General features: G+C 43.1%; 4 protein-coding genes across 4 annotated transcripts; all 4 read right to left on the minus strand.

Moving 5' to 3' along the window:
- Positions 1 to 9,583: 9,583 nt before the first annotated feature.
- On the minus strand, positions 9,584 to 14,224 carry T265_03754 (hypothetical protein; the record flags this gene model as incomplete). The annotated part of the gene is given in 3 exon segments (XM_009168307.1): positions 9,584 to 9,679; positions 14,104 to 14,205; positions 14,219 to 14,224. The coding sequence occupies 3 exon segments, from the start codon at positions 14,222 to 14,224 to the stop codon at positions 9,584 to 9,586; spliced, it is 204 nt and encodes a 67-aa protein (XP_009166571.1).
- Positions 14,225 to 14,237: 13 nt separating this feature from the next.
- On the minus strand, positions 14,238 to 16,896 carry T265_03755 (hypothetical protein; the record flags this gene model as incomplete). Its single annotated transcript, XM_009168308.1, has 2 exons — positions 14,238 to 14,413; positions 16,677 to 16,896. 2 exons carry the CDS (start codon positions 16,894 to 16,896, stop codon positions 14,238 to 14,240), a joined length of 396 nt encoding a protein of 131 aa, XP_009166572.1.
- Positions 16,897 to 36,695: 19,799 nt separating this feature from the next.
- Positions 36,696 to 40,962, minus strand: T265_03756 (hypothetical protein; the record flags this gene model as incomplete). Its single annotated transcript, XM_009168309.1, has 5 exons — positions 36,696 to 36,947; positions 37,241 to 37,335; positions 39,244 to 39,495; positions 40,403 to 40,525; positions 40,836 to 40,962. The coding sequence occupies 5 exons, from the start codon at positions 40,960 to 40,962 to the stop codon at positions 36,696 to 36,698; spliced, it is 849 nt and encodes a 282-aa protein (XP_009166573.1).
- Positions 40,963 to 66,390: 25,428 nt separating this feature from the next.
- On the minus strand, positions 66,391 to 67,938 carry T265_13315 (hypothetical protein; the record flags this gene model as incomplete). The annotated part of the gene is made up of 2 exons (XM_009168339.1): positions 66,391 to 66,608; positions 67,107 to 67,938. Coding segments are annotated over 2 exons (1,050 nt in total), but the record flags the coding sequence as incomplete, so codon positions are not given.
- Positions 67,939 to 72,089: the final 4,151 nt, after the last annotated feature.

Below are 72,089 nucleotides of genomic sequence, written 5' to 3' on the forward strand. Positions count from 1 at the left end.
CTGAGCCAAATAAGGACATGCTAAATAAGACCCCTGAGGAAGATGCTTCTAAATTGCAACCAGACTCATCTGATCCTCCGACGCCTGACGACAAACAGACAGGACTTGGTTCCGGTGAGTGCACCCATTTGCTTCGGTTCTGTGCAATACACTAGTTTATCTGCGACAAACGAAATGCGTCGATGTGCGTCTTTCGTATGTACACAAAACCATGAAGGCTCAGAAAGCCGTTCAGAGAACAAATCATAGGTATCCTTAGATCTGGATGATGCGTTTCTAGAGCAACTATGTTCAAATAGAGAAAAAACCCTGTTGCAAGGTAAACTGTGGTGAACTTTGGCAAACACTGTATCAGTGTGGGAGTGGACTAAGCAGAGCGAACATTCCATTTGCTGGAGCGTCAGGTGCAGTTCCGAGGTCAACTGGACGCCATCTGACGTAAATTTAAGAATGCATTCCAAGCTTTGTTTTATATTCGCGGCTATACCTGGCATCCACGGATCTTGAACTAATAGCTGAGAATGTTCCTTCTCCTCCTCGTTTCCCATGAAACCGGCTTCCATTCGGCTTTCATTCGTTGAGCAAATAGACATCATGGTTCGGGGGTATCGGGGACAGTTATCATAGTGAGAACTAGCCGGAGTATGGATGTCTGACATGGGTTGAGCTAAGTATGAGATGAGTAAATGAGGGCTTGTCTTGCATTGGTGATTCTGTTTGGACTGCGGGTTATTGCCGGAAGATTGGCAAACTTGCAGAGGAAATCATGTTTCTGTTAAGAGTAACGGGAGCGAATCCCGGGTAAGCAACATGACTTTCCTGATTTAGCAAAGCACTGCGTGATTGTGAAATCCAGGACACGTACTGTTTGTACATAGAGAAAGAGGGGGAAATGTGGGATGGAAGGTGCGCGGGCCAGTGGGTCACGGATTCCAGTGGATTTCGTCAGTCCAGGCCAGTTTTTTGGTTTGCCTATGTTTCAGACTAGTTCGATTTCATGGTTTGCACAGGTTCCATTAAGACACAGATTTGCGGGTCGTACCGGCAAATTGCATCCGCCACCGTGATCAACTGGATTGTACGCTAGCCTTAATCTGTTTACGACTTCAAACATGTGCTCCTTATCAATGAGTGGGCTGTTTACGGCCAGATAGTACGCAGATGTGATTCCGTGTCCAACCGGCCCTGTCCCCTTCCGTTTTTCGTTTTCCTCCCTTAAAGAGTATGCACCCGTGATTTCCCATAGATTTTGCATGTGACTCCTGGTGCCATATACATTCGTGATGTGTTGGCCAAGATGACCAATGGAGGAAAACAGGCTACTATTGAATTGCTGAGGCAGTGCGCCCGACTGCATTTGGTCACAAACATAGCAACGGGAGCTTTGATTTATCGTCCGACGATGAGAAAAACACACAGGACCTCTATGATTTAGCAAAGCACTGCGTGATTGTGAAATCCAGGACACGTACTGTTTGTACATAGAGAAAGAGGGGGAAATGTGGGATGGAAGGTGCGCGGGCCAGTGGGTCACCGATTTCGGGGATTGTCTTCTTTTTCCTTATGTGCTCTGGGTAGCTTTTCGGATCCTCATCCTTTCTATGTGTCTTCTGCTCTTATGCGCTCGATTTTATTTTAATTTTTTCCTTTTATTTTGATTGTCAATGGAATCTGGCTGCCATATTTCACAACCTGGTTATTGGATCTGTAATTTNGGCCAGTGGGTCCCCGATTTCAGGGAATGTCTTCTTTTTCTTTATGTTTTCTGGGTAGGTTTTCGGATCCTCATCCTTTCGATGTGTCTTCTGCTTTTATGCACTCTGGTTTATTTTCATTTTTTCCTTGTTATTTGGTTGTCAATGGAATCTGGCTGCCATATTTCACAACATGGTTATTGGAGCTGTAATTTTAATTTCAGCTACGTTTGTTAAATTCGACGAATACTGCCTTATTTCGATGTCTTTTCCTTAAAAATATTTCTGATTTCCGATTGTGTCTATATGTTTTTGTGTGCTGACCCATTGACTCACGTTCTGCTTCTTTCTCGGACTGCTTGCAATCTGGGTGTAAATTTGGGCTAATTTTAATTACCTCTGAATGATCACAATACGGGATTTTCAGATGGATCGTCATAGTGAAGTTGTGTTCAGTTTTTCGTCCGGTTATTTCCTGACTGCACGCATGAGCAACAGGGAATGCCTCACAAGTTCTTGAATATCATGCGCTGTTTGTATTTCCATACTTGTGGGCCCGTGAGTGTATCGGAATCTCTGCAAAAACTTTTCTACATGCAGTGGAGTTTGACAAACGTGTCCGATCCCTTAACTTTTAAGTACTCTGTTTTTGAACACTGGTGAGCATTGTGCCTCCAAGCCCTCCTTTATCAGTTCGCGGACGACATTTTGCCCATATTTCAAGAAGAGCCAGGGGCGCAACAATATTGCAAATGCCTGTCGCTTTATCCATCCATTCGGCGTGTGTTTTGCAACCATAAAATTATGCCACTGGACATACAATCCTTGAAAATCACTCTGAGACTTCAAGAGGGGACATCCAGGGCTTTGGAAGACCATGCATGTGTTGAACTCTCTCTCAGCTCTGGCGACAGCGTGACACCAAAGGCTAAAATTGCTGCTTTTCCAATTTGAGTAACTTGTGACGTTAGAAAGTCATACAACTGGGTCTCAGACTATAGTAAATGGCTTAGTGCTGTGCAGCTGAGACTTGGCGGAATTAGGCAAAGGATCTAAGACCTTTCCAAGTCTTTGACCACCTGTATCTAGGACGTATAGCTGAAAGCAGATGAAATCAGCTAATTGCCGATAAGGTGATAGGGAATTCCGAGGGACTCCTTTAGGGAAAGCTGCAAGCTTTGGTGGCTGGGTCATGTGTTACACACGCCAATGTACCGCTTTCTCAGACAGCACTCTTTCTTTTGCCCGATTCGGAGTGGCGGAAACGTAGATGTGGATAAAATTTGATGTGGTGGAACGCAACGAAGAATATTGCGAAAGGTTTGGGTGATACCGGTGACGTTGGTGATTCTGAATGATATGATGAATAACCGACATGAGTGGCTTTCATGCGGCCCTCTTCTATCGACGTCACATGACTGCGTGTTGGATGTGTAGGCACCTCGGATGTTTGTGTTAGGCTAAGCGTCGCTCCTGGTGCCCCATTGCTTTTGTTTTTCTTCATAATGCTTGACTGAAAAAAATTGACTTGAGTGTATGGCACTGAAGCCCCAGTGTTCACATCTGGTGTTGTTGCCATTGATGTTGATCTCTACCCATAGCTACCAAAATGTCGCCATAGGCTCTCTTGGACCACCCATTTACCTACAAAAGGGACAAAGAATCAACCACCTCTCACTTTATTGTTTTATTCTGACTCCAGAAGGTATTAGACTGCCGGCAATATGCCCAATCTTATTCGCATCGAGACGTGCTTCATACAAGTAATTTTTTCCAGTGAGAAGCAATCTTTCAGGATGAGCTATGTGGTCTTGTTAGACGGCTCCTGGTCGACAGAGTACGGCTCCAAGCAGCAAGAGAGTGCAAATATCCTTAATCTTAGGGAGATGATCATCACTTCGTCTACTTGGAACGTGACATCATGTTGAACACGTTCCAAAGATATCATGGTCCGCACATGAAATTACAATCATATAGAATGCAAAAATTAAGTAAAAGGAGTTCTTCGTTTAAACGATGGGAGATGAAACGTTGACAGTGATACAAATAGCAATACATATATTTGTTTTTCGCCAAACATCCCGGAGTTGAAGTAAAGATTTCCAGGGAGTACAAACATCTTGCTGTATGAATGTGAGGAAATTCTTTAAGATATCTTGTCTTGTTTAAATGGGAAGAAACATTTCTAATTATAGCGTGTTTCTAAAAGGCAAGGCATACAATGTAGTGGCTGTAGCTTTGGACTGGTTTACTCTAAGGTGTGCTTGGTTCAAGAAATATGTAACCACAAAATCCTTTCTAGATTATTCAAAAGCCTGATAAAACTTCCAAAAGAACAACTAGACATCTAAAAAACGGTTGAATAAGCGTTTCCTTTCCGTTTGTTTCACACAAACGTCAGTAGATCTAAAAGTTTTTTGGTAGATTAACCTAATCCATTTGAGTAACGCGTTTATCGGTTACCGCAAAATTTCAGGCCTACCGTCAAAATTCAAAGTTGGATCTGTTTTGACCCGCTTGAAGAAATCGCCCAAAGCACTAGCCTCGTGTTCGCTTTGAGTATGAGGCGCAAATGTCGGCAGCCCACCGACCATCTCATATTGTGGCTGAAGCTGCCAATGAGGCTTTGACACACAATGAGTTATTTATATCGGTTATTATCTTTTCAAATCCCACAACGAAAGAAACACGCTATCGTAGTTGTAGGTCTAAAATCTTTCCGTGCCTCAGTAATTCAATTTACTGGGTACAGTTTGCTAAATTGTGTAAATAGATAGATAGATAGATAGATAGATAGATAGATAGATAGATAGATAGATAGATAGATAGATAGATAGATAGATAGATAGATAGATAGATAGATAGATAGATAGATAGATAGATAGATAGATAGATAGATAGATAGATAGATAGATAGATAGATAGATAGATAGATAGATAGATAGATAGATAGATAGATAGATAGATAGATAGATAGATAGATAGATAGATAGATAGATAGATAGATAGATAGATAGATAGATAGATAGATAGATAGATAGATAGATAGATAGATAGATAGATAGATAGATAGATAGATAGATAGATAGATAGATAGATAGATAGATAGATAGATAGATAGATAGATAGATAGATAGATAGATAGATAGATAGATAGATAGATAGATAGATAGATAGATAGATAGATAGATAGATAGATAGATAGATAGATAGATAGATAGATAGATAGATAGATAGATAGATAGATAGATAGATAGATAGATAGATAGATAGATAGATAGATAGATAGATAGATAGATAGATAGATAGATAGATAGATAGATAGATAGATAGATAGATAGATAGATAGATAGATAGATAGATAGATAGATAGATAGATAGATAGATAGATAGATAGATAGATAGATAGATAGATAGATAGATAGATAGATAGATAGATAGATAGATAGATAGATAGATAGATAGATAGATAGATGCTGTCGTTGGCTGACATATGCCATTTTTTACCTGAGAAAGCCAGGCTTATTAGAACAAATGGACGTTATCTTTCACTCAAGAAACAGCACAAGGTTTGGTGTTGTTACCGGTGGTCAGGAAGGCTCACGAAGTCGCCACAAAATTGGGAATCGTTGGTTGCCACATTCTTGTTCACAGTAGGATTCTGCGTACGTCAGCTGTAATGCACCGAAAAAGTTGATGCAGCGCAAGATGCTAACATCAGTACGCTTGCGGAATCTTCAAAAAATTACGTAGCAGTGTTGCTGGGATTGATGTGACGACAAATCGTGTTATGAGAAGGTGATTTAAAAGACTGTACTTGTACGCCAGTTTGGCCTTGCCACGACGAAATTTTCAAGTATGGTTGACCATGAGCTTGTGATCACGTCTTTGTATCCCCTTTTAAAGTTCCATAGCGAATAGTAAGGTAGTTCTTGGAAGTTTCTTTCTCTTCCAAACCTATGATCCAAGGAAAACTTCCCTTTGGTAAGACGTTTCTCGTTTTAGTGTTTTGTTGCAGGCAAAATGAATCTATCGGTGGGAAATTTTACGATAGTTTTCGATTGTCCATTCCTTGCCTCACTTGCAATTAATTCTTTAATGCCCATTGGTTCATTCTGTTGAGGAAATTGAGTTCGGTGTTTCGGAAATTCACGAGTGCAGTGGCGGATATAGGGGATCATAGGAATTTTTCAAAGCTATCGATAGCTTGTTAATCACGCAGCAAGGTTTTTCATATGCTGAGTACACTGTCAAAATCATTTAATGGATGGAACAGTGGATGAGCGTCGTTTAGGTCGCATGTGGTGGGTGCAAGTCAGGTAGACAACTGCAGTTACACATCAGCCCGGTTATGCCCACTCATACTAAACATTGAGTTTCGTTTTTCAGAGGTTTGTTTCCCAAAGACTGCGTGACTGCGGATTCAACTACATATTTCCTACAGTCACTCTAATATTGTCAAGGAAATCTGTCGGTAATAGCACACTGGTCACTCATTTACGCTTGAATGATGTACGAGCTTTATAGAATCCGGAATTGATATTCAACGCTTGAAAAGTGAAAGCTTTCACCAGATTGTTTGTGGTATTCGAGTTCAACCTGACGTCAACAATGGCATGTATGCCGTCCTATTGTATGCAACCGTTAAATTTTATGCATTTCATCTGGAAATAGTTTGATGATGGATGAACCTGGGATCCTTTTTACGTGCGATCCAAAGCCAAATATCATTTATGGCCGGGAGATCTTTCTCTTATTGGTAAAATAGACAATCTGCTAGCTTTCTCTTTTTGCTTCTCACTTGTTTCCAGTAGACTTGACCTGTTTTCCAAATAGGATGAAAACCAGTTTTTTTTAACACATTTTCTCACATTTTTGGTTGCCTCAGTGTAGGAAGTCGTTGTTGCCAGGTATAAAATGATCGCCGACAGATTGGAACTTATCAAAGTGCGACTGAGTTGCACAGCAGGAAACCAATGCAGTCTTCATAGAGTCTTCCTATCAAGCTAGTCAATGGATAGATTTCTGACAAACACAGTCTTTCGGACATCCAGATTGATGGCTGGAACAAATGTGGCAATTAGTCCCTTAGAATTTTGGACACTTGTGTATTCTTTCGCCAACAATGGTTTTGTTTGAGGACTCTATCTAGGTTTGGGCACTCTGGCAGTATCTTAGTCCACCATGAACCGATGTCAGTTAAAGACAGGTGTCTCGATCGATCTGACAATAAGGTAATCGGATCGATCATCAGTCGCCCATTTTTCCCCGATCGTGAAACAAATCTTTCTATCAAATCTTGCAGCTTCGAATCCCTCCAGTTGTAGTACACTGGTAGCCTTCCGGGGAGGCTTGTTTCCTAACCTTGGTCTAGTCATTTTCACACCACTGGGTATATTATCTCAACCCATGAACTGATTTGAACAAGCTTCAATTGGTTCAAAAATGTAGAAGGCAAAAATGAGTTTTAGGGAAACGTAATTGTCCGTTCACAAGTGTTTGAGCTCAAACACAAGCAACCAAATTTGAACAAATCAGTATTGACAACCTCATTTGGATTGTTGCGACACATTGGCAAGGCGGTGGAGGATATGTAATCAAAATTCCACATAGTTCTTTCAAATGATGCTTTTACACAAAAGTACAGTTTTGACAGGTGCTGATAATTCGAAAGCGGTATTCGTCATTTGAAAGTTGAAAGTTCACCTTCATGTCAACAATGATCTTTACCCCTACAGTCTAAAACGGTTATTGTTGTGTCATTCATCTGAGAATAGTCTGGCGATGGATGAAACGAGGGTCTTTTTATTTCCGACCCACAGCCGACATTCTTCACTTAGTGGTGTACGCTTATCATGGATGAGCATTCTACAAGTATTTGGGCAGATGAAAACGTCATACATGACGTACTAAACATCGCATGAAGTCCTATCATTATTTACGTCAGCAAAAGTCATCACCCTGTGAATTCACGGAAATTTATATACTTTTTCTAATATAGATCATTTCTTCGAAGACATGTCTACAGTTGGCCAGAAAGAACCCAGAATTTTTAGTTCAAATTCTGTTGTTTTATTTTGTCCTATTGTGTGTTCTATTGTGTTCTATTACTTTTGAGAACAAAAATGTTGGAGCTACATTAGGAAATGTTAAAATACATTACATAATTCCAGACCGAACAACACCGAGGACGCTCAGAGGCGTGGGATTTATAGGGTTGAAAGCTGTGCAGACTATTACAACTGGATATATCCGCTAGAACTTTTAAGCTTTTTGCTTTTCTAGTTTCAGGAAAAATAAAGGGTCTGCCAGTCTCGTCCATCTTTTTTTCATTGGAAGAGTGGAGATGTTCTTCAACACTTCCATGAATGTCAAACAGGTACTTATAAGGGGGATTAATGTGGAACTCGTAGTCCGGAGACACATGCATGGTGATTGTAAAGACGAAACTAAACCACTTGATAAAAGGAGCAGCTAATTGTTTGATTGAATAATGCTGTAGGAATTGACCGCGAGGTTAACTCGTTGGCTTGTAGAAACATTGAACAATCTTTCTCGCTAGTTTGCATCAAAAACTTGGCCTCCATTTGTTAACACCGTAGCATTTCTAAAGTAAATTTCATTCTTGAAATTCATGTAATCCAACACAGGTAAGTAATGTCTACGAACGCGATTTAGTAGGTGAATGATCTCTCCTATTTTCATTCCTTTAGTTGTAGTGATGCTTCATCCGAAAGGGTCGGCTCATACACACACAATCCTGAACAAACTGCTAATGATCACGGTGGCATTCAACAGCTTTCATGCATTACACTGGAGCTGACCAGAAGTCGGTGGAGAGAAACTTTTGCTCGTCCAATGAAAATGCATAAATATATTTTTGAATTTATTGAAATTTCTAACAACTCCGTGTTCTACATTAAACTTTTTCCATGCAAGATATGTGTGTGTGCGGCGGCGTTTTCTGTTGAGTTTTACTCATTTGGACAAATTCTGGTGCCGCGGTGTCTAAGTCGACATTGTGAACATGTAAATCGTATGAAATCATTGTATCTTTTCTGTATTTTGAGTCAATATTACAACGATTTAGAAATATATGGGGTTCAGTATTTTTCGTGAGAAAGCTGACGATCCATCGACGTTATCACCATGAGGTTTACATTGGGTGAATACGGCGGAAGGAAAATCGTTTAAAATTCGTGTCTTTTAAGATTTGGATGCATAAAATAGTCGTACTGATGGATAATTGGTATGTTCTACCAGGCAACCAACGACCGACGCATAAGGTCAGTCTGTATATCACGACCGTAAGTCAGTTCATGCGTATACAACAACCACTCACTTGCGACACATCTTAACTCACTTTCACTCAAGACGCCCTGATGATATCCACTGGTAAATAGACGTTTGTGATCAAGTTTCCCAGCTCAGCAAACAAAAAAACCTGAGGTGCCAATATCCTCTTCAGTTTCAAACGATTGTATCGCTTGAGACCAGATTCATTCCAGTAACAAGTACCAAGTAAACCAGTTTTCCATAGTTGACTTCACTTTCTCGTCCCTTCTGACCCAGTTCCAATGGATGAAAGGATGCATTCAGTGGCAACGAGCTGATTTGTCGATGGAATCGGCTGTTCTAGCCGAAGTGAACAACTTTGGAGTGAAGAGATTGCCTTGTTCATGAAAATCTATTCCTCCGAAATCGAGTAACTGAAACCAGGCCATAATCAGCTGTTATAAGCGGATGTCATGCAGCTGTTCTTCTGAAATGCAATAAGGTACTCACTCATACAACTATGACTCAGTGTGACAATGACGAAGATATATGTTAAAATGATCCCACAAGAGAAAAACCCAGGTTTAGCTCTCCTATTCTTTGGTTTGGAGTAACTAGAAAGATCGCATTAAGACAGGCAAAAATTTTTCGGGTGGATTGTCGACCAGCCATGCTACCGACAGCCTAACTTGTGGCGCACCGTTATGAGTCTGAAAAGAGAACAGCAGAATACAAACAGAACGTGACCATTGGATGTGATCATTGGATGTGAATTTTCGTAATTAGCGCGTTCCGGGCAGTGATATCCAAGACTGGAAAAAATTGTAAAATTCGGGAACTTGAATGTCGCAGATATTTGCGTACACACTGGGGAAAAGACTGAATCTCCTCTGTAATGAAGTCCTAGACTGGGGAAAGATTTCAAATGGTTTCGGTTGTGCGGATCATAGAATGGGGGTCACGATCTTCAGGAAAGTCTTGTTGCGCTATGTTTAATTGGTTCTAGTAAAAGAATTTGGATACTCTAGAGAAGGACTCACCGTGATAATCAGGAAACACTGTAGACAGAAACAATCGGCAAGTTACATGCTTGACAAGTGCTGGTCAGCACAATCTTGACTGATTGACTGGGTTTTCAGCTACCACATGAGAGTTTGAGAGTTCTAATCTGACTGGAAGATCGTTCGGATAGTATTGGTGATGATTCCCAGTAAGAATGATACGTTTGTACAATGCACCCCACCTTCTGGCATGGACTGACGTTTGCTACAGAATGGAAGCTGTCTCTGTCAAACTGATTACAGTAAAGGAATTTCGATACAGAATTCGGAGAAAATCTTATGTGTCCGACTAATCCTTTGAGGGACCCTTCCATTCCACTGAAGTGTACCGATATGTGTGGTCTCACCCAGCCCCACGTGACACCACAGTCTGTCAGTTTCACGTGCCTATCTAAATTTAGACGTTCCTAATCGTATCCGATCTCCGGAATTTGAACACAAGCAATGTCTACCCTGCAGCTCTCTCTTTTGTGACTAAGCTGGCAATCTAAACGACGTAGGGTATACCTGTAGAACAGAAAAGGCGGTCATTCTGCAAAGGCAAACACGCAGTTACAAACTATGATGAAGTTAACAAGATATTTCTACTGAATTTCTCGCGTAAGCTGTTGTTGAGCTAAGCAGGTTGTACAAACAAACTAGGCTTTAAAAGACCGTCCGCCCTACTTTTTAGTCTTGTGCAAAATGAAATTGATACAACTTTGAAAACCAGAGCCACTGGCTGCATGTCGAGAAGTGATTTTCGTTATTGAAGAAAATGCTTCTGCAAAGCGATCTAGAAATCATTCACTTTTTGAGGCTTTAGAAAAGTTGAATGAGTAACGATTTCTCCTAGGACTTAATAAGGATATCAAAAACACCATTATGATAGAAGAGTTTGAACCAAAAATTGATTCACAAAACAGACACATCAGCAAACAGCAAATTTTTTTTCACTTCCAATGAGAGTTTCGACAACCCATTTCAGGAAGATCAGAATGTACGGGGTTTATGAGTGGGGCAGGACGGCATAGTGAGAGCAAACATTCGACGAATGCAAAAAGTGCCTCAGAATCACTATGAGAAGCATTTTTATGCATTAGTAGCCAACGTAATACACATAAATTATCGGCAAGGGAGTCCATATTGATGTTCGAAAACATAATTGTCTGGCTTATACACTCCTCTATATATCAATTCGCTTTTGACGAAAGACCCACCTAACACCCAGCTGAATACCTCGTGTATGATTTTCTTACGCAACTGAATGTGTTGCATAAAGACTGCCTCACGTTTAAGTTGGCACGATATTTGAGATATCGCGACACATTGTGCGGACATGATACCGTGCTCGTAAGGTTGCTGAAAACTCTTGACTGCTTTACCAAGGGCTTCACCTGACAGCTCATCCTTTATCGTCCTTTAACGTGTGGAATTAAAACACCGTAGAGTATGTCTTTTTTTGATCCGTCATTTCATCCCAGGTTACAGCTCGCATTATACTATCTGGATGAACTTTTCTACTTGGGGTCAAGGGGACACAATATCAACCAAAAACTACCAATCTGTATTTAAGAGCATGAACAACGTGGTTCCCGATCCTCTTATCAGTGATTTAATGTGTACTGAATCAGCTGCTGTATTTAATCTCGGTTAAACATCTGCATTTTTGAACATATCCTTTCCAACCTCCAGTCCTACGAGGTTAACGTTTCTATGAACTGCTTCACCCGAATACGTGTAATCATCAAGTTAACGTATGCCACAGATAGCCGATCACTTCACTCAATTTTATTCGTGGTTCAAACGATCGCACAAGGGATCGAGCAATACGGCATGCTGACTCACACTCATTCACACTCCAGCTTAATAATCTACCAAGTTTTTCACTCAATTTGATTCGTGGTTCAAACAATCGCACAAGGGATCAAGCAATACGGCATGCTGACTCACACTCACTCACACTCCAGCTTAATAATCTACCAAGTTAAACCATGAAAAGACAAAGAAACGTCTTCCTTTAAGCAAAAGACTACCTATAAACCTGACCATTGCGACAGCAGACCCACAACGTGGCCGCCTGAGCTTAAACGTTTGGGTAAGAGAATTTCGAATATAGGATTATGGGAAATAACCAGGAGTATTCTTTGAGCCATTGAGAGACACTTGGGTCTAAGTAGCGTCAGTCCAAGTTGCTTTGATTTTGAGACGTCCTAGCGCATACGTCATGACTACAATCAATGTAGGATGCACCAGACAGTTGGGTACCGAAGTTACAGAAATGATTACGGGTCATTTAAGTCCTTTCTCGTAGTTTATTTCAAAAACACCTAAGTTTCGCCGCAGAACTATCTAAAAACGTCCATTTTTGTGCGAAAATTTAGCCACCAGTTGTCTGTGTACATGCAGCGGTGATGCGAGTAGTAAACTAGCGATGTGGTGTTACGTACGAACTAGTAGTCCTAAGCAAAACTGTCCTTGCAAACTATAATCACAAGAAAGAACAATTCCAGTGGCGAAGATTAAGGCATGGATTACTTATCAGAGGACGCGTGATCAAAGAGCTGTTTCCACTTTGTGCACTCGAGGGCAACCCAAATGCGAAATGTGTCCGTAGGTGAAGAGGGGTAGATTTTTCGGCTCGCCAATATCATACCACGGAAGAACACCATTGTAAACTTTTTCCCTGTAATTTACATCGTTTGAAAATGATGGTGTTGATCTGGAAATATGAAAAATCTCCACCACATAGACCATCACGTTCAGCACACGAGTGATCTTTGAATAATTCAAGTCATTTATTCAGCTACTTAAATACAATAAGTAGCAGGTCAGTGTGGCATCCCAGCACCAGTGACAGTTCTTTTGAACTGCCACATGCTTCCACAGGTGCTGTTCTTCGTGCCTTATTTGGAGTGACGGAAAACCGAATTCGGACAAATTGGACTCTTCAGAACGGGATGGAAGATAGTGCGACAAATTTGGGCTATGTTGATGCTGTTCGCCTCCCAGAATGGGTTCCACGAGACACTCAATCTGTTTTGTTTGATATACTAGGGTTTACAGTGGCTTAGCAATGTCAGTGACATTGACGTATTCCATACAAATTGTTCGACTGAGCGTCGGAGCTGTAGGAAACTGTGACGTTTGCTGTATGCTAGCCTAGGTTCTCTATCCAGCTCAGTTTTTTTCCTTCTTTTATAAAGTTTTATTCAAGTCGACATGATTGCACGTGGGTGAAGCACCAGTTTTCTCACCTCTTGCCAGTGATGATGATGATAACGGCGTTGCCTTAAAACATGAAATTATCGTGTTCGTAGCTTACTGGGCTACATTTTACCACATTATCTATGTTCACGAAGAATTACTTATCTCGTTAAGGAATAATCCTAGTTCAGTCAGGACACATGCAGAACGTGATGCATCGTGAAATCTGCGGCTCACTCATCGCAAACCACACCAAATAGCTCATCAAGATATTTCATGAAATCACCCATGAATAACCAAACCACCATTGCTGCAGAGAAGGTGATTCAGTAAAGGAAACGGCTTAGCTGGCTTTTGGCTGAAGTAGAAAACAATTCTGGCACATTCCAACAGTACACCGACATTTTAGAGCTAAACTGAGGTTTGCTGAAGGTATTAAGAAAGGCTACGCCGCCCTGTAGAAGTTCCCTTATTGTGTACTATTGGTGAACGGAATGTCCCCAGATAACCTAACTATTTTGGGCAAACGGGTAGTTGTTAGTGACCAGAATATTATTCGTACTGTAAATAAACCGGTGCTCCAGTTTCTAACTGATTCTCTAATGAGAATGCCCATTGCCGAAGGCTAAAAGGAAAATGTTCTTTTTGACTGAAGCGTGAGTTCTCCACCATCACTGCAGACAACAGTACAGAAACCATGGCACTCCATCAAAATTTCAACGAATGAATGCAAAGTAAGTTTGACTTAAGGGGTCGTAAGCTGTGAAAATCTTTCCGTGTTGTTGCTGAAGTCCAGTTTATGCGTATTCTCTGAAAAAGCGGATATGAAACAGAAAGTGGTGCGGACAAGTGTATGTATCATTTTCGAACGTAAAGTTTAAACTGACGATTTTTTTGGTAAATGTCCACAGATTAGTCTGTTCCTCGTAGATCTTAGTGGAGACGACTGCAAAATTTATCTTTTGTTGGTTTGCAAGCGGTGCCACGTTCTCGAATATTTACTAACATCGGGTTAGTTATTTTAGCCGCAGCGTATTTCAGCCGTCCAGAGGAGGAGGGTTATGCTACAACGCCCATCCCCTCCACCCTTGTTCAACTTTAATTTGAAAACTTTCACTCCCCAGTTCGGATCCATTTTCTTGGCCATTGTGCGTCTTTGATTTGCAGTCTCATTTGGTCCACGAACTGACTCACACTCTGCCGTTGGAAACCGTAGTAGATGGAGGCAAGTGCATCGAGCGTCCAAGGAAGATCTTTCAAAATGGAGTGAGAATATTTTCAAGTTCTGATGATTAAACGTCTGTACATGGCCCTAATTTGGTGATAAAGTGGAACAGTAGCCTACATTTTACGTTTAAGCGACCAGTATTCCATTTCGCAAGGACTGGAAATTAATTCTAAAATAGTATAGGAAGGAATTATCCTTATGCACAGCTATTGAGACACTTTTGCTGTCCATTTGGTGAACAGGGTCTCAAAAGTGCTGGACGGTCTACAAGAGTAAGCAGCTTTATAATCCATGTCGTTTAACTGAATCAAAGAAACCAGCACCTTGAGACGCGGCTCCACAAAGTACTCAAGGGACACTCTGATCCAACCATTGCTCACCATGTCTAGAATTACCGGAAAAGAAACACCTGCACTCATCGAGACTCAGAACAACCAGGTAAGGAAAACAGTCGATTGGTTGAGAACAGATTCATGGTATGCTGTTTATCCAGACAGAGTTTGTTTATTGCAAAACCGCTTTACACGAAATATTGACGAAAAAAGAAACGCGAGAACGTCAGCCAACAGGTCTTCTTGGTTCATTTTCATATATGATAATTGCATTGTGCAGAATCTTTGTTAAGTTCAATCTGTGCCCTCATAAGTACATCACTGTTGACTGCACGATCGGCGAACACGTTAAGTGCTTTCAAATTCCAGTGTTGTATACTGGCCGGTCTGATGGGCAAATCTTCGCAAGTCGATATAGGAATACCGACATTATGGAGTGCTGACCCGATCTGAATGGGATGAAACAAATGGACGGTAGATGAGTAGTATAAATCGAGTGAACCAAGCTAACCTCATGCGTCCAGCTATAAATCTCATGCGAGCTTTCCGCTATCAGCTAGGTAACTGACCTTAACTTGGTTCGACTACTGCTGAGACACCTTTTTCAAATCCTATTAAGTGCAATGTAGGATGCATGCATTTAAGTTGCTCTTCGCACTGCACCCAGAAAAATGTGGCTTTTTAAATGGATGGCCTAGTTCAAAGAACCGTGCTCATGTTTGGTAAATGGTCAGCTTCATAAACACGCAGGATGGAGTATTAACTCAGTATTTCTCAAATGAGGAGAGACATTGTAAGCTGAAACTAACTGAACCAAACGGACTTCATTAGTGGCGATTTTTAATCTTATTCCCAAATCCACTCGGTAAATGAACCAGTTGTGATCTCTAGATTGAGCTTAACTCACCGGTAAACAATCAAGAGAATGATCCGGGCCAACAATGGGTAGGACTATGACGGTAGGAAAAAGTTACGGGCATATGTTTAGCTGTCTTCACTAGTCTCACAGGTAATAAAGCTACCATGTGGATAAAATGGAGAGAACATCAAACATACAAATTAACCCCTCTGTGTCAACTTTGAGACACCATTTCTAATGATAGTGTGAACTCCAATAGATCTGAGATGACGCCCTCAAGGTCTACAAATGCAGGAAAAGGGATATTCTGTCTTTGGCGGAGGGAGCTGTCTTTTCAAAAAAGGGGTCACTCGTTTGGTTATGCTTGAACTGAGAGATTTGCAGTCCTTAGGGGAGGAGGGGCAGAAGGGGGATACTTCGTAATTTGCCGTAATATTTAAACAGCAACCTGAAAATTTTGGCCTTTGCTGCCCTCATTTCATGTAAACGCTCAATAGTTTGAACCATTTAGCCATTTTCTGAATGATATGTTCTGTCCCAGATTGTACCGTTGCATAGATACTCTAGGCAAGAACTTACCATGCAGGTCAGGAAGCACTGGGGATAAAAAGAATAGGTAATTTACATTCTTCACAAATGGGAGTAAGCATAATCTCAACTGATCAGTTAAATCTTCAGCTAATAGTGGACAGTCTGCAAGTTTTATTCTCACTGAAGGATCGTTCGGAGGGCATCGCTGATGGTACCCGGCAAGAATGAAACGGTTGGAATATACTGACATCGGTTACAGAACGAAAGCTCGATTGAAAATTTTACCTTGCTCAAATACGTCCAGACTAGCACCGGAAGTGGGACATAAAAAGGTGAACTCAGCGGTAAAATTTACTTCTGTTGCACTGGTCAGGGATTTAGACACGAAGAGCACGCATTCTTGGAATAATGAACAAATGTGCGCCGGTTTTGTCCACACAGAACAGAATATTACCATGCAGTAGAATTATATAATAGTTGGCTCTCGCAGTAGTCTGAGTCCCTGTAAACTAGTGAGATTTGTGATCGTTGGATGGAAGAGAACGTGAAAAATATCAACCAATAGCTGGATAGTGAGGTACTGAGATATGACAGCAATGACGACCTGAGCCACTTGCAACATACATGCTTCTTGTTTGGTTCTACTTGCCAGAGAAATCTCCAGGGTCGATGGAACTCTGAGTGCTACTGTAAGCTTCTCTAAATTGCCTAGTTTATATTCTTCGTTCATTCAGTTTGTTGTTTGCTGATAGCTTTCTGCCTCGGCCGTCAATTTAGGCTGAATTTTTCGTTCATGAAAAGTTGACAAATGCACGTTCTCCAGGCTTCCTAAGGAACAACTCAAAAACAGGCCAATCGAAGCCGGGCTTTCCAAAATAATATTGCATAGCTTCAAAGACCACGAATTTCATGTGCAAACAGTTTTTTTTGGTGTTCAGAACCACAAAACAGTATTGGACATATTACAGATAGGCGAAGTTTACATTGGAACAAAGATGTCTGGTTTGTATAGAGAGGGCAAGCTATACCAACGCAAACAGATTGATCTCTAACCATCTCTAGCGTTTTGTGTATACTTACATGTATGCTGCTGTCCAGCTTTCTTTGCTTCGTTAACTTAAAAATTTCGATGGTTTGAAAAATAACACAGTGACGAACATCAATGTTTTCGGGATCTCGTCATCAGGTCAGTACATATCTAATGGTTGAAATGGGATCGAAAAATGAGATACGCAGCGAAGATTGGTTAGTGAAATGCAAAACGTGAAGACACGAACGATTGGTTGTCTGAGCCACCCCCCATGTCGCATCTAGTTGGACGCTGTGAAAGAGTCAAGAGGGCTATTTAGTGACTTGGTTGGTTGATTCGTGTCACACGACCAAGGCACACTCAGCGTTCATATGAAACGTTTTGGACACAACAGTACCGGGTTTCACAGGCGTATAGCGACTGCCTCGGTTGTAGTCAAGCAACGCCGTTGGAGAGATACTGGCGGTCCATTTAGTACATTGGAAATGACCTGAAATGATTCATTTAGACTTGGTGCCCTGCTGAACTGCTGAGATTGGTGATATTCCGGTAAGAGAGGTGCTCGCGTATTCTCTTAGAAAGTTGCCCTGTCATGCTCCCAACATACTCCGCCGAACAACAGCAGGAGAAAGAATACACAACCATATTCTGGGGGAGGATTGGTTGGTATCTTGTCTTTGACGTTTAAGTTGAGCAAGGGGTTTGTTGTAAACCAAGACCGCAGAGTTTCAGCCGGAAACGTGCGTTGTAAGGATTGAAACAAGTGGTGATTGACTATGTCCGCCAACAGATCGTCTTTGTACGGTGAGCTCAAGCATACTGGCTTCTTTCCAACTGTCGTGATAGGCGGTTGGATAGGGCAGTCGGACATATTCTTGGTTATAAACCCTTTCGAGTAACCATTGGCTAGTAGAACGTTAGCAATGTGCTGCAGTTCGGAGTCCAGTGTATCAGCAGAGCAAAAATGTTTTGCTCGGCTCGTTAAATTTTGAATCAGGGTTCGTTTCCGCCCCAGTGGCACAAAGCTCAGGAAGTTTTTGTACTGTCCCGTCCATGTGGACTTTCTGTAGACAGACCTCTGAATTGAACATGTGGCAAGTCTGACTAACTTAACGTCCAAGAAGTGGAAAGCGTTGTCACTTTCAATTTCAAAAGTGAGTTGAATAGAGGGATGTGCTTGGTTGAAGTTGGTCAGGAGAGCATCCATTTCAGAACGGTTTGATACTACAATAAAAATATCATCTACCTGCCTTCGATAAAAGTGCGTGCGTCTAATCTCCCCACTCAATCGGCCAAAATCCAGTTTGCCCATAAAAAGTGTCACTCACCAAGGGGCCAAGAGAAGAAGACACAATTCCAATTTAACTTCACACTCTACCGACAAACCGATGGAGACACCAGACAACCAATCGTCCGTGTCTTCACGTTTTGCATTTCACTAACCAATCTTCGCAGCGTATTTCATTTTTCGATCCCATTTCAACCATTAGATATGTACTGACCTGACGACGAGATCCCGAAAACATTGATGTTCGTCACTGTGTTATTTTAAAAAATTTCGCGCATATCAGTGTAGCTTCGTGATGATCTCTGCTAATAGCTGTAATACCTTCGTCCATGGAGATAAAAAAACTCAGTATCTGTTCAACCCAGAATTCTATGAGTCATCAGAAAATTGAAAACCAGATAAATTCGACTATCAGCTGTTCTAACGTTAAACGTTTTGATATCTTGATCAGAACAAAAAAAGGAAATGACTTACCCAGGAACGATGCACATTTTCCAGCATTTGCACTCAACATGCGATTGAGTTGCCAAAGCAAGTAAGGTGTTTCTAGATTCAAAAGGTCCGCATCAAGTTTCTCCGTCTCTACTTTGAGCTTGTAAACCTGTATTGTTCCTTCGGTATTTTGATATTCACATTCAGAGAAAACGTGCGTTTTCCAAAATACGGGTGCACGTTCATACAGCTGTAAAGCGAATGGTGAGGGAGGGAGTTCTCATGAAGGAACTGATTTCAGGATAAGAATGCTTGAAATATTCATCAAACACTGACATAGTGTTTTACAGTTTTACAGTTTTACACTGTATTATCGTTTTCGTAATTAGTTCAACGTCGATGATAGGCCTGATTAGGCCACCTCTGTGGTTCATTTCTGAACAAAAACATCTTTGAAGGGCATTCTTTTGTAGACTATTACTTTCACCAATCAGGCCATTATTTTGAATCCTCTCCCTTGTAAGTATTTGTCACATTCCCTCTTTCTTCCTAAAATACTGGTATCTAATGCAACACTAAACGCTGTCCTTCAAACCTTGTCAGATGCAGCATTAGAATAGGACGAGAATACATCACTTTGTTTTCACCAAAATTCTACTAGCCTCTCATAGAAGAATGATAGAAAATAGCCAGTGAAGAGTGGTAGATGCCTACTGCATGTTTGCCTATAGCCAGTCAGTACACACCATCCAACATTCTGCCTGTAAACAAATTAACCAACCACGTTAAGGGGTTCTCTGTTTGGCTGAAGCCGGTGAGTGGTAGTCAAATGCTGTCAGAAGAAGCAGTTGGAGTTACTAATCTACAATGCGATATATTTTGATGAGCAGTTTGTGATTCAGATGGACGTCTCTTTTGTCACGCAAGTTCATTGAATGACGGTGTTTAATAAGGACTTAACCAACAAAACATCCCATTCTGTAAAAAGTCACATTTCAAACGATTCAAAGGTAAATAGTGCAGGGTACCCTCTGCTAAATTGAACGGAACACAAATGGAAGGTCAAAACTAAGTGGACTGAACACTTACTTGTCACGGCAAACTAGAGTGAAAGCTATTTTGGAGCCTCCCAATCCTAGCTTAGTATGTACTCACCTACATGCACGCCTGCAGAGAGGTCAGTTACCTTTGGTAGAACTAAAAGATACCTATTTTTTAATTAGACCGAAGGTACACAAATTCGTTCGGGGCTGAGGGATTAGTCCTTTGGTCATCCCAGATCACGTGATATCAACGTATTTTGTCAGCCAACTTAAGCTCAACTGAGGCATCCTGCTGATCCGGCACCGGTATTTCAAGCTCTTCCCGGAGGACATACATTCAGAGTGATTCACAATCAATCTGGAGTAATTTGATCTCCCAACTTAGATCAGGTGATCCGAGGAGGATAAACTGTACTCCTGAAAATTAAAGAATCCCCGTAGTCTACAGGATGCGTAGCCTCAATAGTGGTTCTGAAATTCCCGTTTACTAACAACGACCTTCAATATCGGGCGCGATGTGAATAAAATCCGTTCTGGAGCTTTACTACTACGTCATTAAGCGTTGTGGTGTCAAACGGATGCTTGAAAAAGCGAACACAAAATCTTTGGTTTCTATTCCGCTCTCCAAGGCGAAGAACTTTGCTCTGCAGCATACATTTCCCAGACAAACAGATGATTGTTTTATCGGATTAACCATTTTTCCAGGTATCCGCATACCTTGCCAAATTTTTGAACGGCTTACTGAAGCTAACAAAACTGATGACCAGCTGAGAGGTTGCTAGTTGTGAAGCGTTATCACCGCAGTAAAATTAGCCATAGTCAGGTGATGTTTTGGATTTGTGGACTCAAAAAAGCACATTAATCAACGCATCTGATCTGAACGGTTGTGAGGTACGCTACACATTCAGTATAAATCAGAAAGGTGAAACAAGATATTGATAATGATCAGATGAAGTATTTGGCGCTCATGTTACTAGTTTGCGCATCGAATAGAAGCCTGAAGTTCCCACATTACCAGTATAATTGTTTTTATACACTTTTTGCCACAAAGTTCATTCAAAACTTGCCAGAATGCATGGATCTGCTGACGGATCTTTTCGGCCATTGGACTCCACGTAGGCAATCAAACCTAGTAAGAGCAATGGAGTGAAAATTTTAACGTGGGCATCCACAAGGTCTACGTCAGCGTATGCTTCGTAATATCTGTTACCAACGGCGGTTGCAGCGGGAAATTACGGGAATACGGTAGATTGGTGCTTCTATTTTCCATAAGTTAATGAGACAGATAATTATTACAACTGTACTGATTACACAAACCGCCGCAAAATCGTCGAGCGAATGAATTTTTGGTGCTATTTACCCACAAGAACCATCAGACGGACCAGTATCCTCGTGATACTTAAGATCCAATGGTTCTTATCACATTCGATAGGTCGAGAAACAGACCGAATAGGCCAACATGAGATGGAGCAAAATGTATTTTTGAGTTTCCGTGCCACTTCTTTGAAAAAGAATATCAATTTGACCTTTGAATGCCATCCACATTTCACTGAGGCCAAATTGTTTATTTGAAAGGTGGAATCTACTGGATTTGAGTCAATTTGAGTTTAACCGAAGCTATTCATCCTCCTCCTCATCCTCATCATCATCACCATCATTGGAAAGACGACATCAATGTTCAGCACTGATGCTTTGCTGCGTACATTCTATGATTGTACGTGGGTCGGGATAGTTCCCGAGCGCCTACACCTATGCAGGAGGACGATCACGGTCCTCAGCCAAAGCCCCTGGCCCAAAAGCCTGACCGCAAGGCAGCTATGTGTGGTTGTAAATTCAAATACGTTGCCATTTTTACGGAACAAGTGGCCACATCTCTTTCAGCCCCCAACATGGAGGACCAGGAGGCTGTGCTGGTTAGACCTCAAAATATTGATCAGCCTGGTATGAGAGACTCTGCGATTATCGCACGGACAGTCCCCAGTATAGAGCTGTATTACCGTTACAATGGTCACCATGATATTGGTACTGGGGACCGCCGACCATCCTGTTAAATTAGCATCAGAATTACTCCGAACACTCGCATACATATCAGTCAAACACTTGTGATTGCTAATCACTCAAGGGAGAAACAATGGTTCATTTGGTCCACATCGATTATGCGTCTTTTGTGGAACAAGGGACGGGACAGAAATCGACACTAGGTAGGTGGAGAGTGATCATGACTGTTTGTTTTTCATTTCTGCTAGTGATGGACAAAACGGGCCAACTTAAAACCCCAATGATCTCAGCTCGCAGTGTTCAGCCTCATGAATGAACCACGGTCTGGAGATTTGGCCAAAAGAACAAGCATGTGATTTCAGCTCCTGGTATCCTAGTGTATATATAAGTCTTAACTGGAGACCCTCCTCGCCACCTAACAACAGTATTCTGTCCTGTCCAACTCAAAAGTAGGAAGCTCTAAATGCGAGTTTTGCTTCTAGCAGAATTTATCGGCAGTGTCAGCAAATGAATTCCCGATATGTGAGATGATTCTGGCGCCGGCACTTCACGAAGGCGTGCTGGATGCGCTCGACTGTTCTATCTGATTCGTACTCTACTGAGCTCCGGTAAGGACTCAGCCTGATTAGCGGTCTTTTTCACATTTGGACGAACCGGAGCAATCGTACTAGGACGTGAAACAGAGAAGCATTAAAACGAGAATGATGTGTTTAAGAATCCCGTCAGTCGCGTAACTATATGACTATTCTTTTAACTGGGGGACGTATGTACATACAATGTGAGCAAAGATATTCACGAGTGCTTCCGTTTTGCTGACGAATCTGGAGGTGTCAGTCAACCAACTAGCACCATCATCCCCCGAATATAAAGGGGTGATGGACTAATTCTTACTCTGGAGTTGTCTATAATAAAGTATCCAAATTAAAACTTCTCTAAGCGCCGTAAGAAATATTCTTGAAGCTGGTGGTGAAAAGGGAAAAGTCTTTTGCTGCGGAGTTATTCATTAGAAAATGCCAACTGAACAGTTGCAGACTATTGGACGGGGAAGAAAAACCCTCATATGCATCTCGTTTACAAAAACTGAATGTCCATCTTCTCCTTGGATCCGTCTTCCCTAACTTTCCTGGATATTCACTGAATGTTGCTTAAATGCAAGCAAATGCGCCTCCACAAATTCCGTAATAGATCTCACTTTTCAAGAGACGCGAAGTGGATTTATGAGAAAACATACTACTCGCATGCCCCATCAGTAGTATACACCCGCAAATTTTACATCAGAGGAAGCAATAGTAATAAAAGCCTAACACTGGCATTCTCATGTACTGGGGTCTCAGTGTCGTCCGCCTATGCCATTGGATATACGAAGAAATCTTTCTTGCAATGCTTTTTAAGGTGGGGTTTTCGTTACACATCCAACAAGTGAATTTCATACGGATTGCAGTATCTCGTTCTGGAAGAATCAAAACATGCGTGTGATCCGCTTTCCAAATAGCTATTAACCGGTGCAAAAAAACTTGACCGGGGTTACCTCAACAGCGAACTTGTCAAACTCATCGATAGTTTGAACAAAGTCAGCGTAAACCCTTAACTGCAAAACTGCACAAATATGGTTTTGTTGGCCGGACCACTGCTTGAACATACTGTGGTGATTCGAAAATGAAACTCATACCGTGGGTGACCAGTAACAACTTTTGACTGTTTATAGTACTGCCAAATTATGGCGGAGTCCCGATAGGCGTAGGAGAAGAGAACTGGAGAGTGGCACCGTTTTCAAAAGCATTGACCTAAGATTTATCAATAGACTAGAGATCATCCACAGAAAAAACACCGTGGAGACAGCACAGATCCTTAAATGACTCCAGCGCCGGTCTGAGTCACAGAGCTAACACTATTCATTCTTGCTTGTATAAAATGGTTTTGCAGAAAACTTCCAGTCCAGCTAACCAGGACTATATACATGGGTGCTTAGAAAAATGGTTCGTATGAAAAGCTCGGTCAAACCGCGTTCGCTTCATCAAAGTTCTAGAGAGGAAGGTCAGACTCGTGACATGTAGACTAACAGATCACCTGTGGAGCGGTAGCGTGTGAAAACATATTAGTGGTCACTCAAGAGGGCGATGACTCCAAGATCACCAAAACTGTCCCAAAACTTTGGACGGAATAGGGATAACGGAAATAGGCCGGTAGTTGTTTGGGTCAGATTAGGAGTCAAATTGGAGGATGAAGAAAGCAAATTAATTTTTCACGCTAAAGCAAAGAAATATCAGAGTTTTGAAATGACTGCCACAGATTCAGGTTCACAATTACGGAACGAAATGGGAGGGATATTACTCAAACAATATTATTTGGACGTGTTTAGTTCTGATAGGAGGTCATGAGCAGTCTTCACGGTGATTATCAGAAAAATAAATTGGTCGAAGAGACTTGGCACAGGGCCAAGGATAGAGCGAGGTCACTAGGAGACAAAACGTTGAGCGAAGACCACTGGTCTTCCTTACGAAATGGATCTGGGACATCCGGATGTGTCATGTACGGAAAAGAACGTGGAATAACGAAATTTGCTGTCGACTGCAATGACCAGGTTCCAGAAAGGGAGATTTCCAGTTGGTGGTTTTGGCAACTCGGCTGCTTCTTTTATAGTGAGCTTTTCTTTGATTCGGCCAATTACATTTGAGAAAGTAATGTGTGCGCCAAAGTAGCCAGCGATGGTCGAGGGACAGACAAGCACCCATCAATGTATGTATAGTCTGGTCTTCAATTTACTGCATGTCTGCAGGCGCGACAAAAATATTCGGGTGATGATGACCTTCTTGATTTGAAAAAAAGAAGGACAAATTTATTCCTACCGCCAGACAGGAAAACCGTAAATGTTTCCGAGGGTTCCTTGGAGGAATAATACTCCAAAAGGCCGTCGCTAAACAAATGGACTGTCATCAGAATACCCGATGCGAAAAGTGAGTCTTTGGAGAGATGGCAAATATAGATTGGTAAAACTGATCGGAAAAACCAGGGGACAAAGAAGAGGTTGCAGCGTTATCTGATGGACGCTAAAAAACAAATAAAGACTGTGAGTGTCTTCACCTTTACGATTAGGAACTCGGGGTGAAGAGCAGACAAGTTGGGTAGAGGAGTTAGCGATGGGTAAGCATTGTTGGATGGGACTTAAGTAGTTGTCCACAACAAACAATCAAGCGAGTAAAAACTGGGACTCATTCTCATCATTCAAATATTGTCAGTAGCAGAGCAGATGTTTGTTGGATCCGGGATGACCCAGCTTATGCCAAAATAGTTGCAACTTGGTGACAATTGGAGCGAAAGGTGAAAAATTGATCAGGAAGAATGTACGAAATGGGAACAACGAAAGTGCCTCTATTCCAAAAAGTGTAAGTGAGTAAGGTCATCAGATTCTGAGAGTCGGGTGTCCATCAGTTGGAGTAGAAGACAGGTGCTAAGTGACCGAGTTACTGTTGCAGATCAGTCCGCGGACATCGGGCTCTTTGTTTGTCTTACTAGGGCTCAGAACCACAAAGGGTTCTGTTGGACGGCGCGTTGATGCGGTAGGAAGTTGACTGGGTGGGCTGGAGATCGTTGACCACTTGGATTCATGAAAAATTCTTGGATGCTTGTCTCAATTCAGCTTGCTTGGTCAACTGACTACATGTGGGTTATATATGATTTGAGTATAATGATGGGTGACCACGTTCACGCTGTTTCCGAGCTTTGAGTATTGATGAAAGAAGACTAGAGTTACCACGGGATTCACCGCAAGCCAGTGGAACACTCACGGTTTGTGATGTCACAGGTTCGTTCGGTTAACCTTGTCGAAACGGCAGTACAAGATGTGTACCGGACACCAAATACTATTTCCCTGTCCGTCAATTGCTTCGGATTCCCTTAGCTCCGTATTACTCACTAAAGCGAGGTCCGTTTGCTCGTAAACAGTTGACGAATTCACGTCAGATTAAGATAAGCTTGGAAGAACGGAAAAAGTGTTTCCCAAAAAGAACCACTTAGAGAGGTTTTCCAGAAAAGGAACTAGCTATGTGTTCAACTTGTTCTGACTGTAATAGCGTTTCAGATACATATAATACGTAATAGTGAAGAACAGGGAACCGGATGCCATTATAGAAGAATAACAGAAGGCTTTCAGCACCCAGTGTAAGTGGAATATCCAAGTGCATGCACTCGTAGATGGGGTTCTGTGGGATTGTAAGTTACCTAGTAAAACACATTCTGCACTCCCATACTTGAACCACTTGTTTGATAGCCAAGTGTTCTGACGGTGGTCTTGTCCCATCAGATCAGATTCGAGTGACAATTGCTGCCGGTCATTCTGGGACATGCGCACGAATCAGTTAACCTGTCAGTGACGAATGGAGCCAATTATCATGGAAGGTACATGAATGTGTCTATATATCTATGCAACGCATTCGTTGATGGTCTTGACAGACTAACGATGCCTACCACACCTACGGTGGCGACAAGGTTTATCCCACTCGCTAGACACTTTTCCACAATACTTATAAAGCTCATCGGAGACATATCCGAAGATCTATCAGCACAATGGTCATACAGATTTTTCATTCTGGAGGACCAGAAAATTTGCCACCCTACTGGTAGCAACCTAGCTTCTTTTAAACTTCTTGAATTGTTGTATCGTAAGTTGCTTCTTTTGGTTATGCCTGAACTAAGGCTGCCAAACTATGCCATAAGGAGAAGACAGAGAATCCAGAAAGCGGTTGTATCGTCAGGGTGAACACACAGGGCTTCTGTGTAAATATGTAGGATGGCTGAATGGCCGAATATGGTCAATCACATATGCGTTTTATCCAGCCATTGGCGACGTTCCTGTCATGAACAATTTCACACCCAGTCTGCTGATCGCATGCTTCTAAGCAGTGCTTGGTAAGCACCATCAGCGCACCTGCTATCCGGAATGTGTGGAACTGTGTTGGGACGCGTAGTTCTCTGCACATGTACTTTTCAAGTCTGGACGCTTCCTGACGGGAATAAAGCGAATACAGTAGTCCGAAAATCGGCCTTATCCCTTGTCACTTCCAGCGTTTGGAGAATTTATGGGGAACTTAGTTCAAGCCTAGCCCATTGTAGATTACATTAATTAGTATGGTATGCTAGAATTAACACCTAGCAAAAATGGGGATTGCTGAGCAAATACGTTGATTTCGCTAAGAAGACAATCTGGTGAGTTCAGTAATTCTGGGTGAGAAGTGGTTCTGTGCAACCGATACCCGTCAGGGTGTATTCTAGCCACAAAGTCAGATCGGTTAGGAAATAAGTTGCAGACTCATTTCTTCACAGAAGTTGGAAAAAACGTGAGAAGTTGAAATGAGTTCTTTATGACATCACCTGTTATTCGCACTCATAATCAGGTAATCCAGTCCCGGTCTATTGAAGCAAACTAGGAAGAACTCAGTGGATTCGCGTTAGATGAAAGGTGCACAGGTAGGCATCAAGAACAAACGAGCTATTATCAGACAACCTACAGAAAGATTGTGCTTCTTTGGACATTGATTTTTTGTGTAAGTATAAAGTATGTTGCTTTGCAAACAAACAACAGGGATATGTTAACTTCGAGCAACTTTTATTCCTGGTTGTAGAACCAAGAAGAACCAAGAAGATAATCTGAAGGGATTTGAAAATAAGTGTTACCGAAGAGTACTTGAAGAAATTTGGGCAGCTACAATAGATATCCCCACGGATTACGATCCACTCACTGATTAACCGCATTTGCTGGTTTCTGTCCTGAAACATTGCGGATAACACTACCGCACAAAGCCAACCAGTTTTATCCACCTTTCAAAATGTTTGAGTATCGCCGGATACCCATTACCCATGTTTCTGATTAATGTATGGCTCAGGAACCAGCAAAATGCTTTTTTTTCAAAACGTAGGAATCTGTGTACAGAAAGCAGCGTTTCAACCAAAAGTATGGAAGGCAAAAAATAGGAGTTGACAAGATGCAACGTCAAAAATCAATTATCTTGGAACGGAACGACGAAAACACTGGCTGTAAAGTGTCCTGAAGACAACAGAAATGAAGCAATTGACTTACCAACTTTTACACAATCGAATTCACCTAGTAATAGGACTAAAAACAAGAACAGTCCTGAAGTAATCATCTTCCTATGGCAGTGTGACCAGCCTATGCGACAAGTGTTATCAAGCTGCGGTTAGCCGAACTGAAGTGGCCACAAGAACAGCACTAGGTAGGTATTGGTTTATTTGTGTTGGACCAATAAGGAGATCGTGCGGGGTTTCATTGTACGTCTACTCTGATTGGTGCTTTGTGGGGGACGGTCATGGGGAGTCTGAGGACAACCAGAGCCCTGTCGGCTGTCTGTTTATGAATATGTGCATGGCCTGATAATGCAGACATAGAAATGCTGGCGCTTGACCGAAGCTGGTAGGTCATCTATATCATATTTCGAGAGCAGGGGTAACCATGCAAAGGCCTGAGCATATGGATGGAAAGTAATCATGGAGTGACCGGGAAATGTCTCCTTCCAAAACAGGTGGTATGCTCATTTGTCTTAGCTTGAACCTTCGGCGTCTGGTACCTTTGAGGACGAGGAAAATATGCTCATCAGAGTGCTCATCCACAGTGGACTCCACTTTGACCAATCAAAGCTACCATAAACAACTGATTGATCTTACACACCTTGTGGCACAACCTTAAACTGATTTCGTGCATTATAGTTCAGCAAGCAATTACATTCCTCCTATGCTGGTGTCTTGCAATTGCTGGAACTTCACATCAAGAATGGCTTGAAAATAATCGTCTGTTTATTAGGAACCCCTCTTGGAGTACAGAAAAATGCCTGCTCAGTGCAGTTGTCTCCTGTGCCAGGAGTCAGAAATTATGCGGGCTAGCTGAATCCGACCTAAACAGCCTTAATGACAAGCACACATCACTGTCCCCGGGAGTGGGGAATCTTCTTTGTAAGTTTTAGTGATGCACTAACCCAGGAAACGTGTCATACAAAGCAACTGCTTTCTCGAAAACCGGTTTCTTCAAGTGAATGCCCTGCACTACTGGTTATTGTGGAGAGCTCCACACTTTCTGAATTGCATGTGAACATACCAAGAATAATTTCATATGGTATATACCCACAACCATTGTCTTTTTTCTATTTTTTCTTCAAGCTCTATTGCAAAGATAGTTGTTAAGCATGAAGGCAATTTTACCAAGATTCACACTTCTTTTTTCAAACCAGGACAGTGAAAGCGAAACCTGGGCCAACGTTTGAGACAGTGCGAACTACCTGTAGACCTACAAATGTTCTTGGAACGACAATAACACTCAGGCGAGTCCAACAATGTATTATCCAGATGGAGAATTTTGAAGCAGGCTTATTGCTTCTGGCTGCTCAAGAGAAGTTTGATTCGAATTATTGCAGTGGCCCTGATGAAAATCAGTAGATGAATGAAGTGAATGAAGTCAACTAAACTTTGTGGCGTGTGGTTGTTGGATGTTTGCTGATTAGCCCAAGAACTCGAGTTGGTTCTGGACATGGAGGGGCTTTTTGTTGGTATTGAGACAGGTATCCATTTAACTTCCGTGAATTTGTATCTGAAGCTGACTACAATGGGCTTTTCCCTCCTCTGGGTAGAGGCAGTCTGAGAATAAACACTGAGTCGTTCCAGCATTTGTATGGTTCCGTCTGAAGGAATGGGACGAGCGAACTCCAGACAGTATATTTCTGAGACACTCGTTCTTGAAGATAACCCCTCTACCGACTAAAAACCCTCCCTTACACCATAAAACTATTGGTCCTTTCGATTTTTCTAGAGAGCCGCGAGGCTAGGAGGCACTGTTCCACTTCCTGTTTTCCTAGCTTCCTTTGGCATTCCATTGGTGAAGAGTCGAGTTTACGTGTATCTGCCCAACTCTATCTGACACTAGGTTATTCGTTTTTAAGAGTCGAGTTACGTGTATCTGCCCAACTCTATCTGACACTAGGTTATTCGTTTTTAAAGCCTTTTGTTTGTCTCGATGATTTTTTCCGTTTTTTTCAAATTTTTATTATTTTAACGCGAGCTCTCAAACCAGGGGTCTTGCCTTCCCCGTAATTAACCAAGTGAGAAACGGGAACACTCTATAGTTAAAGATCTGCTTCAAAATCTAGTTCAACGCCAAAAGTAGGCAACTAAATCAAGTAACCCTTTAGACACAAACTAAACATTCACAACAGTCCCTAAGCGTACCGCGTGTAGGAATATCGTGTCAACTTAAATTGTCGTGAGAATGATAAATCTTCTCAGATCGCGGAACCAATCGGAGCACTCCTTCAAACAGTCGTGCTTCTGAATGACGTTTGGACTAGTAAAGACAACCTTCGCTAGGTATCTTTCGCAGTAACGCTGACTGAGGTATAAGTCTCTACTCAAATATTGGGCTATTCAAGAAATACACTCATTTGCAAACCAGTTTGGTTTTAACGAGACACTCAACTGAATCTCTCGTTTATGATGTTCTACAACTGAATGTGCTGCACACAGGCCGCCTCATGTTTCAGTTGGCACGATCTTCCAGATATCGCAGTATATTTTCATGCTGAAGAGTTTTCAGTAACCTTGTGAGTAGTTTCCATCATTGGGCTATTCACTTATTGCATACGATATTCTGACTCAAAGATCCCGAAGTCTGCTTCACAAGGGTCTCTCCTTGTACGAATATAAAGGGGCGGGACGGAGGTGTAGAAGCTTTCCGAACTAAAACAGCAAACGTTCAGATGTCTGTCAACAGCTGGGGAATTCCCGGTTGAATGGTTCAGATACCCAGCAGTCATTCCAGTATACTAACCTTTATAAAGGTCCTCAGCCCTTCCGATTTAGGTCTGTCGGAGGTGGTGGGCCTTTCATCCAGCGAACCTCAAATAACAACCGTGAACATGTACAAGAACGACGAGCTCTCATGAAGTGCACTGTCGCTTAAGAACAGTGACACGGAAATATCATGTACTACTTCGGCTTCGTCCTATCATCATTTGGTATTCCATGTGGAACTTATTCGAACAAAATCAACCATCGGTGGAACGGTTCCCGTTCGGTTTGTTTTAAGAAATTCTGGCGCGGAATTACGTCTCTCATTTCCAAAATTGTCTCACCGATAGTTGCAGGGAGTGGAGTACTGCATCGCTTGCCGCACAGTCGCTTTACTGTGACTCGAATGTGTTCCTCCCGGAAATTTCGCTATTCAAATAAGGCAACTTATTCAATTGGTCGGTGGCGCGGATTCAAGAACAAGAATTCATGGATCTTTGATGCTTCTTTTCTGAAAGCTGGGGTATGAACCAATGCAGCCGCTTCCTAAAAAACGGCCAGGCAAGTTGATCTTCTCAGCACTTAACAAGAAGTGTCACGCAGCGTGTTGGTGCCTGCCTAAACGCACTCAAACTAAAATTAATTGCAACATGTTCTGCCATTACTCCGGAGCAACCTGACAGTTTGTTGTTCTCTTCAAAATACTGTTTGCTAGTGGACAACTCTTTTAAAGAAAGCCATGCTCACTAACCCGATATTTTGAACGGCTTTCTCATGCCTCGCTTTAGGCTAGCTTTGTAGCACACCTATAAAGCAAATAATTCTATTCTCTTTGGAAATCAAGTGGGTTCAAGTAGAACATAAGGTTGACGGAAACTCGGGGACTGCGCCTACCTGATGAGCCCCAAGAAGGGCGAAACCGGTCGTGGGCTGTCGAAGAGTTTTCAGCAACCTTGTGAGTAGTTTCCTTTATGAAAATGCGTCCCATCTTTCCTTGAATCAAAGAGGTGTGTGGAAAACACCCGGAGCTGGTCAAGCTTAAGCATTCTGCATGGTATTCACATCTTACTCATGGGACTACGGATAGGAAAGCATATTTTGATGCTACCGAATGAAGGTAAGGCAAACACTTTGGCTTTGATTGTATGTGATGACAGAGACACGCAGACTGGGAACCTGCTCGAATAACAGAACGCTGTAGCCATAATCAGTGGTCAATGGAGTGTCGTCCGCAAAGCATAAGATGCAAAAAACCAAACAGTATCCACGAGCTTCGAGTACCTGTCAGTTGTCAAATACGCCTTCAAAAGATTCCTGAACGAATAGCTTTAGATGAGTATTGACAAGGATGTAAGGATGTGATTTCCAAACTTAACAGTTGTGAGAATGTTTTACCTCCGTATTGTCCCCAATGACTAAATGTGTTTGAAAGTAACTTAGTCTGAACCAGCCATTTGCAGTAGATTTAGTTAACTCGCCAAACCAGAGTAACCATGTAACTTTTGAACCGAATTCTCCTGATGCAAGCCACAACTTGATCCTCGTGCAACTTGATTTCCGAGGGACTATAAATTCCTTAGTTGTGGGAGATCAGACCGTTCCGGTTTAACAAATGTACCAGAGTTAGTCAACTCGTCCGAACCGAGAAGCGAAGCTATCACTAGATATTGCGTGTAACGATGACGCGGTTTATGCACCGCCTTCGAGTTGTAAGCTTCACTCTCATTATGCGCTGCCATTAGAATAGCCGGTCCTCACACTAGGATACGGATGTCATTCTTGACCACACAAGCCGTTCTTTGGTAGCGGAGGGTTCGCCGAAACCTAGAGAATGACGTGTAAGCAGCCAAACAACAAAAGCAATTAGCTCTATGTAGATATCAACGAATAAAAAGCACTCTATTTGCAAGAAATCTATGGACAGAATCGTCCGTCCCAGAATCGTTACTCATTTTGTTTGATGTTGTACAGCAGATACTACTGATGAGGCACGCGAGTAGCATGTGGTTTTCCGGCAAATCCGCCTCGCGTCCAATGGAAAGTGGGGTTTATTGCGGAACTTGTGGAACCACCGCTTTACAGCGTTCGTTTACGGTTGCGTGATAGATAATGAAAATCCGCGAAAGTTCAAGAGGACGCGGGAAAACATTAATTTGTTGAAAACAAGGTACATATGGGACGTATACTCTCCCGTCCAATGGTTTGTAACTGTTCAGCGGTGTTTGCCAATAGACGACTTCGCGCAAAGGCCTAATGCCAGTTTAGCCGCGCTTTCGTGTAAATCAGACAGATCCTGTTCCCGAGCTTCCACCAAAGTTGTTTTGTAATTCAAAAAACAGACTGAAAGAAAATCAAGATACACAGTCATTTTAGATAGCCAAGTGTTTATCTGCACATCCTGTTTCTTCTGACCTTAATCTGTTCAGCATGGACCCATCCGAAGAAAGGAACTCTTACATCGGCAGTGGACTTTATGGTTACACATTTTCAGCCAGGAAACGGAACATCTCGAGCACAAACCGTCAAACAGTAAAACCGCTGTGTTTTATCCAAACAGAAGACGCCAGTGTGCTGAATGAATTGCACCCGTCACTGCATGATTCCAAAGTAACGAAAAAGACAGTCAGCCGATCGTTTAAATAATTGGGGTAATATTACTTCGGAATTGAGACAATAACCGAGTTAATCAATCATTGCTTCAGAATGTTGAGGAATTAGTCGGTTGGCTGCAAGTGTTCGATACGTAGTGCCTGGGTAATTTACAGACCATACAACTAAGCGGCAGGAATATCGAATTGTAACCCATGGTCTTTCTTAACAGTGCTCTATGATCGACTATATGGACGTTCAGTGTGTATAGGAAGGTGTCTTCTTTAGTCGGCCAAGCTGTTCGGCAACTGTTTGTCCATGCATTTGGGTAAACGTGGTTATAGTCTGGAGTTCAAGACTCACATGCAAATCAGGACGGTTTTACAGTCGTCAGAAAAGAATTGAATCTCCTGCTTCAGGTGTCCATCAACTGTTTGTGTTGCACAAAAGGCCACTTCGTGCTTCATTTAGGCCAATATTCGAGGTAACAAAAAGGTTTGTCCTCTACAAGGCGCCTTCTCTTAAGTCGAAAACAACTTTTCATAAGTAGTGATGAGATTTGAGAAGTTCTATCAACATTTTAAACAATATAGCCTGAAGGATTTCTCCGCATTTCTCGCGCATTATCGCAGCTGGGGGTGAAGCCGAATACTCTGTTACAGTACGCATCGTTCCTCTTAGTGACACCGCTCAACAATGACCGACTAAGAAAACAGGGAATCGCTACCGAAATCGAGGGGCATGCACTTGTTGCTGCAACAGTAAATTACAAAAGATGTTTTTTGTGTAGAGCATGACTGTCACTACATTATTACAGCTGTGCGTTGACGTTGGAGATGCCTTCTTCATTTACAACATCAGCACAGGCATTTCACTCAGTATCCTCAGCCATGCATCATGTCCAAGCTTCTCGTTTCATATGGTTTTCACTACATTGGTTCTGGGGGTGTAAAACATTTTGCCCACGGTATCTATGTATACGTTTGATGATTAGAATTCCGATCTTCTTGGCGGAAAATGCAGTTACAAAATGTTCCTTGGCGGCCCGCTTGTTTTCCCCATGCTTCCTGATTCTGGTGTAAGGATGCCTGATCGTTCATGCAATTCTTCCCAGCTTTCTCCAACCAACACGGAGCGTCCAGTCAGTCCGAGGGTCGAACTTCATATCAGCCAACCACCAAAATCCAGTACGATTCGGGGTCTCGATTGAATTATCGATCCAATTTCGACAACAGTATCCCCGAAAGAGCGAAACCCTAATGAGAGATGAAACCCCGGGAAGTTCCACAGCACGCGAGCCAGCAACAGAGCTTAGGACTACCTACTGATGAAAAGGCCACTAGCACCATTAATAGTTCACAATTTTGTTCTCCGAGTGATATCACCTCCCCTTATCGTAGCTGGACCAAATTCAATGTGGGTTACAAGAGTGACTCCTGATTATGCGACAATCTTCAGATCATCCACTGCACTATGATTACTCTCAGTGATAGAAAGACAAAGTGAAAAGTTGAGAATCACTGCGCAGCAGGGTACTACGATCAAACGATGATAATGTTTAGCTTCTACATCTCTTGTGTTTGGGTAATTTGAATCAGATTAACACAGATGGGCTAGTTAGTCCCACGGAAGCCCTAATAACTGTCTCAAAGACACCCCTATTCAAGTTTACGGTCTCTGTCGGTCTAATGACAGCGTTCCAGGTAGAAGCGTATTTTCAGTGATGTTATATCCATGACTGAATACCGATGAAGGGTACATGCGTTGCGTTATTCTTGACTTCGTTTCCATCGCGCGTTTCACAAGTCGCCCTTCCTTTTATTGCTGTCAATGTGCACATCATGGCAGCCGCAGGTGAAAACACAAGTTGCACTAAGTAATGAACGCGTGATACCGACTTGGTTAGGTGTCGCTTTTGAAGAATCAAATAAGAATAGCTTTTGGAAGAAGCTTCTGTGAGTGAATTTGCGGAACACCGAACAGATAGGAAACCTTTCCTCACTTGTTTCTTTTCGCAAAGCCCCGGCCCAACAATAAGCGTCGAACCTTATTTTTTTCTGTGGTGTTGAGTGGTTACAAGCCAGAGGATTAGTGACCGACATGTCCCAGAGTGAAAGGCTATCGTTGTTTACGTTTAGTAAGCCAGAAATGTAAGTTGATTGTCTTTGGTACTGCGACCGAAGGGATGAAGTCTAAGTGCTTATGACCGACGAACTACCTTCTTGTTTCATCAACTGACCCAAATGTTTGTCCCGATTTTGGATACAACAGGGGTGCGAGATGGCTCAAGTGGTTAGAGCGCGAATTTATTGACCAGAAGGTCCGTGGTTCGAAACCGACCTCTGCCTATCGACTTTCCCTGTCTAGGCTTGGGCATCCTGGCTGTATCCCAGCCCTCAGGCTTTCTCTGGGTGGCATGGAAGCTGGGCACCGGAAGGGTGCTACAGCTGAAGGTTTTTTGGATACAACACGCTTAGATTTTACGTGGCAAACACGGCCGCATGTCTACTGCATGATGTGTAGCTGGGGATAAAACTCAATAAACAAGGGTTGTGCTGACGCGAGCAGACGTGTGTGCTTCTGGTTTCCCTTTCCGAATTCCTGAGGCAGCATGACAAGATTACACAGTTACCTACTTTGAGTATGTTAGGGTGGTGAGGTCCTAACGAACAATTCTACCCTTTGTAACATTTCACTGAGATTTCATTTTCTCTATTTCGTAGCCGACTGAGCGGCGGCGCTCTTTCTTCCATTGGTTCGTCTGCAATATAGCTGATCTTCATCTTGTGTCCTTTGTCTTTTTCCTACTCAAGTAACTAGACTGTTCAGTGATAGAATAAATTCCATCAAGCTCCTAAATCATCCAGCTAGCACACAGACACAAAAGAGTATTAGAGAACCTAGCGCATACGGTAAACAGTGCAATCATTACAAAAGCGTAGCCTGAGTGACACCGACCTTTTTACGGAATACGCGCCATAGAGTAACTCGCATTCAAAGAACTAAACCTTACCGTTTTGGCACAGAATATGTCCTCCACCTGAATAAGCCGAAAAATCCCACTTGGATGTACGGTTTCATATGGGCACTATATCTGTCAAAATGTGAACAATATTGGGACCATGCGATCGTGTCCTTTGTCCAAAGCATGTTTTTTTTTAAAAAAAGTCCCTCAGTTGCAAGATTCAATTCTCGCAAAAAAGCGGTTGAACGTGAATGTTTCACTGTCATATTACAGGCTTTGTGTCCGCCTCACACGTTAGATTGCTAGCGTTGAAGTGCTAATGCAACTGATGAGTTCCAATAAGATATAAACTCCATCACAGTTTTTCGTCTCTTGTGTGGGGGAGCCGGAATAATTGCCATCAGACAAAAGGAGCAACATTCAGACGATGGTGGAGGAGTCGTTCAGCTGTAACACCCCTCAGGTACCTAGCTGCGATGCCACCCGAAGGAAGCACGAGGGCTGAGATACTGCCAGGTTGCCGAAGGCTATACAGGGGGAGTCGAGAGGCATAGGTCGGGTTCGAACTACGGACCTTCCGGTCAGTGAATTCATGCTCTAACCACTTGAGCCATCTCTGGTGGAGGAAACATTCAATGAACCCTGCAGTTAGCTAAAATAAGTTGTGGACTGGTAACCTACCACAGTGGCTATCACAAAGAAATGTGCATGATATAAATCACAATATTTCGGGAGAGTAACGCATGAATAATGGAATATGGTAACCAACAAGAAGAAAAGAGAAGTACATAGGACCAATTTGAAAGTTCAGTGAGCAAATTGGGATGCTGTTCAACCTCGATAGTGAAGAGCCACTCAACCATCCCATAGCTGATAGTCACGGTGGATGTGCTCCATTACCAAAACAATTTAAATCGGCTGCCGCGAGTCCGGAAAATCAGCAACTTGAGACGCATCTTGCACATCATCGGTCGTCCGCTTCACCACGTAGATAGTGTCACCGACGCAGGTCATCACGTATAAACAGTGGCGGAAATGAACTATGAATGGGGAGAAAAAATGCATCTGAAAGCAACCCAAACCAATTCAGCGTATCAAAAATGTGCCGAGTGCTACTACCTGACACAGAGCCCTCCGGCCATTGTGTGACCTAAGAAGTCGACAGTGCCCACAATAAGCGGCTGATCGCAACCCAAATTAAAAATCAAGAAAATCTGAGGAGACTATTCTAAAGTAGATAACAAGAAGCAAGATTAAATGCCGAACCGGGACAGAACTACAGAACCAACCACCGCAACTCCGCCTCCATCAACCCACAGTAACCCACTAGCTCGTGGGTTAGTTTATTCACTTGAAGAACATTTTTTTGGTCACTGGAGGTCGATGAAGTTATGCGATAATTATAGACTGATTGTCAGTGTGGACTTCCTAATAACTATGAAGTCCAGACAAAGTGAATCCGACTCTCAAAAAATAGCGTGGGTGGAAATATCGCATCGATTTAGCTACTCGAATGTGGTGAGTAGTATATCATTAATGTGGCAGATTTTTCTTGGAGCGAGCGATGATCATCCACATCTGTTTGAAACAAGAGGTCATCTGTTCAGGAAGTCCACACCAAATGAAGGCTTCGCAGTTCAGAAAGTACGCCCAAGCACAGAACTACGCGAATCCAAATGATTACTTCTTTCTGAAACAAGGCATTGTTGACAAGGCTTTGCATATGTACGACCACATTGTTGTTGTCGCCCAACACAAAAGTTCAAAGTCTTCTTAATAGACAATACCTAGGCATGCGTAGCATTCATCTCGAGTGAAGTACACGCTGCATTTCAACCGAATCCCTGAGCATGCGAAAATATCAGATCCATGCTATTTAGATATGCATGGATCACATATAAATGACCCAGACTAACAAACGCAGTTTTCGGTCTTGACAATCGCACCCCAGCCGTGAACAAAACCACTGCTGAGGCTTAGGCAAATTCGAATACTTCCAAGGTGTCTCGTGGACTACAACGACTTTCCATGAACCCCAAATGAAGTGCATTATTTTACAATTCGTTAGTGCGAACCACAAACCCAAGTATAAATGAATTTTGGTCAATTCATGTCTGAAATGATAAGACCGCTATCTGTACAACCTGTAGTAATGAAATTTACACATTTAAAGGGCAGAAACCTTCCAACGTCAATCACAGAAGTTGAAAAGTGAGCGTAATAGTTGGACATTGTTCTTGCCGGAAGAATTTCGCTTACGTACGTTTTGAAGAACTCCGGTAAGTTCTTACAAAGTTATGAATCGGAGCACACAAAACAGATATCCTTTAAGCCAGGAGAGAATATTAACAGTATTCCCATCATTGATACAAGCCCGATTGGATATTAGGCCGTATCAAAACTGGGAACTGGACATGTGAGACTGGCAAACACATAACTGTACTTTGTTTCACTCAACATTTACACAAAAATTATGAGCCCAAAAGCCGCCATGAGATCGCTTCGGATTTATGGCCCTAGAGGAGCATCAACGAACATTTACACTACTCTTGATTGGGTTGACCAAGAGAAGTAACTAGGATGTCTGTGCATAAAAATAGGCCTCGAGATGGCGAGGAACTGAAATTGGCCTTTGGATAGACATCAAGGCTAAACGTATAAACTATCGTGGTATGCCGCGTCGGCAAAACAACAGCACTGAACAGTGACATAATGCTGCCGAGGATGATGATGAAGCTACCCTCTGATTATGGATCGTGGTATTAATTTTTAGGCGACTGCGACACAGCCAACAATTTAGCGACATATTGCAACATCCCGGCAAAAACTTCCTCTCTCAGGTTTACGCCATACAAACGGAGTTCTTATAAGGAGGTAGCGCCTATTGAGAGTACAGACAAGGAATCTAAAAAATCCCTTCAAAAGATAGATAGAAACGTGTAACTCACCGGTAACTCGTTTGAACTCTGGTGTTTGTCTGTGGTCTTCCAAATTAATTAGTCGACCTATTCGATTGGCTATTACTGCGAATCGTTGCGCGATATCTTTGCTATTCACCAACTCGCCCGCTGATTGTAGAATGGAGCCATCCGAGCTCAGGACTAAAGTGCCTAGCCAACCCTGTAGACGACTTAGTGTCGCAAGCATAGTTCCAGGCGTTTCAGATGTTGTATTTGTCATGAGGTGGAAGTTCAAATGGCCTGCGTGACACAAAAAACAATATGGTGAAGTAGATAAATTGACCTCGTTTTGAAAGTTGCATTAGGCAGTGATGAGGCCATTAGACAGGACGGTAAAACACAAGCACGTTGACTTTACTTTTGGGGATTTCATATACACTGGGCTGAGTAACTAAAGTCTTCTATACAATACTTGTATTTTACTCGATTGCAAAAATACCAGGACTGCATTCTTGATCAAAATATAAGCAGCGCTATCGAGCCAACTCCCAAATGAGAAACGGGCCTGCTCTTCGTGATGGATACCTCCTTTGCAGAGTCAACCGGTCAGGAGTCAGCGTTCACTCGGCAACTTGTATGATCCAGTGGGGGGAAGGATATATGTGCCTGAAAAACACCACCCTCGGGTTAGGCCCGCCCCGTACAACCGAGCAGGTTAGACTATTGGGTCATCGGCTCTTGGAGGGGTCCCCAAAGATGACCGTGTGAAATTCCGCCTAACACGCTGCCTCGTGGGTCAGACTTTTGGGTCAGAGGCTCAAGGTAGGGTACCTCAACCAAACTCCCTTCCTCGGCCTGGGCGACTAGGAAGTATCACTTGCCAGCGCAGTTCAGTGTCCACCGGTGTCCCTCCCCGCCCCTTCCCACCACACAAGCATACGTCGCTGGGTCATTTGACTGTCAGTTATCTGACCGAAGGACCTGACGCTCCCCACTGCTTACTAACAATACACAAAGTAACACCCTTCTAAATCCAAAAGATCCTTCCTATATAGGAGCTTTCAACATCCGTAGTCTATGTCAAATTGGCAAACAGGCAATGGTTGTTGAAATTTTGTGATCCCTTAAAATTGATGTATGTTATATCTCCGAAACACGCATACATGACCCGAGCGTAGTTACGCAAATTAGAACGCCAAGAATGAACTCAGTTCTTTCAGATTTTTCCCTTCTTGTGTCCGGTGACCCAGAATCAATGACTCGCGGAATATATCGCGTGGGAGTTGCACTCGGCTCAAGAGCTGAACGCACTTTGCTGGATTGGACCCCACTGAAAAGTCGTCTTTGAGCCGTCCGGTTATTCAGTTCAACCAAGCTCAATGCCTCTCGGGATAAAAAGCGGTGCTTGTTTGTAGTGTCGGCTTGTGCCCAAATGAACTGCAGTTCTCATCATCATCAACAGCATGACATCAGTGTTCAACACTGATGCTTCACTGCCGTACAGCTGCAGTTCTGATGCTGGAAAGGATACTTTCTGTCGAGAGTTATCCGGTTTATTCATGAAGCAAGATGCACTGACATTGTGATCCTTGCTGGCGATATAAATGCCCAAGTCGGTTGTCTGAGCTCCTTGGAATCACATTTTGGCGGTCGAATCGGAGTTGATGTTTGTCGCACAGACAACGGACAAAGGCTACTCCAGTTGTGTGCTGACCATGAACTGTTTCCGGCCAGTACAAACTTTCTAAACAAACGTTTGTATGGCATAATCTGGCGGCTACCAATTGCAAATCAATCGTGGACCCAGTTGGGTCACATGACTATCAGCCATCGATGGAGGGTCACAACTCAAGACTGCCGTTCCTTCTGGGGCACACCACTTGATTCCGATCATGCCATGGTGCATGCACGTCCAACAGCTCATTTCCATTAAGGCCCTCACAAAGCCGAAAAAGCACACCAGCCTATCACCTTAGAAAAACGGTGTCAATCTGAGTTAGCTCAACAACCCCCTATAGTAGAGCAATATTGCACTGGTAATGAGCACGTGGATGAAGTATGGCAAGATGTGAAAGGAGCTTCACTAGCGGTGTTCATCGCTTTCTGTCCGACTTCTCCGATTTGACCACAAGACCGCTGGATATCAACGAGATCGCTATCCATGATTGATGCCAGGAAATCCATACCAGCAAAAACGAGTACGATGGCGCACGCAAACACCTCAAAACGCCAAATGGTGAAGAGACTAAGAAAAGACCGAGAGCTCGGGTGGACATCAAAAGCTCGGGAGATGGAGAAGGCTTTTGCTACGGGAAACAGCAGTGCTCTATATCGACCTACACGAACGACTGGTCTAGGAAAGTAACGGTCAAAGAGACGATAAATGAGAAGGGCGGCACTCGCAAAAACGTCGGCTGTGAAGATGGGCCCAACACTTGGAACAACAGTTTGGTTGTTCGAAGTGTTCTGGTGCATACCAGTGAATGGAATGCAAAACTTGAACGCCCGTCAGAAGAACTAAAGTACGAAATATCCATACTGAAACGTGAGGAGCTTACTGGAATGGAGAGAAAGTGCCTGCGGAATGGAGCATATCGACAGCTATTCCTATCTTCAAAAAGGGTACACGGATGCTGTGTAAAAACCACAATTGTTTTTGCTTGGTAGCTGTCACCAAAGGTGCTATCTGGTCTTGTTCTTCGAAGGCTGACTGAAAATAGGGAGAGAGAGATCCGTTAAAACCAGCCTAAGTTACGTCGTCCAAAAGGATCCACCGATCACAGTTTCACCCGCCGAAAGATTCTTGAACAGCGGCGCTGTTTCCAGCGACTAACAATGGTTATTTTGACTTGGAAGCTTTCTTTGACTCTGTTGACCGTCATGCACTATTACAGTGTCTGTGGAGCAAAGGTGACCCCGTAAATTCTGAACTCTTCTTAAGGCGATGTCACCATCTTCGGTGGACGTTAGGAGCACTACCGGAAGCTCTCGCCTGAACTCACCACATCAAGTAATGTTAGGCAGGGCTTTCCTCTTTCACCTTCCCTGTTCAACTTCGTCATTGTTGCGATTATGGAAGACCACTACCAGCCTCTGACACCTGTGAGGTCGGAATGCTCCCGGGGTACTCGAGTGCGCAGAAGACATGGCTCTTCTTCGAACTGACACCGGAGTAATGCAAAAAAATTAAATAATCTAGATAATTCTGTATCACGGTTTGGTATGCACTTCACACCCACAAGACTGGGTGGGCTCGAACTCTAACCTCATGCCTGCGGATGAGCCAACTGGGCCGATAGACAAATTCGTCTACCTTAGCAGCTGTATCAGTACCGGTGGTCTCGTGAAATGTGATATATCTGTCTGGATTGGGAAGGCTACAGCAGCTTTCGTGAACATACATCACCTGCGACTTGGGCATGACATGAGCTTATGTGCCGAGAGCCGATTTCCCAATGCTGCGGTGCACTCTATTTCACTATACGGGTCAGAAACCTGACCACCGCAAGCAGAAGACGTAAAGACATTCAGTGTTTGACCATCGGTTTCTTCGGAGCATTGAGTGAGTCTAGGAGAGGAACGACGGATGGACAATGCTGAATGCGTTGGAAGAAAGAAAGAAATAAATAAATAGATGAACTGTTCACACTCCAGAAGTTGCGCTGGCTTGGCGACGTGCCCCGTATACCAGCTGACCGACTTCCTCGTAAGGCTCTTTTCGCACAATCACGTGGAAACTACATAGCGAAGGCCAATCATTGACTTGGAAGCGAAGTATGGAAGCCATTACCAGCAAAATCAGCTACGCAGGTCATTGACGTCTGTTTGGATGGGGACCCCAAGACAGACACATGAATAGTTGGAGACAATGTCAGACATGGCCCAGTCGCCCTCTCAGTGGCGCTCATGTATCCAATGCATAGCACCCTTCCGAAGCTCCCTAATAAAAACTCCACTGACAATACTGTATTCACGGATGAAATATATCAGCTACCACCTCCAATGCGCAGCGATCTACCCCACCTCCTCAAATCGGCGAACAAAACCTCGGCAAACAGGATCACTGCACGGCGAGTGCACAATACATGGCCGAACAAACGCAGCTTCTGGTGCTGGAAGTCCCAGCAGCACAACCGAAAAATCGCTTTCTAACTGCCTCGATACGGATACGCCGACATCATCTCACACGAGCTATGGTTCTGAGACAACGATTGTCGAACACCTGAAGACGTCTCAGTTCCGCTGCTCGAACAAGTCAAGTCTCACAGCGATACAACAAAATAGCACGCATTGTTGCCCAATACACACTGCCTTGAGATTTGGGGATATACCGGTTTGACGCCATAGGTATCCCGAATTGGTAAACGCCACTCGGGCCTCGGAGATTCACAGATTGACCTCATCTGTCATAGTATCGTTCAGCACCCTTTCGGCGCCTAGCTGCCATGCTTCACGAAGGAGGCACGAGGGCTGGGATACTGCCAGGTCGCCCAAGCCTAGACAGGGGAAGTCGAGTGGCAGAGGTCGGGTTCGAACCACGGGCCTTGCGGTCAGTAAATTCGCGCTCTTACCACTTGGTCCATTTCGCTCCCCCATCTGTCATAGTACAATCAGAACTAATAACTTCCAAGGTACGCGAAACGCTCCAAAACTTCCAGTGCCTCTCCCTGTATTGTAAGTGGCGTATACGGTGACTGCATGTCCAGGAGCATGACCTTATACTTTGTGGATGCAAAGTGCACATGAAAGGACAGGATGACTTTCGTCAGTTCATTCAAAAGCACCTTCGCCTTCTCTCCTTCGAAGATGAGAACGATTTCGTCTGCATATTCTAGATTAACAAGGTTTTCGTCACAGGCTATTTGAACACCGGAGTTTCGAGGACCTTACAGCGTTGGTCGCATCATCTCACCGATCAAAAATTAAACTGGAATGGAGAGTGGGGATCCCTGACAGACACAGCTCTGTGTGCGGAAACTTTAGGTGAGCTCCCCGTATGCTCTCACAGAATGGGAATACAAAGAACTTATTGTGTTCAAACTTCCGGAGCATTCATCTGTTGGTAAGTGTTGCAAGTGGAACAGACAGGCTAAACGAGTCCAATACGCCTTGAAGATCCAGAAATATTAAAATCTTGGGTTGCTCATACGTATGGCGTTGTTCCACCACCTGACGGAGTGTGAAGATTTGGTCAATGCAATCACTACCAGGCCGGAACCCCGCTTGCTTCTCTTGAGTCAGTGTTTTGCGAGCCACCAAAAGGCGATTGAGCATAAATGACGCCAACAGTCTCGTTACGACCGGGGTTAAGCTGACCCCTCTGTGGTCTCCACACTCACTACGAGCCTCTTTTTTGAAAACGGGCACTATGACCGACTCTAACCAGTTGTCCCGGACAGTCTCGTTTTCCCAAAGATCGGACAAGCACTGTCTCAGAACTCCATCCCCATGTTTGAACAATGCGGGTGAGGTTATCCGGGTCAGAAGCCCGATGGCACTTGAGAGGACATATGCAGTTATAAACCTCGAAAGCCGTAGCTGGCTCCACGTTCACCGCCCAGAGTTCTACTTCAACTGTGGGCTTCAGATGAATGTCAACTGGTGGTCACGATAACTTTTGTTCGAAGTATTCGAGATGTTCACTCCTCGACGGTTCCGCCCACAGGTGGTTCCCAGGGGCTGGTCGCACGGACCAACTAAAATAATCTCCGGGCATTCCCGGATGTCCGGGCCTCTTCCAAATCCCTGACTTTCTATGTCCACGACACTTCACGGTCGGCTTGTACGCTCACCTTTACTTGACGCCTGATTATTCGTCGCATCATGTTATGTTCCGAGCCGGCTGGAATATTCCTCGGGGATTTAAGGAATGCCAACGTTCGGTCTGATGTCCATAGCTTGAGTGGGCCTGGTGATTCCATGCCACAGGCAAAACCCACAGCGCTATGCAAAGACGTGGCAATCTCGTATCAGTATGAGCCCGCATATGATAGTGCAGAGAGACTCTAGAAGACGATTCCGGCAAGTTCGTCTAACATACGGATCTGTCAGTTCTTCGGTTGCCAAGCGATTAGTCCAGAACTGACTTGGCCCGGAGAACGTAGGGAGAAGCGACTCCGGAAGAACGAGTGGTCACAGCCACAAAAGTATTCCAAGACGATGGGGCGAGAAGCACCGAGCTCAATGACCTCGATTCGGATCAGCCTGATTTCCAACCAATCAGAGAGTGCCGATTTTAGTCGTGTTAATAGTGGTGGCTTGACACAGGTGCACATTATCCGCACAATGCTCTCAGTTGCAAAACCTTCACAGATGGAGTAAAACTTTTCATGCCGAAATGTTGCATTTTGTTGCGCATGTGCTCAGGCCAACAACCGTCGTAATCCACATCCATGTTTTTGCAGCTCAGGGAATTTCACGACACATGAAATGACTCACGAGAGTCATGAGAATCCATGACCCTCGCTGAAAAGTCCTTTCCAAGCACTCCTGAGACCCCGGAGTGCCTAAATGTGGCTTAAACGTTCGGACTGGCACTCGCAACTCAATCGCCTGATCGCTTTAGTCCATCAGGGGCACAATTTTTGGAAATTCAATTCCATTGTGCAACTACTGAGAGCCATTGACACACGGCACTGAGGCTCTTACACACACTTCCTGGGTCGTTGTTCCATTGGGTTAAACAGATTGCGTCCACCTGAAAGGTACAAATGAAAAACGTTTTAGGAATAATCTTACGGTTCTCAGTGTGGACAATAATAATGTCAACGCGTCACTGGACAGCATTACGGAGAGTACAAAGTCAGCTCTTACATGAGAGACCACATTGGACAGATTTTCCTTCCAAGTGATCGTTCCGTTGAGTAAGGGGCGCACTTGTAAGATGGACTCAGATCTGCAACAGATGTTACCAGGACCAGTGTGGTGTTTTGTACATTTGTTTTGCTTCCATTATATTATGTATTTTGTCAATTATGTAACCGTTATTTGTTCGAATACGAAAAACTACAGAAACGGCAGTGAAGCATCGGTGCTGAACACTGTGATGATGATGATGATGATGGATGATGATGATGATGATGATGATGATGATGACAATTCCACACAATACAAATGTGGTCACGTGCTCCAACTCTCTCTCTCTCTTCTGAGTCCGCTTGCCCTTACAATGGTCATTCGCGAAACTCATGTGCTAACTCTGGTGCCATGAAATTTCAGACTATCTTCGGAATCTATTATAAGTAAGAACTGTTGAGAAGAATACCCCTGGACAATCATGATTGGATCCTCATCTATTCGTTGACCCGGGCCAGCGACTAGCTATTTCGGAGAACATTTATTAGTGAGTCTATTCCATCTGAGCTATTTGTTATTGTAAACTCAAAGTAGCGTTATTATTTTTATTCCTTTGCCACACACTCCTGGTAAAGTACCATATGGGGCAGCCAGACCACTACACCAGTGAAGGGTGTGGGCCATGGGGATGCAGCGCTGCCGTCATTGCTAGACGCACGCCTATATCCCGCAGAGACGCACTGTATCCGTCCTCCAAATTGGTCACAATGAAAAGCCTCTGAGCCGATACGCACAACCCAAACACCGTCTGCGTACCTCGATAAAACTATTCAGATTTCGGAACCACTTCCAGGTAAACGAAGGGGCTGATAATTTCTTAGAGGATAATTTCCGAAAAGCCCGCGGTTCCGGGCCTTGAACAAACACATGAAGACGGCAGTAACACATCAAAAGCAAGACCTTCTAAGAAATATTGGTTATGCAACTGAACCATACATACACAATACATACACAAAAGCTATCGACAGTGGGTGAGGTACAAACAAAAACCCAAACCAGCTACCAAAGACGAACCAAACATCTCTGCTACATTAGGTGATCAAAAGTTAGCAGCGACGAACGCCTCAACATAACTAAACGGCTAGTGTGCTTGAAGCGATCCAAGGTTGATAGTTTACTTCGCTTTTATTTCATGGCTACTCAATGCCAAGCCGTTAAGATGACCGAAATTTAAAAAATAGAAAGATGGACAGAAAACCATCCTGTCGAGGTACATCTCAATATGTATAAATTTAGATCAGTTAAACGGTAATATGGAACTGGCCTTCCATTTTTTCCGCGACCGCTCGTCCCCGAATAGCATGGTGCCCACTAAGAGGCGGTATTTTCGGAGTCACTCGAGACTACGGTGTTTAGTTTCTTCACGAGATAAAAAGAGCTCTATCACCAGAACACCATTTGTGCGGCAACTTCAAAAGGCTAATTCTAGCTGTCACCAAATTTGCACGGTGAATTTGATGTACACAATTATTTTTAAGCTTAAGTTATACGGCACCTGATGTCCTGGATGCGAAGAATTAAAGCCGACACGCAGTTAAAAAGAGCATTGCGCTACCGCCAGAAAAATTAGTGTGCCACTCGCTGATGTGAGAATAGTTAAGTGTTACTGGTTATTGACAATTTATCCCTGGTATGACATTCCGTGGGAGGTCATTTTGAAACACCCTCGTGAGCATGGAATTATAGTCCCAATATTTAGAGCGGCCTGAAGCAATGCAAAAAATATAGGGAAACCATCCGTGTGGCAGGCCAAATTTACGTGCTGGAAAATGTCTCATGAATGAACAATCATTCATTGAGAACGAGCGCGTCTTTTGGGTTGCACTATTGTATATTATAAATATTTGCACTTTGTGCATTTTCCTCAAGCCCCTGCTGAGGCATATCTTGTTCAGTATAAGGGCTGTTTTAAGGCGCACAATAAATCAAATACCTCGGATTACCGGACAGTGCAACAAGGTTGAAGCTCCTTCTACAGTCAGAATTTTTCGTGCAATTAATTTTCTCTCGTAGCCAACCCAGAAAATATTTTTGGAGGGTTTGTCTTTGTTTGGCTTTCGCCTGAACCAGTGTAGGTTTCAGCGCTCGGCTTTCTAGCTTGGGAGCTTGATCAGTGTAATTATCTTGTTGAGAGAGCTTGCCAACCACTGCACATTTGGTGGAAGTTGGTTTACAGTAATGTACCCTGTAACCATGAGACAAGGATCGTCATGTGACTGATAAGACATCTGAGACGTGTCATAAGCTGGTGGTTGCATGAGTTATGGACAGAAATGTTCCCGGAATGCCCCATCACGAAATGACAATAAAATGATTTCGCGGCCCTCATCGTTCTACGTCTTGAAAGTTTCGAGGCTGCATCCTGTTAGCTGATTTGCAATCAACAGAGGCATGTTTTGCGTCACTAACATTAAGGACTGACTCAGCAGAACTTAGCCCATGACAACCGATTTTTACATACTCTCCGTGACTTTTCAAGTTTTCATCTACCTCCACCTGCCCGGCGCTCGGTTAAGCTGGTTTCTGGGGCAATTGTGGAGGTTTGTTGGTGAATGTGAACTGAGTAGAAGGGGTACCAATGTTACGGCAATTGTTGTTCAGCGAAAACAGCAGGTGTAATGATAAACAAATTTAAGGAAATGTCTGTAGTAGTAGGATCTCCTACAACGTGGAAGAAGTGGCTTTTGCGTAAAAGGCACAAACGGATATATAGTAGCCCTGTCGTCTGATAGAAGAACGTGCATTTATCAACAGATGTGGCAACCGTGCAAGGGAATTTTTAACTTGCATCAGAAACTGTAAGTTGCTTCGTATAGGTTTACCTCACATTAGTGGTTCAAGTGCAACGTGTTTATGGCCTTTGGCACCTCAATGCAAGAAAGAATCCATAAGTAGCTATTCAGAAAACCATTCAGTTCTTGGTTACTGCACTTCAATCAAAATCGCACCACAGCTGCGTCTCAAGCTAGCCACTTGGCTAGCTGGGGTATTTTCTACGTTTCTCAGGTTGAACCACTTGGCTAGCTGGGGTACTTTCTACGTTGCGTGCTCAAGGCTATCACAGGGGTCAACAGGATTTTTCCTGACAACCGTTAGCAATTATCAGTCGGTGAAGATCAGTTCAAATTGGGTAGACAGGCCGCTTACGCATGGCCACAGCTCCAGCGAGTCATCGAGACAAATTATGGATCTGTCTGTGCACTATGTCAAAGAATGGCCGACAGCGTTGTACTTTGAGATGGTTTAACAGGGACCTACGGTGCCCACTGTCAGATAACTTAGCCCTACTTCCCTCTTCCATATACCTGTTACACCTGACCCACAACCGACAGCAAAACCAATGGGACTACCCGTCTTTGATGTGCAGCAAATTTTTGAGAGAAAGCTTGCCATTTATCCTGACTGCGAATTTTCCGATTTCGTCACCTTCAGTGGAGCTTTCCGTGACCCTGGTCATTGGTTTAACGTCCAAAGTTACCCGGCCACGTTTTTCAGTTTTACCGCAATTTAAACGGGTTCACCACTAAAATAGTCGCATATCATCCATAGTGTTGTGGCGTTTTGCTTTCTACAACTTCCAACCACTTGTCACGTAATAAGCATGTCTCTCTGGTTTTGCCTCCTTCTTTTGGTTGTTGCCCGACGCGTTGGAATGGTGATAAAGGGATGATTATTCAACTCGTATGGAGCCTACCGATTGAGGCAACTACTCTTTATCTGACAGACGCTCGTTCCTCCGAAACCTCAATCTTTCAGACAAAAATTCTTAGGCAAAAATGTAGCGTTTTGCCGTATGTATGTTCCCATCACGAACAAACTCAACCTCTCTTAGTTTTTCGGAAGTTGTTTTGACCAATCGCATCTTGCCTTTTACCATTTGGTGCGTACTTCAGCTTTGAACTTTGTAACCAATTGAAACTTGACTGTTCCCGCTCACACATGGTTAATATATGAGCTTACGTGTGCACTTCTCCCTCTCCCAAATACAGGTATTCCTCAGGCGTCACCACGGGCGCCGGACAGGAAGGAGTAGCCTGTAGGCACACCCTTCTGAGTGACCTTGACATGTTTTTCTGTACTTCATGTGACTTGTATCTGTTGTTCTGGTCCCGATTCGGTTTCGAATATATGTGTGTTTGAAACGCGGTCGTTCTGCTCTCCTATCCGTGCGTCGTGCTTACTGTGCCTACGGGCGCTGCTGTGTTTGAGTTAACCCGGTGTATCCGTTGCCCTACAGCGTATTGCGTCGACTCGCCCACGCTCCAGCTTGCAGCGCTGTGGATTCAGATATGACCTGAGATAAATTTGCTGAGAAATTGATTGCTCTCCGATTTCCATTTTTTATTATTTGTTTGTTACTTGTGCATGTGTCGCGTAATCGGAGCACCAACGCTGTTCAGCTTTACGAGTGGGTATGCCAAATGTGGCCAGCAAAACTAACAGAAAATCGAAAGATCCGAAGAGGCAAGTAAGTTGAATGCATATAATAACGGAGAACAGTACAAGAAACGTCGGATGCCCAATCCGCTCCAGTCTGAATGCACAAGGGAACCATCTCGTGGTTAGCTCCTTTTGTCTGAACTAATCATGGGGTTCCCAAATTTTTGGGCTGTCGACTTCCCGTAAATCGATGTCTAACTGGAGGAAAGATGGACACCTGCGCAGTCCTGTCAATTATGGAGTGCTATGGTGTAAAATGCAGCAGTTGGTAGCCAAGGAATTCTCATGGCCCTTACCACTGGATGCACACAACTACCTCCGCAAGGGTCGGTCACCTCTGATGAACAGTCGACGAACAATTGAATTTTACTGTAGTAAATGTTACGCTCTTCGCCCTGGCCACGCTTTGCGCACCCGGGCGTGAGCCTGTGTTGAAATTGAGGGAAGCCAGATACAGCCACATACGCCTCGCCAGATTACAACAGATAGCTCTGTCCCAACGCTTCCCGGATGTAGTAAGTTTTGGTGAAACAAAGGGGACAACCGCTCCTGTTTAACGGAACGTATATATAGCCTGTAAATGCAAGCTATACACCTTTTTCATCACAGATGTCATGGATACCAGGCGCATATTAGGTATACATTGCGAAATTTCTTAGTATAATGAATGTGTCTGTAGAGGCGATTACTCGAAAAAGCTATTCCTCGGATCCAAAGATGTGATTCGGCATCCGCCCAGTCGAGTACAATTTTATCAAAATTATGCACCTTTTCATCAACATGAGGCGATTGGTGAGGTTGAAAATTCGTCCTCTTAAACTAGTCATCCATACAAAAAACTTTTAGGAAAATCCATTAAACATAGACACTCTTAGCTAGTGGGCGATAACCTTGAAAACACCGTCGTTTCTGGGAAGTCGATTCTGTTTGACGAATAGTGAGCGCACTGAGACATGATTGAGCTAACGCAAGTTGAATGTGGCAGGCAAAAACACAACGGAAGGAGTTAAAAACAACGAGATATGCCCATCATGTGAGAGGTAATCGTATATTGTGGAAAACGAAAAAGCCAGAACAAATGGGTATGAAATGCAATTAGTTGAGTGATAGGGTTGATTGACTTTAAATAAAGAGACACAACCCGTTTATCGCCGTGGGTGGCCTGGGGGGGGGGTGACTAAATGGCCAGGGACAAGGAAAGCACAAATGGGGATGAAGAGATGGCGAACTTTGAATCGGTGACAAACGACGTGTTTTGCCCCGAAAATATGGTTCAAACTGTAACTGAAGTAGACTCGCTGGTTTCGCTTTTGGAGGAAAGTCATGTGCAAAATCTATATGCGAGGGAGAGATAGTGATGACGCTTAACGCCGAACGCGCACTATAAGAAAAATTGTTGAACTTGCGAAACGGGCAAACTGAAGTTGCAAAATTGTAGCAATCCGATTATGCCTAATTTGGTATGCTCCCCTTTAAGTCAAGAAATGAATATATTAGGTACGCGGTCTGGAAAATCCGTAGTTTTTCAGAGGGGTTGAATTTGAATTGCCACCATTCCGCTAAGAGATTCTTTTGAATAAAAAATGCCGTCACTCAATCTTCATTCCATCGGAAAAAAGCAACTTGCTAGGAAATATAGTCAATGATGATTCATTACAACGACAGTCGCAGAGCAAATTTTAGCCTCGCCCCTACGTGTGCTGCTGATTGTGAGGCATCGATTGCTAAATAACCTAAAAAACCTTTCAGTTCCGCGAATAATAATGCTGAATCCTCTAAGAATTACCGCTGAAATTAAGCGCCTGTGCTGGTCCAACACAACTTACAGGTATTGACTTATATTTCCAATCTAGCAACGTTTAACACGAGCTACTTTCACTTAGAGAGATGCGTCAAACAGGTGATACAGTTGACGAAGATAAAATCTATCCTAGTGATTTCTGGCAACTGCAGTTCTGAAACGTTTTTGACCTTTTTAGGGAAGGTTTATAGGTTTCTTTCTGGCCGTCACACAAGTAAAAGCCTTGCCTTCAAATGTCTCTGAATTGCCTCCAAACGGTGGTATCACTCATGTGTCATCTCTCGTGCACTCTTACTATTATCATTTATTTTTGAACAGCATGGTCATAAACATAAAAAAGAATGCAAGCGATGAATGCGGAAGGGTAGCAGGAGAATATGGGAGAAAAGAGAGAAACGTCTTATTCGAAATCATGCAAAAACTAGTTGAGAATTCTCGCCTTCATCATGTGTAACCAAACTATACTCAAGTGTATTGTGAGAGTGCGTTGCTTAGCGATTATCCGATTCCGTGGTATTTATGTCAGAGGTGAAGTGGGACAGCAGCGTTAGCCATCTCGGTAGAGATATATACACAATGCAGGATATACAATAACCAAACAAATGTGGGGTCTACCTACCTCTTCACAACTCGGACAGCCATATTCTGGTATTACTGTCGTATGCTACGCCATAAAGATGCACTGACTTAACGTCATGTCATGGTGACAATCCAAGCTGCGGGCAAAAATCCTAACGAAATCCATCGCTTGCGAACGACGCGTAGCAGTTGGTCACCGCATGTAAGTGTGTCCCTCTCCCAAATATTGCAATCTATTGGGTAAACACGTGACACAAAATGGAAAACAACACGGAGCATGGCGTAGTCAGGCAACGAACTGAACGAGTACGTCGTGCAGCAGAAGCGTCATAAAGACAAAATACCAAACAAATCTAGCTGGCGATTCCATCCCTATTCGATTAATCCCCAAGGTTGTCGTGAAGGCATGCACAACGTTCTCTGGTCCGCATGCAGATATTTTGTTAACGAACACAAGCTCTTGGACTGTGGCTCATACTGGGTCTGACAAGTATTATCTGGCTAGCGGGGCTACGTGAAGTATTATACGAAGCTTATCACTGCCCCTATGTTTGGTTTAATCACTTTCCTTGAACCAAGAAAGATCTTTCATAGTGTTGATGAAATAAACACACTTTCTAGTGCTTCACCATTCTCCACTGCATCTAACGTCCACTGAGGCAACAATGTCTCTCTAATTTCCACTTAGTATTAAAAATCATTCCCGTGATATAACTGCATGGAATTCCACCCCACTATAGCTGGTGTGTAATATGCTCCATGCTTAAAGGTTGTCAGATATTAAAACTTGCACCTTGGCGAGGAGAAGCCAGAAACGTTTGATTAAACACTGACAGCTTTTAGTGGATCGTGTACTTTTGTGAAAACTCTGTGTCACCTTGGAATGGAAGACGCTTAGGCATTATTGCTGTGTCCACGGTAATTCATACTGAACAGTCGGTTTGGACGCCAAGTAAAGTGGTCCCGATCCTTTACCACAAGTCACCACAACGTTGGTAAGTTAATGAAGAAATACAGGCTCTGTCAACATATTTTACCGTATAAAAAGTACTTGGTTCCAATCCTATATGTGAGCAAATGGTTCGTCAAATTTACATCCTCTAAGTTGATCAAATGGAAACGGTGAAACTAAAAAGTGGAGGCTATTGAGATCAAGAAATAGCCTATCCATTTTCAAGTTCGCCTTACAATTATGATTCACACACTGGGTTTTCTATCTGATTTGTTAACCGAGAACTTACAGCATGTAATGCGGGTTTTCGTACAGGCAGTTTTCGCATCGGGGTGCTCTTTTTATTCAGGCAATTGTGGCATAACAGCCACTAGACCGCAAATGAAACTTAGGGTAATATTAGACCAAAATCAATATACATGTGCTTGGGTTTTCATTTCTCTAAATTCTACCTTCTTCGGCTTCTTTCTATTTTGGATTTACGAAGACTCAAATAAGCATACAGCTTTGTAAAACTTATCTCATAACCGTGCGTATACATTGTAGATTGCCATAGATTTCTGAGTTTGTGCTAGGTTGCAACGCCCTCATTTTCTTTTAAATTCCTGACGTTTGACTACTCGAAAGCGCATAAGGAATGAAAAGGTTTTAGTCCTATGGAGATTGAAAATTTAGGTATTTGGTCTACATGTTCGCATGCCGAATTGGCGGATTGCAATAGTGTGATGAACATGATTGATACTCTATTCATTGCTCTACTCATTATTCTCTTGTTTTAATATTCCATATGCTGTACATATTCGCCAATTCGAATACATACGTGCTACTTGTTACGCTGATCTAAATTCTGGATTGTTAGTTCGTCTGGTTATACCGACATACGTGCGAAACTTAATTCTCGCATTTTGGCGTCGCGATTGAAACAATTAATCATACCTGCCGAACTGGAACCATTAGGTGTTAATCCAACTGCGCGGGACGTAGAGGATTATTTGGAACGACTCGACATATGGTGTCTCGCAAAATCTGACACGGATGATAAGAAACTCACGACCAGTTGCGTGATAGGCTTATTGCTGGCGTTCAACTGCCCGAATTACAGCAAAAGTTGCTGCTCTGTTCAGATTAGAAATTTCAAACTATTCGGCAAATATGTGAGCAGTATGAAGATGTGAAGCATGTAACGAAGACTGAGGAAGCAGTCTTGTTAAATTATTCTAAGAGAAACAATTCAAGGATGCAGACAAACAACCAGTTCAAAACTCGAACAAATTCTCGGAGTAATACCATCAGCCTTCAGAGGGGTAACTATCAGAAATGGCCATTAAAATTTCACCGAATGGACGCAGTATCGCCTTCGGGAAAAATCCCGCTCCACTTCGCGCCTGAATTAACAAATCCAATGATAGTACGATTATGAATTATTAAGTCATTTTCGGTCTTTCATGTCAGCAACGGCGCAGTCAAAATACTTTCTTGTGTAACCATCCTTTAAACCTGATCGTGTTTAAAAGTTAGAATTTAATACCATTTGGCGTTGATAAGAGAACAAGCAAACCTTTGATGATCAGAGCAGATGATTCGGGAATCCCTCACGAGTAGTATATTCAACAAACAGCTGATCTGAAACTTTACCTGCAAAGTACGAATAGGGGCTAAAATACCGCCGTCAGGAGTTTTCGCACTCATCGATCTCCACAAAACAATTACACCATACATCTATGTGAGTTCAGCTCAAACTGCTGCTTTCCTAATCGTATTCGTATAGTGTGACAGGAAACCGGAAACTCGTGTTGTCGAGGCAGGTGCAGCGCTTCTGTTGCCATTCAAACATTTGAATTAGTTGCAATATTTAACTGGCTTTTATCTGAAGCATGCAGGAAAAATTAGAATTCTGTCCAACATTAACACCGGTCCAGAGATTACAGTCGTGGAACCGTTTGCTTATCGGGCGAATTAAACTAGCAGGGATTCGTGCATTGTTTTTTGCAAAGCATTGAGTACACCCAATCGAAAGCAAATTGGTCAAAATCAATTTTACATGGGTGCCTTGTTAAACACCCGACGGATGGGACCTACTTGGTTAAACAGATGGCTGGAAGAGCGTTTGTGGCGGTGTGGCCGAAAGTTATCTGATCAGATGTTCGTCATCCGAACAGAACAAAAGCATGGAAAATAGAAGGCCTATTCGGAGCTTTTCGACCAAATCACCTGTTTGCCTGATAGGTAAAACCTGGTCTGATGGATTTACGTATTACTGATCATCCTTGCCTGCTCCAAGGCGTTAGGAGGCAATAGAATGGTTGGTACAAGTGCTATTTTGGGATCTTTATTTACGTCAAACAAGACGATTGTTGACATCAAAACACCTTGGGCAAACTGTACGGGAGTGGCCCAAATTGTGGTTTAAGGGGATCAAGGCGTAATCCTCTGAAATATCACACAGTTTCAATTTGGTGAGATTGAACAAATGGACCAGTTCAACCCATGATTACCACATAGTCCTCGAATGTTTTCCAAAGGCGAGCTAAACCATTAGAATCGCTCGAATCAGCTGACTATTCGGATACTCTTTCCTGTTCTGGTTTTTTCCTCAAATCGCCTACCCAGATTCAGCTTCGAATAGTACGAAGTTGTTTTGTTCTGAGTGCTTCGGGGGGGCTGGGAATATCTTACCAAAACTGTCACCGTGCCACCTGCCAACTATTTATCATTGGAGTGAGGATGCGAGCTTTTCATAAAATTGTGTGTTATTGCTTCTGGCATATCAGCCCCCGTATATGAGCTCAGTCTGCGCACTATTTTCATTCTTCTCGGACATGACGTAATACCGAACACACTCATCCGGTCAAGACCTATGCATGTTATTAAAGGCTCTACCGTATCACCCTTGCTTTTAGAACAACTCATGGTATTTTTAATCAGAATTGGTGGGTACAAAATGAGGATAAACAGACCACCAAGAAATGCGAAAGAACACCAAACGTTGACCAAAGACTCAGCGATGGCCGTGCATGCGTTAGACACAGGATGTGGAATAGATTTGGAGAATGTGGAAGTTTTAAGACGGGGACTGCGATTCACACCACAGCGGCAGATAGTCGAGGCGGTGGAAAATACCAAGCGTCATAGCGTGAATAGAATCGAACTGGCGGGCGTATGGAGAGCGGTTGTCACTTGATCGTGTGCTTGTCGATGCACGTAGAAGGATTGGCAAAAACAGAGGGTGGAAATCCCAACCCGACTGAAGGTCACAGAATCCCTCTTCTCTACACAACTATCGTAGCGCCAGCTCATCCACACAGATGGACGAAAAGTGCGAACGACATTCAAGAGAGATCATCACGTGAACCAGAAACTCTAGAACCTAGGGTGGACAAAATCCATTCAGGTTTTCCCATCAACTTAACACCTGATGACCCACCCTAACTCACAAATTCCCTTGGCCGACACCCAACGGATATATAACATGACTCAACTAATTGGTCCACCTTCCGTCTTAAATCTCGACCAACCTCATTACCTAGTCAATTGGCCTGACGAAATGTTTGTGTCAAAAGCGAAACGCTGCCCAGCAATGACTTTACCGATTGTTACCAAACTTTTCCGAAAACTCACGGTATTCTTGGGTTCTGGCAACAATTAGACGCATTGTTGGTGACACCAGTTGGATTGATGGCGATTATCTTTGAGAATAAAGTTACTGGGTGATAATTTGCATAGCGCATTCATCTTTACGTGATGTCTTCTAACATATGTATATATATGCATATATAGCATCCATATATCTACCTTAAGAGGTCATAGTGTTACCTCAGTGTTCCTTTGGGCTTACCCTCGATGTCACGATATGTAGATTTTTTATCCGTAGTATCGTTCATGAAGATAGTTCTTCGCCACCTCTCTTGCCGCATTCAAAGAAATCCATCAAGGACATTTCGTGGGAGTGCTCTTCATGCGGAAACTCATAGCACTTGCGTAGAAACACATAAGAAACAGAGAGCTGTAAAGTGTACTGAATTATGCCATGTACTGTCGCCGAACATGTACGCATTTTGATGAAGTTTATGGTCATAATAGTTGGCGTAAACAACCAGAAATATATAGCTTCAGACATGGCTGAGGTGACTTAGCTCCCTGTCTTCACTCGGCCGGTACGCATAAGACGGAGGTACATAACGGATGTTTTTGGGCGATGTGTGTGAAAGCTTAAAGACGACGGGAACCCATTAATTAAATGACAAGATTGGTGCCCTGGGTCCTGATAGCCAGCCGTCGCCTCATATGACCAAGTGTACCCCTGAATGAACAGAATGCCTACCAAAAACCTGTCCTCAATCGGGATTTTGACTATTTGAAAACTTCAAAATACGCGGAGTGAGTGAAGGAGTAGAAGGGTTGGGTAAATTTTTTAATGTCCCTTTAGTAACCTTACGTAAGGAGCACGTCACAGAACAAGCTATCTCACCACTGCTCACTGGCACTGAAGATGTAAATTTCTGCCGTACCACCACCATCAAAGTCATGGCGGGTGGATTGTCTACAGTCCTTCAAGGATTTCGTCCCTATTCGAGGAGCTATCTTCAATGTGCTTCTATGGGGATATTTCACTACCCGGTGCTTGAGCTTGGAGGAGCCAGACAGAATAGTGAGTATAAACTAGTAAAAAAATGCGGCCTTTAAAATCCAAGCAGATAAGTGGAAATCAGACCACGAAGCAACAAAGATCTAGAACGGACCAATAAGCAACCAAATAACCAACGTCGCCATAAATCGGTTACTTTGGAAAAGTAGCTTAATCTAAGTTGATCTCTATAAAGACAAGCACTAGTAAATCGTACGCGCAGCAGTGCATTGATCATATCCCCCTAAAACAGTGACAAAAGGTTTACCAGTCAGCTGACAAGGTCGGCGAGTAATCCAGCAACCGCTGAGTCATTCTGGACCCTGCAAAAAACTAGTTGTACTGCAGCTAGGAGTCGTTTCTTCGTCGTATATGAAAGATCACGGATAAACGCTTATTCAGTGCATATTTCAACCACAGAACTGCCACGCCTCAATTATATTAGTTGAAAGGATTTTGAGAGTACATCGCTATGGACTTTCAGTGATTTTCATTGCTGAGCGGAATAAAAAAACCGCGTAAATTAACGAACTAGCAGGAGCGAGCCTTTTGTCGGTACGTTTTTCGGTACAGAACCAATGGACCCCGGAGGGCATCTCTGTGCCGTTTAGAAATTAAAGGTACGTAGGTAAATTGGAACTATTGAGGCCTGGCGGCAATAGATTCATTTCGCTTACGTGGGAGAATAGAAAACATTCGCACTAATCTTTAATCACTGGTTTGAATAAATCACTAAAAATCATGTCCTCTTATTAGTTCACTTCTAGCATATTTCTTCGAATGTGGTCCTGTCTAAAACGGAGTTTTGCAAGGAGTGTTGCCCTCCTAATTTGCACGAAGAAAGTTCTCATGTGGATGAAGCAGCAAAACTCGACAGGGTGTGGTGTCGAAGAACGATGATGCTGTGCCTAATCTTCTGAGTATTTGTGATTAGTCGTCAAGATTGCTGTGTAGATCAGGGTCTCAGTGCGTTGCCGACTGCCAAAACATCTTGTTGTTCAGAAAATCGCCCGCATGTATCTTTGCCCGTTCCCGACATCGCATCTGCGTGGTGCTTGCAGTCGGGGAGGCCTGGTCGGTAAGAATATCCTGTCATTATAAAGGAGCCGCCTTTCGGCAGAATATGCTTCAACCACCATATCCACCTAATTACTGGTATTTTTCTAAGAAGAGCTAATTATGTAGCTTGTGTACCGGAAAAAGACATTTTGGAATCTACTTTCAAAATGAAATCACTCAGAAAGAGCTAACGCCATTTGTGATGTATTGACGAACTATGTTTACAAGGCTAAGGCTCACGCCTCCAGAATGATTCCACGAAATTGGTTTTAGAAAGGTGGGAGTGTTACAAATTTGGAGGATAAAAAGTAAGGAAGTTGCTCGTCGCGTCGTAATTGTGGGAGAAGTTATTAACTATTGAAGTATGCTAAACTGGGGATTTAGGATTCCATATCAGTAGTCCGGTTAGTCCGGTAATCACGTCCTACCATCCTTACCTCTGCGTTTGCATAGCTCGCGCATCCAAATGGGACTCTGCTATGCAAATCAAACTGGTGAACGGTCTCTAAAACGGTAGGTTTCATTAAATGGAAGCTAAGATCATTCATTGCGTAATTCGACGTTTTGTCCATATAATACATCCAAATTAAGCAGCTCTGAGGATAACTTGGTTGTTCGTTTGTACAGTCTTGGTCTATTGTAAAGAGGCGGTCCAGTGTGATTTCAACTATTTCATTTGCTTCAAAAATTCACTCTGAAACTTTTGGAGGCATTTTTCAGTGCGAATTTTAGTTTTCACGTTTGGTGGATTTACTAATCTTGTAGTAAATCTCGTAAGCCGTTTCCCCCTAGCATACCGTTACCCTCGATGATAACTATCGTCGATTCACGAACCAAGGAGTGGTGAGCTGCGGCCTTTATTACTAATACCAGCAGAAACACCTATGTGAAAGACAGCCATCGTTAGCCAAACCTGATCACATGCACAATAATTTCTATCTCTTCGAAAAACCTACAAATTCACGGGACGTCTGTGATTTTCAGTCTGAGCAAGTTCTCCCAGCTCCATATTTTTGTAAAACTCATTTTGGCGTGAATTACAGGCGCAACTGTATGCTGTTTGGATGTTGGCCCTCAACATCTACAGTGTTGATTCTGTACACGAATTCGGCATGTGTCAACAGATTCCCGCATGTTATATTAATCTTAGCGGTGCTTCACAGTTTTGTCTCCATCCTAGCCCACAGAGAGAGAACTAATAATCACGAATGTTAGTCAATCTTTAAAATTAATGTATTCAGACAATTTATTAGGGCTTTGTGGACAGCGCCGAAAATTTGGTGACTTTATAAGGGTGTTTTGTATTACTGGGGCACTTCTGAAGTAGTTTTATCAGACTACGCCATGTGAAGTAGGTACACAAGGGAGGTTCTATTCATCGGCATCCAAAAATTTGTGTTTAGAAGGCGCGAATACAAACTCTTCGGAGCACCTGATGTTCCAGTCCAGTAATGAATTGCCTACCAACCCAATTACAATCGTTCAGCTCTAATACCCTTTCGGTACATAGCTGCGATGCCATCTGAAGGAAGGAAACAAGACGGTCAAGATATTGTCAGGTTACCCAAGGTCGGGTTCGAATCGTAGACTTTCCGGTCAGTAGGTACGAACCACCTCCAGCCTACTCATATCTCAACCGTGGCCAAACTACCGTCTTAGTAGAATAAAATGCTAGTCCCATTGTTTGTGTCGAATGGCTTAGCATTTACACATGTTGAAGAACACATTAATGAAGGGAAGCACGTTGTCCAAAGCAAGTGAAAAGATGAAAGCCAATTTTGTACTAGATTGTGCGTCTACTCATTTTTTCTAAAACCGTGTTCAGATAATATCTTTATCGTCCACCGATGCACGTAATCTCAAACGCACATTCATACGTGTACAAGCAGTTCTAGGTAGACATCTAGAATATTCTTTGTCCACAAAAAACAGTATTCTCGTTGTTTTGATCAAGTATAGGAAGACAGCCGTTCTAGACATCAATGTGGATTCTCTTTGAAGTTCTGTAGCTCGTAAACAAGAGTCAGATACAAACTCAAAACACAGAATTTCTTTGATCCATTCCATAAGACTAGTAAGAGGAAATAAGCCGTAAAATAGCAATCTTTCGTTTCTTCTGTTCTCATCCATCGACAAAAGCCACAGTTATACAACAAGCCAGAAACAGCAGTCGGAAAAAAGATTATGGTTTACAAGGTATTCAGAGTGGACATGTATTGTTGGTCAGATTTCGCAAAACCAGTTCGTTATTGACGTATATTCTTTGTTCATCAATGTTTCGTTGCGTAAGAGAGTTTATCACAGGTCTGACGTCATTGCCAGCCAGAATGGAAAAACCTGAGGGTCTCATTTTACCACACGCAGAAAGTAGTTTACCTTAGGAATACAGTCCATGGATAATGGCACTCTATCGCTCTGCCTGGTCCGCAAAGCCTTATCGTACCTGCTGCCTAGTAAGTTGATTTGGTTTGAACTGTTCACCACAGAGCTACAAAATGATGTGTCACAGATCATTAGGAGGAGGAGATTAACCAAAGCAGACCTTCGTACCCGAGAAGTCCATCGTCGTGCATGGTAAATCGAGGAGAACTGAGTTGTACCTTAACAAACCTCGTGTATACATACGTGTGCTATTCACATACAGCCATACTTTGTTATAAGAACATTTCATTTCGGGCATATTCGGTGGCATATTTCAGGCCGAGATCAATCGTTGAGAAGTTTGGGCTGAAGGGTCTTTTTTCGACTTCATTCAGTCTATTTGCCAAATGGTCCACGAATGACGTGACCTGACACTCGCGGGGTAGACCGGCATCCCTTATAAGAAATAGCGTATCACTTTTAAAAGAGTATGTTACAACCCACACAAACAAAACCACATGTAGTGGTATTCCAAGTTCACAGGTCACCAGGTCGCTTATTTCAAGCTGGTATCTTCCTGCTGATAANTGTCACATGATATAGCATGTTTTGCCTTCAGAACAAAAGAAATATCGATTTGTCGCGACTTGTGTCTTCTTGCTTTACTAATGAATTGGAAACGAATTCATTCGCGGTGGGACTGAAACGCTTACATCGGCGGAACAGGACAAAGCTTGTGTGCAGGCACATCAGAACAGGTGTTTTGATAGTTGAGTTACTTGACGGGACTTTGGAAACAGGAACGAAAAGCGGTTTCGCTTGTTGCAGGCATATTCCGGGCACTGGTCATCGATTGTACCCTACAGCATCATAATGAGTTGCTCCGCAATTCCAACGCGAAATTTTTAGGTTTCAACGTGAAACTGGTGATTTATCGTCACAAACCAGTCACACATTAGCACTCAGAAGACCTTGACATATTAAACGAAAAAGATACTTCATAATATTGCTGAAAGCTCTTCAACGGCCCACAATATGTTTTGCCCTTCTGGGATCTCCTTTGGTAGGCGCACCCTCCGAGTTTCCAACACCCCGACGTCCTACTTGATCCCAAATTGCAGGGAATTCGTCAGACATTCTTACTTGCATACAATTTTGTCTACAAACGAGGGGCTCGGCTGAACCTAGCAGAATAATTCGCTTATAATCGGTCATGGACTATCGATGAGTTTTCACCAACCTTAGGAGTAGTGTGCTACGTCTAGACAACGTACTACGATAAAACAAATCATACTCGAAAAATTAGGTGGCCTTTCATTGCTCATTCAGTTGGAGGAGACCATTGTAAACGAGAGATTCTACTGGACTCAGTCAAACATAGTGAAAGGAAGAAAGCATTTGCTGCGGAGTTATTTATTAGAAAATGCCAACTGAACAGTTACAGACTATTGGACAGGGAAGCAAAACTCTCACATGCACCTTGTTTGCAAAAACTGAGTATCCACATTCTCTTTGAACGCGTCTTTCTGAACTTTCTTGGACATTCATTGACTGCTGCTCAAATCCAAGCAAATGCTACAAAGCGACTCCACAAATTGAGTAATAGGTCTCACTTTTCAAGAGACGCGAAGCGAAGCGAATCTAAAACGTACTACTTGCATTAGTAGGCAAACGAGTGTTTGGCGAACCTTGACGTTGCTTCTGTATGTTTGCATCTTCACAAATGACACATCGTCTACGTAACGTTTGGTAAAATCTAGCTATGGGAGTGGACGTGGGAGTTTCGGAGTGAGCAAAGTCCCAATACTTCTTAATTGGCGTCCATCTACTCGTTTGTGTGACTAACCATCGAATGTCATAAACCTTGTGTATATTCTCCCAGATGAATTTACGGTGGTCATTCAAAATGAGAGTATATTCGAGGTCCATTGTAAGGAAGAAATCTTAAAAAGTAATTGTGTGTTTCACTGTATATTGATGGTTACGTTTTTATCTGTTATCGCTCTTGCAAATTGGAATCCATCTGTCCGGGCAAGTTGCAAGACATTTTGTATAGTCGGCTGAACTATTTCCACAAGTCATTTGGTAGCATCATTTTGATGTCGGCTGGTGGTAGAGGCCAAAAGACCCTTTCCACTGAAGAATACCCACACTGCTCCTGAAAGTTGTTTGAAAAAACACGGCCGGTTTCGTCCTTCTTGGAGCTCATCAACTAGGCACAATCTCCGGGATTCCACCAGTCTTATCTTCAACTTGGGATTTCTCCGGCTTGTTGACGTTTTTCCGTTCGTTAATGGATTTTATAACTCCACTATTTTCCCCCGCTTTTGAGAAGTTTGCATTTGTCGGGATCCACGAAAATGTTCGGTGCTGCTTTATGAAATGATTCCCATGAAGGAAGCTACTCACAAGGTTTCCGGAAACTTTTCGACAGCTCAACCGATTTCGTCCTACTTGGGACTCATTAGGCAGACATAGTCCCTGAGCTTCCGTCAACGCAATGTTCTACGTGAACCCAAATTGGACTGATTACGACAAATACACTCATTTGCTAATCCATTTGGTTTCAACGGAGGACTCAAGTGAATCTCTCGTTTATGATGTCCTTCAATGGATAGTGCTGCACACAGGCCGCCTCATGTTTCAGTTGGTACGTTATTCGAGATATCGCAGTACATTCTCATAAAGGAAACTATTCACAGGGTTGAAGAAAACTCTTCGACAGTCAACATCATAAACAAGAGATTCACTTGAGTCTCCCATGAAAACCAAATCGATTTGCAACTGAGTGTATTTGTCGAAATGCTTCCTACTTCTAACATCATCGCCATTCCAGTTTTTTCATATGAGAGTGAAGTGGCTACATCTTGATTGGCTCATTCCTGATGTGGGCATTCAAAGAAGTCACGAGTAAATAAACTTCTTTAGGCGGTCGAAGAAATTACGTTACTTACAGGTGAGTGAACGGATTTTGAGCTGGATGAAGAATCGACCGTTCGTCAGGTCACTTACATCAAAAACAAGTAAACTCGGAGCACACACCAAACCCTTTCGACGGCCATTCAAGTGACGCTGAAGTTATCCACAAATTCACCTGTTTTCGGTAAAAAAAAATCTTTCGGTTTCTTCGTTGAAACTGATCAGGTCTGAGCTAGGTTTGCCTGTTCTGTGATTTTTAAAGAACTGAGTGCTCCAGGAAAGTTTACTTCGGCACAACATTTTCACTGAAAATAGGCCAGTGTTTTCCAAAGACTTGATATGAAACTTGGCTTACCGTTCTGGAGGACCAAGGAAGTGACGAGTAGTTGTTCTGCGCAGATATTTCACAGGCTGTTTTGGAAACCAGACATTTTTAACAGAACCTGTACATCAGATAAACCAGTGATTGGAACGGAATTTCAAACTCCACTTCTATTCCTCATGTCTTCTGCCTCACTGTGCTCCTCCGTCTTCCGGTGTCGTTTCTGGTCTTACAGAAACTGACAAGTAATACGGAAATTGATCTCAAACCCCTGGCTTACGCTTGCATCGCAAGCTAACTTTTTTCCTCAGCACTCACATGATAAGTTCGATGACAGTAGGCAGTGGGTGTGGAACGTCACAAGACTATTCGAGCTTCGGTAATCCTGCCACAACGCCGGAAGTCTATTGTGTTTTTTAAGTTCATCTGTATAAGTATACGAATATTTCTACCTGTAACCAAACTACAACGTCTTCAAGTTTAGACATACGCACATATGGTCAAAGAGCTGGTAAGGACGCTACTTTGGATAAGAGAAAATAAGGCTACCGATCCGAATGGTGCTTGGTGTTTGAGCGCTCGCGTTGGTACCTGGTACAGGCGATAAAAAGGGCTTTTCCTACTATGAGGAGATTGGGTTGTGGGACCTTCCATCTGCTTAACTCAGAGGGAATTTACGGCGAAGGCATGGTAAAGTCCATTGTCGGGACCGAAACAGCGCTTAAATTCCAGATAAGCGCTCTGTACAGGTATGTACGTTATGGTTGAATTGTTTTCAGGTGCAAGCATGATTTTACTATCTCATTATATCAAGGTCATAATAAACCCTGCAGAAAGACTGAAATGTGTTTTTCTGAACTCCCCATGTGTTTCTCGTCACCTCTTGAAATGTAGTTAGTTTGGCACCCTCGTTAGAAAAATTTGATAAGTACTATCGTTTTCAATGTTATTTTACACAATAGTATATCCGTACATTTCTCTGAGATAAAAAAAATTGGGTAAAATGATTTCGTTTCGCTTTAGAGAGATTTTTCTTTCAGCTTCATAAGCAATAAGGAGATCAATTACTCACACACGTCACACGTCACACTCAGTAATTCGTAGTTTTACGTGACTTTGTCAAGTCACACTTCACAGGTTTTATTTCAGCAACTCATACAAAAATGCTGGATTCGTAATTTCAAATGTACGGAACGCCAAATCCGTTTCAGAGTGTCACAAAATGCTTCGCGAAATTCCGAAGACATTGCACAATAAATTACAAAAGTCAGACAGTTCTTTACTAGTGCCAGGCAGTCCAAGAGATCCCCGAATGCAAGCAGAAGACATTCGCCGAAATGCGAGTATCGTTTCAACACAAGGATAAGCGCGGTGGGCAGTTCTGATGGTATAGCTAAAAGGATTACTATTGTGAGCAACACAGTGACGTGCCGATGAAGTCGAAGTCGTTGTTTGAAAGATCTCGACATCGCTTTCCCGTTAGGAACTCTTTCTCCATGGTCTGCTATATACGAAGGGTGAGTGAACACCACAGCGCAGCGCAGGGCTAAACTGTGCTTCAAGTGAGCTAGTATACGCATACAAAAAAACAAGATCAAGAAACACGGAATAATTTTACCGACTCCGGCGACAAACCAGAAGTTGTATGACTCTGTCGAAGAATTCACATTCCTACTCGGTCGATAGCCAATCAGTGCAGCACGCACTGTGCAATTGTCTACACAAAGCTGGTTCAGCTGAAAGCCGGACGAGAAGGTGTTTTCCCCAAAGTGTGGTTGATAAATCGTTCGGACCTTGAGCGTCATATAGTAGGGTATGGACAAAACGAGTATACTAACAGTTACGATCAACAGCAGTGGTCTTGTTCGGCTCCGTTCAAGTAGATCTGACTTCTTTTTGCAAAATAGAAACTCCATACAATATTTCTTTGTAGATAAGTGGCTCACGATTGGTTTTTTGTGAGAATTCTGAGTTTGTGACAAGTTGGTTCTTGTCATACGAAGTGGTAAACATAAAAAACGCGCGGCGTAGTTGCTTCTCTCTCGTTTTGATCCCTGAGATATTGCTGTAGAAGGGGACTGATCCTCGATGGAACCTCTGGAATACCCACTTTTAGTCTCCAACAACAACTGTTCATCAATGCAGTTACAGTTAAATGGTGCACCGTCCTCGTTTTTATTGTGTGAGCTGACAAAAAATGCACGCCCACAGTGGACACATATACGTGTGACCGGAAGATCTCGGGGTACAGTGATTAGTTGTGATACGGAAGGTCCAATTCTCTGACTGTCTTGTGTTTGCAACGCCTTTCGCATCTCCGACATTGTGCGATTCAAATCACATATGAGCCACCAACGAAATACGGCCAACACTACGCCGAACCACATGGAGCATGTATGGCTGGTTAGGGTAATAGCGAACGCAACCAAGAAGAACACAGCCAATCCCCAAGAAATAAAACCGTAATCATTGGTAGTATGACATCGCCAGTCGTACCAATCGTGATGTAAGAAGGGGTAATCGCCTTGAGGTTTATTACATCCTGGTATGCTCCAAATATCCGATGAAACGTTCCACAGATTCATCGTGATCTGGTTTGTGCCCGAGGATATTTTACTCCTGGCTAGATAAAACCGGATGAGTAGAGGTATCTGACTCAAGGACACAGATAGATCCATGGCGGCAACACCAATCAAAATTGTAGTGGTTGGGCGGCGAAGCCAGCGTTTGGACAAAATGACAGCGCTAAACACATTGGATAATACCGATATACAACAGATTGTCAGTCCAATAGGGCCGTAAATAGCTGAAAATATCTGACGGAAGTGCATGAGTGCTGGGTAGTCATGATGACACGTTGTGTATTCCCTATGTATACCTTCACACAACAAAGAGTAAATGTTTGGCGCACTGCAATGGTCACTTCCTTGCATGGGACGTAAGCATAACACTGATTCCCAAAGTCAGGTGGCCTTTGGGACTTTTTCTGTGGTGAGCTCAACGCTGTCCAATCATGCTTGAGTTGCCTTTTCGCAAAATCTCATTGGTGGATAGGACAATAACGAATACGTTCAAATGGCAACGAGTGACAAATCACGTGGAATATACAATTGAAGGAATAGAACCTCGTAAAATCATCGAGCAACTGAGATTACCTCAGAACACGATAGTAAAAAAGGCGTGCTTATTTTGCTTTATTGGCTTCCAAAGTGTGGGCTGATCTGAACGCATCATTTTAGTATTCAAGTTGCTGATCAAATTAGCGATGACTAATTAAAATTTCCCTTAATTTCCGGATTTCTGTTTCTCATTTGTGGTGATAATGAAGTGGATTACTCTCGGTTAGCGAATATACAACCATTTGCAAAATACTTTGGTTTTTCGAGAGACTAACCTTAAACCCAGCTGAATCTCTCGTTTGTGATTTTCTCAGACAACTGATGAGCCCCGAAGAAGAGCGGAAACGGTCGTGGGCTGTCGACGGATTTTCAGCAACCTTATGAGTAGTACATTACAAATATATAGATGTATCGCGATATCTCGAATATCGCAGCGACTGAAACGTGAGGCATCCTAGGGCAGCACATTCAGTTACCTGAGAACATCATAAACGAGACATTCAGCTGGGTTCCAGGTGAGTCTCCAGAAAAAAACAAATTAGTTTGCAAAAGAATGTATATTCGCTAATTTCGTGCAATTTGGTTTCAAGTAGAACATAAGGTTGACGGAAACCCGGGGACTGCGCCTACCTGATGAGCCTCAAAATGGGCGAAACCGGTCGTGGGCTGTCGACGGATTTTCAGCAACCTTATGAGTGGTACATTACAAAGATGGATTACTCTCACTTTCTCATCGGCTGTTCTGTGAAAATTTACGATTGTTTAGGTTACCGATGCGGAACTTCCACTCTGATGATTCCGAATGTCGAAACGAAGGATTGGATTCAAACGTCTATGACACTGTATACACAAAGGTAAGCAAATTTACACAAGAAAATCCAATTTTCCACGTACATGGCATCAACAGGTGCACAAGTATGTCACTGACCGGGACAGTGCAGTGCCAAGGTCAGCATACCAAACAACCACGAGGGGAGTTTTTACCTGTGTAGTGTGGGTTGTGGTCATCTCTTCTGAGGACAGTCTCGTAATTCCGATTGGCGGTACAATCAGACGAAACTCATGAGAAAGCAAGCCAAGGTAGTCTCAGCAAACAAAGCACGAACACGAATGGGTGAGCAGGTCAGCTGCGCACATTCACACACATGCCAGTAAACCACAGTCGGACAGGATGACCTCTGCTGCCAGGTGAATGGCGGATACGTACGATCAAAACACGTGAAGGTAAAAAGTACACGAGTGGAGTAAGCAAATCAATGGGGGAATTATCATAAGGTCAAGTTAGATTCAACAACGATCAATGATTTTTATGCTTCGGCCAAGGGTCGGTAAAGGTATCCGATACTAGGTCTGGGCGACCAGGCTGATAAATGCTAAGTTTAAAATATATGTGCCCAGATGCTTCACCAAGCGGTCGCCACTGAATAGTTATCCCAACCTAAGTACAAGTACAGTACGAGTACAGTTAAATCAATTAAATAGATAAAATGGTTTATCCGGGCATCATGGCCCGTGCACAGTGCACTTTTGTGGTAAGCTCTTTGGAACCAAGACGCAAGCCCAACGCTATGCGGAAACCAGTACCGTCAAGTCTACTAAGTCAATTTTTTCTCTAATCTGACAGACAGACAGTGCATGTCACGGAGTAGATTAATATCAGATGGCATAGCATTATCGGTCGCATGGCCCCAGAACTCGGCGGATAATCTAGCTTGATGGGTATTTTAGCCACAGAACGTTCTGATGCAAGACCCTTGCACCAAAATGGCGAATGTTGGTCGCTCAGGTAGCATAGATGGCCGTTTGTTTGTTCGCTGAGCTGGGCAACTTGTTTGAGGAAGTTTCATCCCCAATCGAGTTGACATCATCAGTGAACTGTTCACGGGATGATTGTTGCTGTAGTTCAGAATCTGATCCGTCTCTTTCCGGTTTACGAAGGTTTCCAGTTTCCCGTCCACTTTTCGTCCACTAAAAAGTTCCAGTTGTTCCTCTTTGGTCCGACTGTAAGCTTGGTACCTACAAACGTGGTGTTGTGTAGTTCGTGTGCACTGCGTACTGAATCACGTTTTGTGACGTAGCGGATCAACAAAGTTCACAAGTCAGAACCGAGAGAGGTGAAGGGAAGAGATCACTCCGTCATAGAGCAAAATACGAAGGCATGGGAGGACAATCTCAAAGGCCACGTTGTCATCGATCACCCAGGACACAGGATGACACAGCAACCAATAGAGTCTCTACGTTATGACTGTTTCGCTGGTTTGAAACTATCTGTATCATGAGTTAGCATTCAGAAAACTTTTAAAATTTCATAAACGAGAGACTCATTTGAGTCTCTTATGAAAACCAAGTTGATATGCAAATGAGTGTAGTTAATGAAATCAGTTTAGTTTAGGTCCAAGTAGAACATAAACCGTACGGAAACTCGGGGACCGCGCCTACCTGATAAACTCCAAGAAAAGTGACACCAGTCGTCGGCTGTCGAAGAGTCTTAAGCAACCGTGTGAGTAGTTTCTTTCTAGAGGCTTCATTTCGAAAGAAAAAAAAAAGAAAAATTAGGAGNATTACAGTTTTATGGATTTTCAGGTGATATATAATTAGTTGTTTGAAATAAAGTCTGGAGCTTTGGAAATGCGGATCAACCATAGTCAGTTGGTGCTTGAAAGGGGAATGTTTCCATGGCATCCTCTCAAATGTAAAGTAATACACTGGACGGGTCACTGTACCGGTGTGTTTTGAACTGTTTCTGCCTCCCATCTCATCAGCTTACTACACTTGTCACATGATGGAGCGATTCAAACTTTATCAGCGGACGTTCTTTGAGTTCATCCATCAAGATAACTACGAATAGGTAATGGCCCACTTCATATCCTGTTCATCGGTCGTCCATGCTTTCAAGCAGCTTTCCCAAAACTGCTCATCCCCGTCGTCTGGAATTAGGTGGTAAGCCACTCAAATTCGACGTGTTGCCAGAAAAGTCAAAGCAAAACTTAGAAAAAAAGAAAGCGTCCAGCTGTAGCACCCTTTCGGTGCCTAGCTGCCATGCCACCCAAAGGAAGCACGAGGGCTGGGATACTGCCAAGTTGCTCAAGCCCAGATGGGGGAAGTTCAGAGGCGGAGGTCGGATTCGAACCATGGACCTTCCGGTCAGTAAATTGGCGCTCTTACCACTTGGGCCGTCTCACCCCAAACAAAACCTGTGGATCAGGTGAAACACAGTCGGCTCAGTCATTTAGATTTCGGGTAAGCAGACAGACAGCAAACAAATTAAAACCGATTTTCGTCCTTTGAGCAGGAAAAATTGATCTTCCAGAAGTATAGTGTGGTTTTGTGATTCCTACTTTTATCTGTTTTGGCATGTTGTCGGAGGTAACTTTTTCAAGTCACTCTTTCTCCACTTACTGAGTGTGCTGACCGAGCCTGCAAAAAATCGTGATCCGTTTGCCAGTTTTTCTTTTTTGTACGGCTGAAGTTTGATTTTTATCGTATCTTTTCTGTTCTTACCCGAAAAGATCAGAGAGTCCTGCACATTTGAAAGCACGTATCAGAGAATGGAAGCAAGCTTGATTTGGCCTTAGGCACCAGTCACTTTGTAATTAATTAGACCAGATTTATCGTTTTGTGCGCTCTTCTCTGATTGATATTCACTTCTAGATCCTGACTTCCGTAACGCGCATCACAAAGGTACAATCCGTACCGTAATACGCATGGTTTACAATTGACTAAGCCTTCTGATGGGCCTATCAAACCATACGTGACCCCCACATGCACACCAGTTGTGTGCCACGTCATGGTGTCGAGGTAACCTGAATCGTGACTGTGATAGCACCCATGCGATGACCGCTAGTCAACTGAAAACTGCCATG

This window comes from Opisthorchis viverrini (assembly GCF_000715545.1).
Source record: "Opisthorchis viverrini unplaced genomic scaffold opera_v5_60, whole genome shotgun sequence".
NCBI lineage: Eukaryota > Metazoa > Platyhelminthes > Trematoda > Opisthorchiida > Opisthorchiidae > Opisthorchis > Opisthorchis viverrini.